We start from the raw sequence: 70,611 nt of genomic DNA, 5'->3' as shown, positions 1-70,611 counted from the left end.
AGAGGTTCGTGGAGGGTGACGATTGGATAGAGATCATGTCAATCTTAAGAGATCTGCCCAATGAAAAGCGGGCAATGGACAGGGGTGCGGGACACCTGCTATTTAAGAACTGCGTGGCCCGCTCTAGTGTTGCTAGGCAACGGCTGCAGACTGGCCGGGTTCACCGCCTTCTTCAGGCCTTGGTCTGCGGCAGTGCTTGCTTTCCTCGGACTCTGGGTGCCCTCCGAAGCTCCTCGTGCTTTGGGGAGGATGCCGGGGCTGTGGGGCTGGGCAATGCCGGCTGCCTGCGTGCTGCAGCCTACCCTGGGGCAGGGCAGTGCGGGAGGACAAGCAGCTCAGAGCAGGAGCTGCTGCTGTGCTGTATGCAGCTTGCTACAGGCAGCCTGCCTTTCCTTGCTTCCAGAAGGGCAGAATCTGCCCTTTTTGTGCTCTTTGAAGCTCTCGTTGTTTTTTACCAGGACTGACAGAAGCAGCTTGGTGATTTTATTTCAGCCAGCATTCCTGCAAAGAGACCAACAGCAGCTCGGCTCTGAGACCCTCAGCAGCAAATGGAGCCCGGGGCAATTCCTGCAGCACAACTGCCGTGTCCTCCGACTGCTGCAGCCTGTTAGTGCTGGAGGATAAATGGGGGGGGATAATTAATATCTGAGGGCTGAGCAAATACAGCAGCCCTTCAGGAGAAAGGTGTGACAGAAATGTGTGTTTTCTTCAGTGCCAGGGCACTGGAGCCTAATTACAGAATTAATTACAGAGCGATGATGTATTTTCCTTTTGAAATGGTTGTGAAATGCATTTAAAAACTGGTGACCAGTTAAACTTAATGCTATAGAAGAGAGTGATGCTGCTAGCCAGAAATGCCTGGCGTCTCATCCAGGCTGTGACACCTCTCAGCAGCCTTAGAGCTGTTGGGTTGCTGTGTACACAGTGCATTGCAATTATCTATGATTATTTCAGAGATAGTAAAGGGGCATCCCAAAGAAGACTGTAGGAAAGGGCAAGGGCACAGAGAGGATGAAGCCATAGCCCTGGAGCAAAGGTTTGGCCACTGGAACATCCTCAGAGCTCTCGATATGGTTGAGCACAGCCCTATCAGGAGCTGGAGGGCTCTGATGGGGGTGCCTCAAGAACCTCCAGGAGGAATTGGCACTCCAGGAGGTGCCGTTGGTTTTGTGCCCATTGCAGGTGGATGCTGGGAGCACTGCCATGGTGTGATGGGAAATGCCACCCGAGATAGTTTTTATAATAAAACTTGAGGCTGAATGGGGTGAATGCGGGAGTGGTGGGATCCCCGTAGCCGGTAGGTGGCACTGACTCATTTCGCTGCTCAACAGAAGCCTCCCAGCGTTGCGGCTTTGCTCCTGAACCCTGACACCTGCAGCGTTTAGAGGCAGCTATCATTAAAATCCGTGTTCTAAGACTGAGCGCGGCTCTTGCCTCCTTTCGGCACTGTGTGTCCCAGGATAAAATTGCCACGAAGGAGGTGTGGGGTGATCTGCTCCTGATGCTGCCAGTGCAGATCTCTCCTATTTCTGGAGCCTGCACAGTTAGCTGTAAGGCTGATCCTTGCAGCAATCCGGCATCCTCCCAGTTTCCATCGGGCAGTTTGCATGGCTTCCTGTTGTGCTTTTTTTTCTTCTTTTGCTGGGGAAGGGGCATTGTCTGAGAGCCGTGGTGCTGGGAGGGAATTCCTGGCTGTGGAGGCAGAGCTGCATATTGGAGTGTGGGATTTTAATCAATGAACAGATGGGCAAGTAAGAGATGAAATGCTTGGTGGTAAAGCTGTCAAACCCGGGTCAAAGCAAGGTTGTTGTGAAAAACGGTTCTGACATTCTCAGCTGCTCTGCTCTCGTGGCAGAGAGAAACCACATCCTAGCTCGAGTGCTAGCGAGCAGCGCAGAGACCAAAGGGCTTTTAATTAAAGAGAAGATAGAAGGGTGAGCAGAAAGCTAAAGCGAGAATACTTCTAGCTGCAAGCTAAAGACACTGAGCGAGAGGGCTCGGGCTGTGAGTGATTTAAGCTTTTAGTGTGAGCATCCAAGGAGCACAAACGCAAGGCTGAATGGAGAGCTGAAAACAAAGCTCTGAGAGAGTGCAGGAACAGAGGGCTTTGTTGGCGCTCCTAATGAATAACAAGGAATGAGCTTCTCAGACAGATTGGTTTGCAGCAATGGGAATGAATGGACAAAAGGAAAACTTTCAAAGCAATCTGGCAGCTGAGCTCAGTGGGATTTTTAGCAAAGCTGGGATGGAGCCGTGCAACAGGGAGGGCCAGAGCGAGGCAATGTGTGGGTATAATGAGAGATGCAATTCAGAGAGAGGAAGGAATAAGGAATCCCATCGGTGCGGAGGAAAATCTTTTTCATTATTGCACTTGTGGTCAGTGCTGCTTTCCAATCAGCTGTGCAATATCGCTGGTCTGGATGTCGGGAAGGCTTTGGGGCACTGAAATCTTTATCCAAACGTAGCAGGAATGCTCCTGGTCCTGTCCCCAGGCAGGAACTGGGGTGCTGCAATGCACGTCCCTGGGCCCCTCAGTCCTCTCTGCCAATGAGGGGCTCTCCTGCTATGGCCTGCGGTCCCCAAAACCCATGGGTTCCCTGCTGCAGGGGGTCAGCAGAGGGGCAAGGTGGGTGCTATGCACTTATTTCCAGCCTGTCCTTGAAGCTGCTGTGGAAATGCTGACTCTAATCAGAGTCCTTTTGGACTTAACTGCCACATAGACTTGACTAATGTGACGCCACACCAGGCAATCTGGAAATATATTAAACCTGGGAGTTACTGCGGGGGTGATTTGCATGTCAATAACGGAAGGGAAATCGCCTCCCCCTGCCTCCTCTGTGTGCTTTCAGTGCCAGATACCCCCAGCTCTGTGGCCGTTTAGCTGCTTCCCGCAGCAGCCAAGCCCTCCGGGAATAATGAGGGCTTCTGGGGCGTGCTCAGCTCATTTCTTGCTTTTACTTCCCTGCTCCCTGGCTGAGTGACGGGCTTGTTCAGCTAGAAATACATGGGAGCGACGCTGCTTAAGCTGCCCATCACTCTGGCACACTGTGCAGAGCTTCACTGATCTCAGATTACTGGGGAGCAAGGAAACCCTAGGTCATGGCACGCGGATGAATGCTTCCTGATAGGGGTAAAAGCCACCTCCTGGTCCTTCCCAGCTGCTGCAGGAGCAGGGAGGAACGCTGTGTTCCCACAAAGCTGCTGGCTGGGGACTTGTCTGCAGAATACATCATCCCATACTTACAACTCCTGCACGCTCACAGTCTCCTGGGCTTGTAATTTAGGACAAGGCAGGCTAAAACAGGCAGGAGGGTAGGTGGTTTGTAGGAGTGGATTACAAAAGGAGCTGCTTTCCTCTGTGAGATTGTCAGCTCACCCCCTGCAAAGGTTGTGACAGCTGTCAGAGCTTGGGGAGGGGGCCCTGCATGGCAAGACAGTGAGTGGCTGATCTTGAAGGTGCTTTTGCCATCAGCCTGGAAGCAGTGCTTTAAGAACAAACCCCCAAAACCTACACTGCCTACATCTAGAGATGACTAGAGCCTCATCTTGCTTTTGGTTGTTGTTTGTTTGTTTACTTGTTTTTTTCAGCTGAGGAACATTTTGGCAGCAGCAGGAAGAAGCAACAGAAAGAAGCCAGCCATCCCTGTCCTGCCTGCTTTGTTCTGGGGAACCAGGACCTGAGCCCTACAGCCTTGGGGAGCATAGAGGCAGAAACTGAGAGCGGAAAGTCCAGAGGCAGCTGTGTGCCATGAAGTGGTGGCTGCAGAACAGGGACATTTTTCCTTAAAGGTGCCTGGAGAGAGAGAGAGAGAGAGAAAGAGAGAGAGAGGCTCGGTTACCGTGGCAACTGCAGCAGCTGCAGGGATGCTGGGGAGGCAGCGACTGTGTGCTGGCAGAGGCTCCCGGGCTGCTCAATGCCCTCCTTGTGCCTGGGTGAGGGCTGGGGTCCCCCGGTGTGCCACCAGCACACAGGGCACAGCTTGGCCCTGGGGACAATGGGGCTTTCCCAGCAGCAGTCGGGTCTCCAGGTGTTCTTGTTGTGATCTCAGGAGCTGTGCACCACTTTTCTCAGCAGCTGTATTCAGAAACAAGCGAGGCAGAACTTGGAATAAATGGATTTGCAAAGCAATCTGTGCTGTTCTTGGACCTCGGCACTGTTGAGCTTGGAAATATGGGGAGGGAGCAAGTGTAGTCCATGTTTTTTGTCATGCTCTTAATTTTCCTGTATGCTGCTAAATAAAATGTCCTCTGAAATTCTTCCAAATTAAAATCCAGGCTCGCCTCTCCCTGCCAGCAGCAGTGCAGCCCCTGTTATCCTCAGCAGCGTGACTGCACCTTTATCAGGTTCCTCCAGCACTGTGCAGAAATCAAGGAGTTGTGAAACATTTTGCTTTATGCGGCTGCGTTTAATTATATGGGGCAGGCAGGATGGTAAATCTGTGCTTTTATGGCTGCTGAAACGTTGTCTTCATTTCTGCTCCTTGCCTTGCAGCCCATCCCTGCCTCTGGCATGCCCCAGCCGTGCCTACTTCCTGCAGCTCACGCTGAGCTCCCTGAGTGGGTGGGGAGCAGCATTTGGGGCATTTCTCCTTGTGCTGCATCATTCACGGGTTCCTTCTTGCATGTGTCATGCCTATGACTGGAGGTTGGTCTCTCCTCTGGAGGTCTGGCTGCTTCCTCAGCCCAAATTAAAAAGCGCTGGATGCTGCAGAGAGCTGTAATTGCAGCTCGTCTGGGAACGCTTCAGTGCCAGAAGCAAGTCATAGCCTCATCTTTTTTAGTTACTTCATTTGCAGACGTTTTATGGAGGCTCCTGCTGACATTTGGGTTCTGTGCCTGAGCAGGAGGCCAGGCAGCTCCTGGCTTCCCAGAACTGCTGATGGGATTCTGCGGGAGCCTTTGCTGCATTTGTGCTCTTGTTCAGTTATTACATTTAGTCTCCAGTGAATACAGAACTGACAGCTGGTAAAGATTTGCATATGGCATGAAATTAAGTGAGTTTGTTTTAATGTCTAATCTGTGCAAAGCGCAAATTTGGTTGCTTTGCCTTATCACTGATGGCACATCTGCTTCATGCATTGCCCTTTGGTTTCTGAAAGTTGTCTTTCTCTGTATCTTGCCAGGAAGAGGAACAGGAGTGGATCTCTGCAATCTTTCCTGTCCCTGCAGACACGCACGGTCAGGGGACGGGGCTGTGAGCACTGATGGATCTGTGGGTGTCCCTGCGCACTGCAGGCAGTGGGAACAGACGGCCTTTGGGAGGCCCTTCCAACTGAGATGACTTTATGGATCTAGAAGTCTTTGAGAGACGTGGTTAGCGGTATGGTGGGGATGGATGGGCTGTTAGATTTGGTGAACTCAATGGTCTTGTCCAACCTTAATGATTCTGTAAGGTTACCAGGGCTCACCCCATGGCGAGAGTCCTGGGGGAAAGTGGGAATAACCCAACAGCGAGCCCCAGTGCCCGCAGCCTCTGCGTTCCATGTGCGTGGTCATTGCTTGAGATAAAAGAGTGGGAGCGGATCTGATGCTTTGTGCAGGGCTGTGGGATCACAAGCAATGTGAATCCGGCAGCGAGAAACAAGTCTGTATGGGAGGTCTGACCTTTCTGAGCATGAAATCCAGGACCAAGAAAGCAAAACCCTCACACTTTGGCAAAGGATGTGAGTTTTCCTCCAGACTGGTTGGAATAGAATTTGGGATTGGAGTTGTTGTTGTTGTTATTCGTTCTTTTAATTTTAATTAACAGACAAGCCATTTAGAGGCTGGATGAGGAGCCAGGTAGGGGTGGAGAGGCAGAGCCATGGGGAACCAAAGACCCCATAGACCCTCATGTCTCAGGGAGAGGAGCAAGTCTTAGCAGGAGTTGCACCAAGGCTCTGGTGGGGTCGTGCACACCTCTGCTTTATGGTGTTTACCCCAAAGATCCCACCATAGGTAAGTTTTCTGACTCGGGCTGATCCAGAGAAATCAATTCAATTAAAATGCATTGGGTGGGAGCACAGTATGGGGATGAAAGCCTGCGGCAGAGAGTTGTACATCCCTCTGTCTGCTGGCCCTGTGCTTTCCCTTCTCTAAAACCAAACCCCTTTGCCCGCTCCCCATTTGTCTGCAGTGTGCTTCTCGTACAGGTCCTTGCATAAATCCAAACCTGAAGCTGGGAGGCTCTGCAAAGCTACTCTGCATGCAGCATCACCTCCCCTTGGGCTCCCCAGGGACCAGACTGCGACTCCGAATTGAGCTGATGGAAACTGGGGGGGTGGATGAGCCCTGGCGCGTCCCTTATTGCTGTGAAATTTGCTGTGTTCCTGTAAATTGCATTTTGGCCACGGCTCTTACAAGGAGTGCTGCTAAATATAAATAGGAGGCCATTGTTCTTCCTCGTGAGCATAGCTCTCATTTTTCTCTAATCCTCTGGCACAGAAATTCAAACGCTGGGGGTGGTTTTATGGTAGGGAGAGAAGATGCTCTTCACCCCTCCTCTCTCAGCAGTCGTTTTACAGAACTAGATAACTGAGTGGCCCCAGTGGAGCTGCTAATGGTGGGCAGGGACTCAGATTTCCCCACTGCAGCACCCACTTTTATTCTCAGTCCCTCCTGGAACAGTTCTGCCCTCAGGCCAGGCAGTGCTTCAGGATGGTTTTGTTTGATTCTAGCTTAGTTTGGTGCCAACTTAATTTGGTGCTGATTGACTTAATTTGGGGCCAGCTGCTTGCCTGTATTAATGGGGCAATGCTGGGTCTCACATCATGCTCCTTCCCACCCATCCGTGCAGCCATCTCCCCACTCCATGCCTTCCCCTGGTCTTATACTGAGGTCCAATCAAGTCCTCTGCCTGATTAGCTTGCAAATATTCCTGCAGGTTTTCTTCCCACCTGGCAGCAACACAGCAGAGATAAGTGAGGCTCTGGTGTCTCCCTGCTGCATATTTCCTCAGTAAGGCCACGGCTGGCACGACAGCACCATACCCAGGAATAAAGCAGAGAGCTGGAACCCACAGCAGGGCTCTGCCCTACTCAGTTTGGGGGAACTGGTGCTGCCACGTTGGGTTGGTGCCCTATTGCATGTGAGAGCATTGCTTGCCCTGCTGTCAGCACACAGATCCTGGAAAATAACCACTTATTAAAGTAAATTAGCTCATTAATCAATGGAGGGGGAAAGAAAAGTAAAATTCTCACTCTGATCTGAGCCAGTAGTTCTTCTTTTTTATTTTTCCTCTCTCTTTTTCCCTGTAGGTCTGAACTTTGCTGGGCAGAGGCAGCTCAGCTGTGGACAATTCCTGCTCTGCTTCAAAAGCAGCTGTGAATCCTGCTGCAAAAAGGGGAAGGGGAACTGAGCTGGTGCTGAACAGAGACTCAGCTGGGGGGTGAGGACAAGGAGAGGAGCTGTGGGGCTGTTTGGAGCATGATCTGAGTCCCAGATGCAGCCCAGGAAAGAGGAGGCACTGCTGGAGATGGGGCCCAAAGGATGAGCAGCTCCTCAGATTAAAGGGTTTGCCAACATCTACTGAGACAAAAGCCTTGAGGCTGCCATTAATTAACAAATTAGCTCATCAAGACTGTCCTTAATATGTCAAATAAAAAGCTGTCCTATTTGTTAAGCTAGAGCACGGGTTCTAATTTGCCTGCCAAAGCAGCACTTTCAGTTGATAAGAGACTAATTTAAACAGATAGTTCTGAAAGTTTTCTTTTCCCTCCTCATCTCTCTCTGCACTTTGCTCCTTGCTTGCCCTGTATTTTGCTCCTGCCTGGGGCTGAGGAAGGTGCAAGCAGTGAGTTTTGCCCGTGCACCATTTAGCAAATAAAACCCTGGAGTCCATTTGCATGAGGATGTGTCTCATATGAAGAAAAGAGTGGAGCAAAATAGGAAGTGTGGCAGTTATCATGGATGTGATCTATGATGCAATTTGGATGCAGGAGAAGGCAATCTGAAATCTGACTGCGTTTCCTTCTCTTTTTATGGTGTGAGCACAGCCGGGTGATTTCCAATAGAGCTGGAGGTGAAAGAACGATGCAGTCATGGCTCCAAGCTGGGCACAGACCTGAGCTGCATTGTGGCTTTGTGGCGCCGAGGGGACCTGGGCTGCCACCATCCCCTGTGTCCCACATCTGCACCCAGTGGGGCATGAAATCGCTGTGCCAGCACCATGAATCTCTGAAATTCACTTGGACCTCAGGCCGCTCCCCCTGATTGCGTTTTGTTGTTGTTGTTGCTGCATTATTAATAATCTTTTGGTGTAAAATGATGGCATTTTAAAATTTCATTATGCCTCCTTGTCACAGGACATAAAGCAGAGGCAAAGCTGATTCAATTAACGGGGATGGAATTGGCAGCCCCTGCAGCAAAGGCTGCTTCTCACTGCTGGGCTCACTGCTCCTGTTGGGAAGGGATTGAATGGGAGCTGAGGCTTGGGTTTGTGTATCTCACCTTGTCCTGTGTTGCTGCAGGAATGGGGCCAGCGCAAGAGGCCTTTTCCCTTCCCTTGCCTCCTGCCAGCAGATCCCACTCCCACTGCAACAAGAGCTGGGGAAATGGGAAGCATTCCCCTCTGTGCTGGGCGCACAGCTGCCAGGAATTGGTCCCCACTGACTCCTGGCACCAATCCTGCCATGGAGTTTATGGGGACTTTGTGTCAAACAGGTGATTGCAGAACCATAGAATGGTTTTGAGTTGGAAGGGACCCCCAAAGGCCGTCTGCTCCCACTGCCTGCAGTGCACAGGGACACCCACAGCCCCATCAATGCCCACAGCCCCGTGCCCTGACTGTGGCTGTGTGCAGGGATGGGGCAGCACCAGCTCTCTGTCAGTGGATGATGGTGGTGATGCTGTAGCCAAGTTTGCTCCGGGGTGCTCTCACTGCTGGGTAATGAGGCAGAGATTTACAGCTGCCTACAGGAGAGGCAAGGGGATGCACTCCCTCCAAAGTCCCCCATGGGTTAGATTAGGCTGTCTGCAAGGAAACTTAATTGATTCTTTAGGTTAAAGACTTTTCATCTGCGCAGACAATCCGAAGCATTAATTCTGTATAATGTGACACGGAACATTTGCGTGCAGCTCTCTGGCACAGCTTTTGCTCCCCGTGCTCCCTTTTGGGCTCTGATTTGTTTTCTTTCCAAGGCAAATTCTAGATCTGGCTTCCATCAACAACACTAATTAATCCCTTTTTATATATTCTGACATTAATTATTCCTTTAATAATTTTCAGGAGCAGGCTCACGGCTTCAGGGTCGTACCATGCTGAGATCTGCACGCAGAGCTTGGGGCAGAAATGAGACCAAAAATGACCTTTCACTGGGACTTCACAAAGTAAAACAGTGGCTGTGCCACTTCCCAGCAACTGGTGGTAGGGAATGGGATATGAATGGGTTGAGTTGGGATGAGATGGAGTGGGATAGGATACAACAGGATAGGATGAGATGATTCCAAAACCATCTAATGGGTTCCTAAAACCAGTCTCTCTGTGTCCCCCCAGGCAACTGCCACTATTTACTCCATCGTATTCTATCACCTTGATGGGAAAGGCATCAAACAGCTTTCCTTCATTAACAAAATCCAACCTGACCTCAGTTGCTGGCACAGATGCTCATTTTCTGCTGCTAGCAGCTTTAACCACGCATTTTCTTGATTTTGCCTGGGCTGTAAAAATGGAAACTTTGAGGTGAAACTAAAGGAACCCACATGCAAACTTTCACATTTTTAGTTCACCCTACCCCCAAACCTTCTCCTAAAGGTGGGCACTGTATGTTTCCCTGTAGGATGATGCCAGTGATGGGCTGATGACAACCACAGACACCACCTGTAGGCATCAGGAGGACACCCCTCTACTGAAGGTTTACTCTGAGCTATCATTTAAAGCAGGGCTGGTTGAAGCCAAATACTGCTCAGCTGCAGCCTGATGAGGAACCATTGTGTACCCAGGGTCAATGAGTGTCCTAGAAGTCCCAGCTGTTGCTCATTAACCCCCCACCTCATTAAGTGGAGAGCATGCTCCCTCCAGTGGGATTGGCCTAAGTTACGTGAAAGAGATTCTTCTGTGAAACAAAGCTGAAAGGGAGGAAGATTTGGGGCTCTATTTGATGTCTGTGGGTGAGTGGCAAAGCTGTGAGCCTGGGTAGAGAAGGGGCAAGAGTAGAGCAGAGTGGGCAGGCTGAAAGACCTCCTCAAGTAGCTGATGATGGATGGTGTGGAGCAGTGTGTCAGGACTATGGGCAATCAGGGCTCAGGATGTTTCATTCTTTGCAGCTTGTCTTGGCTGAAGCACCCTGCAGTTCTTGCTGAAGCTTAATGAGCCCCTAATGAGCTCTAGGAGAAGAAGTGCCATGTGCAGGAGCATGGTGCTGCTCCTCATCTTTGATTCCAGAGGCACTCGTTCTCTCTTCTGTGGCTTTTAGTGCTCCAAAAGCTCTTTTGGTGAGAGAGCGGGGGCTGCATTGCTTCTGCAGGAATCAAATCCTCAGTGGGAAGCTGGTGTAAGGAGCCTTCTCTGCTTGTAAATCCCTGCTGTTGGTGTCTGTCCATCACCTGCAGGAGGCATTTGAAGGTGAGGAACAAGGGTAACGTAGAAAAGGGTGCCCTGTGCTGGGGCTTAAAATGAAAAACAAACTGCCCGTGCCCTGTAATCCCTCATCTCTGTGCTGGGAGCTGTAAATGGCTCTTGACACAAACATGGAGCTGCCAATGAATCGCTCAGTGTGGGCACATCCATCACTGCTATGTGAATCCCCAGCGATGGCCCCACAGAGCACCCATAGCCCACAGCATCAATGGCATTTGGATGCCAAAAGATGACCTCTGGCAGCATGCATCTTCTGCTTGTGATTCTGAGCACCCCCAGTGCCCAGCAGGATGCTTGAGCTGTGAAAGGAGCTGCATGGCCCTGTGCAGGTATGGTAAATGCATCTTTTGTGTGGTATAGTCTGAAGGAGGGTTTCCAAATCACTAGACTGTGGATAAATGCACGAGGATTTAGCTTTGCAAGGCTCTGCTTGTGCCTTCATCGCCTCTTTTCGTGAGCTGGGTTAATTACCACCAGTGGCTAATTAACTAATTGCACCTAGCCAGTGGTGAGGGGAAGGGGTGGGTGGCTTTGGGGTTAAAAGAATACCTCAGGCTCACAAGGGTATATATAGGATGCCATCCTCACCCCAGCAATGGGGCGCAATGAATGGAAGGTGCAATGAATGGGGCTGCAGGGGGGTTCAGTGAATGGGGGTTGCAGTGGGATGCAATGAATGGAGCACGGTGCCTCCTGCAGCTCAACTTGCAGCAGCATGGGGCAGTCAGTGAGCACAGCCCTGCCTGCCAGCAGCCCTGCTGGGCTCCGTGCTGCTATTTATAAGCTGTGAGTTGCACAAGCTTGGGACTGTTTTTTCCGTGATTGTACCGAATCAGTGGAACATGGAAAGCGGAGCCGTCTCTTTGACATCCTGTATGTGGGCTTCTTTATTTTTGCAGTGAGCTTTCGTTTCCACTCGGATGGGATGCGGAGCAGGGCGTGTTGTCACAACAGGTCATGGAGGGAGCGATGAGCAACATGCAGCCCGCGTGGGAAACACAGGGAGAGGTGGGGGGTGTCTGCTCTGCCTTCTCTTTGCTGTTACTGTGACAGCTGCTGGGGTGAATCAGGCTGGTTCCCACCATCTGGGAGGTGCTGAGGGCTAGGAGGGGTTCCCAAGGCTCTGTGGCATCGCAGTGTTCCTGGGAGGGAAAACCCAAACTGCAGAGCTGACACTTGGGGTGTGCTTTATCCCACGTCAGTGTGGTTTTTACCTTCGTGTTTTGCTGAGCACAGGGATAAGGGCGTGTGAGCACGATCCCATCCCATCCTGCCCTACAGATGCCCTGGAAAGGACCTGGGGGTAGGCAGATCCCATCAGGGCACATCGCTGTGCTCCTGCCCCAAAGTCTGCATGGCTCAGATGTGTGGGATGAAGGTGTGCCCTGGGTTATGGGCTGGCCATCATCTTCCGTGGGCATACTGCTCCTGAAGACTACAGCGTGGTCTGATAAGCCTGGTGCTTTTTTTGGGGAATTGTGACTGCTCGATGAGGGAACTGCTGTCGGTGAATTCAGAGATGTGGAGCTGCTGGGTGTGCAAGGAGAGCATCCACACCTGGGAAGGGTCAGGGTGCTGGTGCTGGTTTGTCCAGAAGGTGCCATTATCGTGTATGTGAAAAGTGGAATCATTTCCCCCAAACCTGCTGCACACCCATGGCTGTGCTGTGTATGTGGAGCCCAACCCAGGGGTTGAGTGCTGTGGGGGCTGAAGGGCAGGAAAAGGGATTTGCTTAGTGCCACATCAAGCACAGGGTGATTGGAACCTCCTGCTCTGCGGGGGTGGATGCTGAGCTGCTCAGTCCTCACTGAGAATGGGAACAGCCCCGGAAAACCGCTTGGCTGGGATTGGGATCGGGCTGGCCACGAGCAGGTGGAGCCCCTTCCGTTTGCTTTGCAGCCCCTGTGAAAGGCACACAAGGCTGGAGGTGCTATAGCTGAGCCTGGGGGTGCTGCTTGGGAACAGCTGAACCCCAATGGTAATAAAAACCATGGGAGAAACCCAGACCCAAATGCAGCAGCAGCGTTTGGGAGCCAGATTTCACCAAGGGAAGTGACTCAATGTCTTGGAAGGAGTTGGGGGTGGTGGGAGGACAGGAGGGTGAGGAGGGGGGGTGCGGAGTGGGCTGGGGGCAGCTGGGAGCCACCTGGCTCTGCAGTGTCCCCCTGGTGTTGCCCAGCATTGCCCTGCAGCCCTATAGGGCCTGGCTGGGGGCCAGGAAAGGCGGCCCCATGGGAAGCGATGTACTGCAGGATCCCCGCCAGCTTTCCCACCCTCTCCCAGCTGTTGCTCACGGAGCCAAAACCACCCCGAGGATGCTGCTGCTGTTCCTTCCCCCTCCCCTTCTCCTTAAAAGCCGTCTGTGCCCTACGCCGCTGCCTGCAGCATCCTCACCGGGCTCAGCTCCTCTTCCTCACTGCCTTCATCCCAGAGCAGAGAGGGCTGTGGCAGAACTCCAGGTATTGGGTACTGGGAATGGAGGGGGAAGAGAGGAGAATTCACGCTGAGTCCCCTCCCCTGCTGACTCCTAGGGACCCCATGCAGAATTGCTGCCCAATGCTGAAGTGGTGGCAGAGGTCCCACTAAGGTATGAGCATCAGCTCTACGAGGTTTTGGAGGAGTCCCCAAGGGGGGGGGAAGTGGGGTGTCTGGCCCTGGGAGGGGTTAGGATGGGTCCCACTGACAGAGCAATGGGGAATGGGGCAGCAGCAGGCTGTGCTACGCCTGCATTGCAGCAAGACCATGTTTCATTTTAAAAATATATACTTTGGGTACTTTGAAATACTTCTGGGAGCTGCTGAGATGGGAACTGCATTGCCCAAGTGGATTAGGATGACAAAAGGGTTTTGCTCTGCTGGGCTGTGTGTTACTGCTCTCACCCCATGCCCAGGTCCCCCCTGCCCCCAGTGCAGCAGTATGACAGTCATGAGCTGTTGGCAAATCCCCATCTGTGGGTGTTGGGGGGGGGGGGGAGGGGATCATGCAGCCTCCCGGGGACTCTTCTCTCTTCTCCTTTCTCCAATCTGAGAGCATCAGCAACTTTTCTCCTGATTCAGCCCCAGGGCAGCAGTTTTGTAACCCAGCACTATGTGAAGCGAGGATCGCAGCTGGGGCTGATTCCTCTTTCACAGCTCCTGCGGGGGGGACACACCAGTGTCACCACCTGTGCAGGATGTTGCATGTCCCTGCAGGTGTCAGTTCTCGTTGGGCATTGCTGATGCCACATGATGGGGTTTGTGGTGGTGGTTTTGCACTTTCACAGCCATTTCTGGATGTCTCCGTGTGCGCCCCACATCGGTGATGCTATTGGGGAACCCAGCGATAGTCGGGCAAACCCCAATTTTCTCAAGCACAGTGACCACCATCTCCACTTGTGTCTCCATGTGATCCAGGATGAGGACACACTGCTGGATCCATCCCCACCTTTGTGCGTGGGTCACAGCTGCACCAACAGCTGGGATTAGTGAGGCAGGAATGTGTTCCCTTCCATCACGCACCCTGGGAACACTGGGGACAGCATGTGCCTGGCCCTACACCAGTGTGGAATGCTGAACTCCAAAAGGTTTGGGGCTGTCCTGTCCCCTCTGTGCACAGAGCCTCAAAATCATGGTCCTCATCCCCACATCCTGCCTTGCTACATCGCTTCCTCCTTCCCAAGCATGAGCCAAGCTGATGTCTGGTTGCATTTTTTTTGTGTTTGTGTGTGCCACAGGCTGTGGTTTTGCTCATCTTCCCATCGGTAACACGTGCACATCCTCTGTGGGATGAGAGAGCTCAGCAATAGCCACGGCTGCTGGTGGAGAAGTGACCAAACCCTGCGGCAGCCAACACAATCTTAACAGGGTGACAGCAGTGGGGATGGAATCTCTACATGCACGGAAGGGCAGGCAGTTATCCGGCTGAGAGGTAAACACCTCTGGGTTTTGGTGTCCATGGGGTTGCACCTGGGTTGGGAGCGGAGCGATATTTGGGGCTCAGGGAGGGGTTGGCTGCAGCCAGCAGGAATTCTTTGCTTTCCCCATGGGGATGCAGCCAGCTGAGGGTTTTCTCCTCTCTGTTATTACAAAGTGGGTTTGGGGTTTGGGGTTTGGGTTGGGGATGATGGTGACCTATGGGGCCATGCATTGGGACTCTGTAGTAGATCATCACTACTCTCATTTGCTTAGTTTCTTTTGCCTGGCCCCAAAGTCCCCCCCATGCCCAAGCACAATCATGTCCCTCTGTCCGGCAGTAGCAGGGACAGATCCGTTTCCTTCCTCTTTACACCCTCTAAAATCTGATCTGCTGAGAGTGGCTCTGCATGTGCCACATGAACCTCCCAATGGTGTCCCCAACCATATGCTTGGCTTTGTCCCCAAGCAGCCACAGTGTTGTACAGAGCACCCCAGTTGACGCCGTCAGATGGGGTGCAAATCCTCCTTGTTTGCAGCAGGAATAGCTCCCACCATGGGGCTGTTGTGTTTCCAGCCATGCTGTGCAGCTGACTTGCTGGCACCGTGCTGTGCAGCTGGCTCCCTGCAACGTGCAGGGAATTGGGATACATCCCCAGAAGAGATGCTCATCACACAGTGCTTATTGCAGCACTCAACCCTTGTCCTACACTCAACAGTGGGTGCTGCGTGATGTGGGGCTGGTGATTTTCCTTTTGCTTAGCCTGGTGATGAGTGTCGTGTTTTGAGGTCCAGCACAGTTTCTGGGCAGAGCAGAGTGTGCAAGCTGTGACCCCACACTGCCGTGTCCCTGCACTGCTTCCATGGACCATCCCATCCCAACCAGACGTGTGCAGTGCTGCCCAGAAAAAACACTGACTCATGCTGTTATTCTGTCCCACCCTGGGCACAGCCGGCTTTTTAAGGCTGCCTTTTCCAGTTATTCCTTTTTTATCTGCCTGTTCGCAACGCAGCCTCTCTCAAGGTCCTGGCAACCAAGCACCGTGGATGCAGGTAGGGCTCTGTGCCTCAGTTTCCCCTCTAGGAATAGGCTTTGCCTCCTCCTTCTGCCAATGGGGCTGCAGACTGTGGGGCTGTTTCTGGGGATTTGCAGGTGCCTGGATTTGGGAGATGTGGGGTGTAGGGGGATGGCAGCAGTGTGGGACTCCCCACAAGCTGTTCTTCTCCATGACATCACCATGCATCCAAGGGGGGCAATCTTGAGAGGTCAAAGATGCCTTACTGAGATGCCAGGAAATTTTTCTGCATGCATGTAACCTAAAAATAGGGCTTGGGTGTGCAGTTCCCAGCAGACTTCTCTGGGTGTTTAGCAGCAGTGAGGTTGAGCTCTTGTTATGGGTGTTTTGATGGTGCCCAACTCACACTCAGGACTGGGAACATCAAACTGGGATGTCATTGCCATGGCAGCTGCCAGCTGAAATAAGTGAGAACTGGAGCTGGTCATCATACCCCTTCCCCTGCATTCCCACACCCCCATATCAGGCTGGGAGGAAACTTGGGACTCAGGGCTTTGGTGTGGGGCAGCCACAGGGGGACACAGAACCACTGCTTCACCTCACAGCTTGGGTGAACACGAGAGTCTGGCTCCTGCAGGGTATGAGGATGTCCTGTGTTCAATGGGGACATGGATGCACAAGGAAGGAGATGCTGATTTCTAAGCATCCCCACGGCCAAGTGCAAGGATAAGGCAGACCCGTGTATTATTTTTTCTTCTGGCTGCACTCCCCCGTTTCCCCACTCACATCCGTCCTCTTAGCCGCGGAAGCTTTTTTTTTTTTTTGCCCAGTAAAGCTGCATTTGAAGGTTTCTGCTGTTCTCTCTGCTTCCTGTTGCCGTCCCAAGAACAACAGCCCTGACCTCATCCTGGCTGTATGCAGGGCTGCACTGAGCTCAGCCCTATGGGGGTCCCTGGCTGAGCACAGCTGTGTGAATTACAGCTTTCGGATTATTTGGGGCAGATCCTGCGCTCATTTTTGCGGAGGTAGGAGGACAGAGATGAATAGAGAACAGTGCGTAACGTGGTTTTGGCTCATGCTAAGCGTTTGCAGCCCAGAAGGAACATTGAAACATGATGATGTGTGGGTTTAGTTTGTTGGTTTTGTTTTGTTGCTGTTTTGCTTTTTCAGACACACTTTATGGGGTATTTGCAAAAGGGAAAAGAAATGGAGTTGGAGTTTCTCAAGCCCAGGCTGGTAGGAATGGGGCCAGGTGCCCCTTGCTTGTCCTGGCACTGGTGCTCATGGCTGCAGCACAACCATGCAGAGCGTGTCCTGTAGCACTGCTTTCAGCTGGGTCTGGGGAATGTCCTGCACATCAGTGTTAAAAAACCTGAGAGGGAAAGGGGAGGGAGAGCAAAACAAACAGGCAATTCCAATCAACGGTCCATAAAGCACGGCTTTGAAATGTTGAGCTGAATGTCATCACATTGGAAAGTGATGGTACAGGAGAGATTTTTCCATGAAAAATGGGTGAGTGGGTACAACTTGAAGAGGGGGGAATGCCAGAGGTAGAGAAGTGGGGTCGCTGTGGGAAATGGGGATGGAGTAGCATTGTGTAACCCACAGCTTTGCTTTTGGGGAGGTGAAGCCATGTGCTAAGGGTGTGCAGGGGCAGGGCCAGCTCGGGGCTGTAATTGGTGTCCTGTCCCATGGGCACCTCTCCTGGGGCTCCATGAGGGGACTAGGATGCACTGTGTATGGGGATGCACTAAGCACCCTTTTGGCTGTGAAATCCATAGATTGTGACATGGGTGGGATGCCCACCAGCTGCTTGCTTGAGGATTTGTTCACCCTCAAATCTCTGCATCCTGATGGGAGTGCCACTGAGGGCAGGAAAGGGCAGAGAGCGGTGGGGCTGCTTGGGAAGGAACTTGAGGAAAAGCCCATGGAGAAACAATAGCTTATTGTGTAAACACATGGGGGCTTGGGAGTGGTGCTGGCAGGAGGATGCCCAATTCAGCACTGCACTGCATTTGAGGTGCGGAGCCTCGGAGCTGTTAGCAGGGAGCAGTGGAACACGCTTAATGGCTGGCGGAGCCCAGTTTTGGCTAGTGACAAAGACAGTGCTCACAGTTAGCATTTTGCTCAGTGCTTGGGAGAAAGAAAGAGAAAAGCTGTAGTACTTTGCAGTTTGGAAAATCTCAAAGTTGTTAGTAAGCCTAATACTAATTGTTTCCTTGGAAATAAATAGGCAATAGACCTGCTTTTGTGAGTAAGGCTGCAGCCATGTCCTGGTGAGCACAACCAAGATGAGCTCAGCAGCTCCCAGAGCTAGTGCTTCTCCTGATCAGCACATAAACATTCCAGACAAGCCCCAGCAACTGAGCTGGACCCAAGGGATCCCCCAGAGTTTCCAGGGCCATCCTAGCCATGCTTTGATCTAACACTGTGTTTGCTTAGCAGGGCATTGCCATCTGGAGAGGCTGAGACTGACTGGACACTGATTTGTGCACCCACCATGGCGCTTTCCAATTTATCCGATTACTCTGATGACTCTGACATCTATGACTACTTGGATTACACCTATGAAGAGCCAGGCAGCGTGTGGACAGGCCCATCCTATGACCCAAAGGACGTTGCGAGGATCCTCTCAGTTGTCATCTACAGTGTGTCCTGCGTGCTGGGCATCCTGGGGAATGGCCTTGTCATAGCCATCATCACTCTGAAAATGAAGAAGTCGGTCAATGCCATTTGGTTCCTCAACCTGGCCGTCGCCGACTTCCTCTTCAACATCTTCCTACCCATAAACATTGCGTACACAGCCATGCGCTACAACTGGATCTTCGGGACCGTCATGTGCAAGCTGAACTCCTTCCTCCTCATCCTCAACATGTACACCAGTGTTCTTCTGCTCACCACCATCAGCTTTGATCGCTATGTGTCGGTGGTTTTTCCCGTCTGGTCTCAAAACCATCGGTCGACCAACCTGGCATGCATGGTTTGCCTGATCATCTGGATGGTTGGTATCATCATGAGCTGCCCTTCTCTTGTCTTCCGAGATACAGCACAAGCTCGCAACTCTATCATTTGTTTCAGCAACTTCTCCCTGTCCAGAAATAGGTCTTACCAAGCACTGGCACTAGTGAGACACCGAACAGTGAACATCACCAGGCTCTTTGCCGGGTTCCTCCTGCCCATCACCATCATCACCTTCTGCTATGTTTCCATTGCCTTCAACCTGCGTCGAAATCGCCTCGCCAAGTCCAAGAAGCCCTTCAAGATCATTGTCACCATCATCGTCACCTTCTTCCTGTGCTGGAGCCCCTACCACCTGTTGAACATCCTGGAAACTGAGCCTGACCTGATCCCACGCTCTGTATTTGAGATTGGCATCCCCGTCACCACAGCACTCGCTGCCTCCAACAGCTGCATGAACCCCGTCCTCTATGTCTTCATGGGCCAGGACTTCAAGAAGTTCAAGGTGACCATCCTTTCCAGGCTGGTGAATGCACTCAGTGAGGAGACGGGCCACTCCAGCATCGTGCACAGGAGCTTCTCCAAGATGTCTTCAATGACTGAAAAGGAGACAACTGTCCTCTAAGTCTGGATGCTCATGGGATGGCCGCAGTCCTCCGGGGCCACCCATGTTCAGCACCATGATGGTGGAATGGGCATGGTCTCGTGCAAACAGTGCATGCTCTGACAGATTACACTGCCTAGGCATGGAGACCTCTGTGTGTGTGGCCTGTGCTCCTTGGCTGGGGCCCACCTTTATTTTCCAGAGACATTTGCAGCTTGGAGGAGATGTTAAGCATCAGTCTCTGCTGCCTGGAGGTGCCCACAGATGGACAACCTGTCCCAACTGGAGGTGACAAGAGCTGGGTTGTGGGGTGCGCTGTGAGGACAACATTTGCTGGATAGTCTTGTGACAAAGACAAACAAAAAAGCAATAAGGGAAAGCAGGTGAATTTGTTATTATGGGATGTGTCTGAGGGGGCACCTTGGCTTCCTGGGTGGGTGGATGCCCCCTACCATGGCAATACAGTGACTGTGCCCCGTGTATGCATATAGCCACTTATTTTAAATCCTGACATGTACTGGTACTAGAGCAATGTTTCTAACTGTGATGTGAGCACTGTGTACCCAGCAGAGAACGCTGCAATAAACACAATGCTCACCCAAGGGCTCAGCCCCATTGCAGAGCTTCTTTCTGTGCCCCCGATCTGCCCAGCAAAGCAGTGCCATGGGGACGTGGGATGGTTCATGGGCTCAACTAAGTGGAAAGCTGGCAGCAAAAAGAGAGAGATGTGTCCTGGAGGATCCTTGCAGAGTGCTCTGGTAATGGCCAGTCGAACCAGTGTCTCTATCCAATTTCATGCACAGTTAATTTGGGAGGTAATTCACGAGTTGGGCTTCTTGGTAGTGACAAGGAGGTGGACACTGGTGTTGCCCTTATTTATGGGCTGATTTCTTCATGTCACCCACAGTGCCTGCAGTTCCCAGGAGGAGGAGGAAGGGCCATATCCTCATGGTTAGGGGTGCACATTGGGTGTCCCTGGGAATCCCAGCACTTATTCTGCTCACAGGTATGCACAAAAACTGGGATATTACTTAAAAACAAAAATCAAAAAAGGGCAAGCACTAGGTAGAGGATGGGGGGGAATACAGCCATGTCCCCATTCCTGCCCCCAGCAGGAACAGGAATGCTCCCACTGTGTTTTTTGGTGGCTGGGTTTTGCAAGCCCATTTGTTATCCCTGCAAACAGCTTTCCTAAACCTTGGTGACTTGGTACATAACCTTGGGTTAAATTATCATTACAGACAGCTTTGGAGACCTAATATTTGCATTCATCTTCGTCGATGTTTGCCTATTTAATGCGAAACCTGTTTTACATACAAATACCCCTCTATGTGTTGAAGCAGGGAATGAGCGCAAGCTTTTCAGCGTCTTCCCAGATCTTATTAATGATTCTCAGTGCTAAACTGGGGAAAGACAGGGAAACAGTAGGGTCAGACTGGAGTCACTTCATGCCTTTGGGCTGTGACAGCCCTAGCAGCATCCCATTGTCATTGTCACCTCTTTAATTTGGTCGCGGAGGACCCAAATGGCTCTTTAGGAAAGGAAAAGATAAAGCTGACTGAGTCCTCCCCCGTGCTTGTGTTATCCCAACGTGTTTTCTGTCAGATGGACTCTGATGAACGCTCTGTTCTGCTGATTAAAATAGGAGTCATTGAAGACAGCAGCAGGCTCAGTGGTGGACTGGGAGTGCTGAGCATCCCACCCAACTCCCACTGCAGCTCCATGTGTTGGGGATGGAATCTGGCACGCATGCACTGGGTACATTTAGGACTGAAGGTTTTATGGCAGCACACTGCTGGACAGGAGAGATCTAGGAACTGGGACCCTCATCAGCATTCCTGGACCACCCTATACATCCATTGAACCCACAATCTCCCTTCCCTGGGGACACCCATCTCCATCCCTGTGTTGCCAGTTCCCTTCCCTGGGACCTTCAGTCATCACCCCCAGGACCCCAGTGCTCCCTCCCCACTTTCTTACATCTCTTCACAGCTTCAGGTCTGGGTTTCATTTCACAGAGCCATTTGGGAAATTACTGCAGAATGTACCAAAATCATTTCTGTAGAACACATTACCATCCTTTAATGACTGTTCTTTTTCAATTAGCTGTCAGAGCCTTGAAATAAAGCTGTGCTTTACTTCCCCAGTAAATCTCACCCTTTATTTGGAAATGGATTTTAGGGAAAAAAAAAAAAACAAAAAAAAGAATAAACATGCTATCATCTCCCTCTCCCAAGTTCCAGGCAGGCCAGAGACATGTTTAAATTGTCCCCCACTGCATTCAGGCAGATCATCAACTGTAAATTTTACAGAAAATAGTAAAAACGATAAATAAACATGCTTCTTTTGTAGGAGGTGAATATTACTGCTGCTCAGATTTATCACTCTCATCTCCCATACATTTTATAGCTTTTGTAAAAGTGCTGTCGCAGCTTCTGTGTTATGCTGCTAAGGTGCTTTCTCCCCCCTGTTCAAGGAGCAGCATGAGCTTAGTGTGCAATTTAATTTAGGAGGAAGAGGAGTCCTGCTTGAGGGCTCAATTCATCCCAAGAAAATGCCTTTGGCATGGCTGGGAAGAGAAACACTCCCTAGCCTATCCCTTCCCATTCCCATCCCATGCCTATTCCTTTCCCATCCCCATCCTTGTTGCATCCCCATCCTCATGCTATTAGATTCCTATTCCCATCTCCATCCCCATCCTTGTCCCATCCCCGTACCCATGCTATCAGATCTCTATTCCCTCCCACTGCTGCTGGCTGTGCACCAAACCCACACAGAACTGGGGGGAATGCAGGCAGTTTTGGTGCAGGCACTGTTACCAGGGCAACCCATCCAGCCTATAGCTGCTGACAGAGCTAGCAGACATTGCAGAAAAGAGATTTTTTACTACTTAGGATTGCTGTGCCTCTCAGAGCTGATGCTGGGCAGAGCCAATGATGCCCCAAACATGGTCTCCTTGCTGCCAGTGCAGCATAAATCCCACCAAAACCATTCTTTTTATAGAGCCTCAGGCATGATAAGAGGCAATGGAAATAAAGTTGGCAGTAAATCTCTCTGCTAACATGGGGCACCCAAATAAACCTTCCTTTAAGGACACCGGCAGGGTAGGAAAGCTGCCAGGACCGAGCTGCCTCATCAGTGCTCCGAATGCAGGGATGTCATTAATGCAATTAACGCTGGGACTGAGTGCCACCAGCCAGCCTTGAGATCACAGCCTCACAAACACACGGGGAGGCAGGGTAGCAACAGAACTCTTTAATAGCTGGGTTGACCTGAGGATTTGTTCTGACAGAGGTAGGCAGCCACCAGCCTGCAGTGCAGGACAGGGAACACCAGCACACTCTTTGCAAAATACATTCATGGGTGAGTGGTTCCCCGTGCACAGAGACACCCCCCCCTCCTTAGGCGCTGTCAGCTCCGCACGCACGTTAGAAAAATATATTTTATTGATAATCTCCTTTTCCAGTGGAGTTTTCTTCTTTTTCTTTGAGTGTAGGTTAACTGCTTCCTGTAGATTTTGGACCTGTCCACACATGTCTCTCACTATCAAGAGTTAAAAGCCAACCATTGAGCATTTAACTCTAGAAAAGGCTGCAGACAAGATATGGCTTTTGCATCTCCATCCATCTGAGGGAAGGTAGGGACCCAGCTGTGTTGAGGTGTCTGGGGCAGCACGCAGCCCTAAACAGAGCCAGCTTTACAGATGCTTTCCAGGCACAGAGCTCATTTGGTTTCCTCCTTCCCCATGGCCAGGGCAGAAGCTGTGCTTCATGCCCAGGCCCTCAGTGTCACAGTCAGGACTTGGAGCTGGTCTCATCCAGACCCCCCTTCCTTCACCCTCACCCAAAACAACTCCCTAGGTTTTTTTTTCTGGCTTGGGAACTTCTGCAATGAAGAATGGATGCTCCCACAGGCGCTGCATGCTGCTCTGTCCAGTGTCAGTGCTCTAATCACCACCCACAGAGGTGGCTCCCAAAGAACCCAGAGACAACCCAACCAGTGCATCATGACCACCTCACCTCAGTGCATCCTGTAGTGCTGCCCCCCACACTGTGTTTCCCCCTTGTTGGAATTATCTCCATCTCTACTGGAGACCCAGAGGAGCTGTTCTGCAAGTGCACAAAGCATAGGGACAGCCACCAAAGCCAACTCATGCCCCAGGAGGGCAGGGCCCCAATAGCACAGCATCCATGCAAGCAAACAGCTGCTTGCATTGCTAAGGATGCTGCAGCAGCCAATGTAGGAGTGAGATGGAGCTGCTCAGCCCCACACCACCCAATTTACCTACTCCCACAATGTCCAGCAGGGCAGGAGCCCACCTGCAGGATGGGGACAGGGACCAGCAGAGGTGGCAGGGCACCGTGCGTCCCCTCGGTGCCCAGCTCTGTGAAGATATCAACCAAGCAAGCTGAGCAATGGCTGGGGAGCGAGCGCTTCTCATGCAGGGGGTTGATTAACAGCTCATAGCAGCAGATGGAGAATTACAAGAAAGCCACCCACTGGGTGGAAGCAGGTAGAGGAAATTAATCCTTTCCTCCCCAGGCAGGGGCAGGTCCCTCGAGCATCACGGTCACCTCGGGTAGTAGTCATCCGGCACCCCCGATAGATTGCGGAGCTTCAGAGCTGCGTCCACCGTTCGGATGTATCCACTGATCATCTTCCTCATCTCAGGGGTGTAGGGGTCATACTCCAGCTTCCTCAAACCCGAGCGCTTGAAGTTGCCATCCTTCTGCCCCTCGACACAAAGCAGGCGGTCCTCGCAGGCGGCGATGCCCAGCAGCCCCACCATGCGCTTCAACTGCTTGAAGAGGTCCTGCTTGAGGTCCTCAAAGTGCACCACCAGCACCTTCCTGCCATAGCGCAGCCAATCCAGCGTGTGGGTCGCCCACCACGGTGCGTAGTTGGCCACAAACTCTGGCCACTCTGCAAGGAGCATGGGGACAGTAAGGGTGAGCATTAAGTGGCCCTGGGATCCTTGTGTTACTATCTCCCTGCTCTGGTGGCTTGGTCTATAGGGACTTAACAAGGCAAAGCATCTCCTGGGACACTGGCATGTGTCATTTACCCCAGTTGCTTGGCTAATTGATCTCTGCATAAAAATTGGGATAAAAAGGATAATAAACATCGATAACAAGAAACAATGCTCCTGGAAATGCACTCTGCGCACGGCTCATGATGCATGAAGTTCTGGGCATCTGCCTCTTCCTCTCTTCCCCAAGAAACCAATGCCTGATTAATAGCTGAACTGTATTTAATTCCCCAAAGAATCATTAAACACAGTATCTCTTTCATTAAACAGATACAGGACAATTCACCTTGTGTAATCATATCACATAAAACTTTGCTTTGGAACTGCTCCAGGGACATCATAAAATTAATGTCATGGAAAAAAATAGGGATTTTGCTGAGCCTTCAGGCTCTGCTTGCTTGTAGCAAAACCCTGGCTGCCCCTGGCCACATCCAGCATTTTCCAACATCTATTGAATTTCCCCAAAAATCAGAGAAGGAAATAGAGTGGGATGTTGAGGAGATCAGGGCTTTCTGCAGGAGAAACTTGGGCTCATGGACCACGGTGACCTATGCTTCTAGGCAAACCTCAACCCAGCTAAAGACCTCAAGTGATGTCAGACCTTCACCTTCCTAAGCAAGCCAAGCAAAAGCTTAACTAATCTGACAATTGACCCAGGAGGTAAAGACACACTAAAACATGCATCCTCTTTGGGTTGGGTATGAACCAGGAGCAATTCTGTTACCCCACAGCTGTGGGTACAAATGAGATGAAAGTGGGACATGCTGTACCCAGCTGCATGGGGCTGGAGCTCAGGGGGCTTCCCTGTGGGTGCTGGGGGTGTTTGGATGCTAGGGAGGGCTCAGTTCATAACCGAAATGTCTTTGCTGGCATCAAGCACATGGTAATAACGAAATCCAGGCACATCACTGCAACAACAGAAAAAGATCCCCTTAAATAAACTCTGAATTAAGGGTAGCAGATGTTCAATCAAGCTAAATATTTTAACTCTTTCCAATGAAGTCAATTCCACAACAGCAATTTGTAAATTGCTATAATTAACAAGCCTCTGCAAGCTGTCTGTGCACGGGAAGGTGGCTCTCCGCGAGCAGCCGGGCATGCCGAACCTGCTGGCGTGGCCCAAGGGAAGGGGATGGAATTTACCATAAGCAGCTATGGTGCTATTTTCACCCTGCAGAAGTCTGCCCTGAGGAGGATGTCCTTGTGCTGGTGGTAGCATAGCACTGACTGTCCCAGCTCTGTGGTGACATGTGGGAATATTTCACTAGTGCCATTAGTTTTTAATCTCTTCTTCCTCTCTGTGCACCAAGACATGTGCATTGAGGCTCTTTGCCTTGTAGAGCTGCTTGTGAGAGGCAGAATTTCTTCCCTCACACCCAACCTCCTCACTACAAGAAAGACATTGAAGCACTGAAGTGTGGTCAGGGGAGAGTCAGGTTGGAAATTAGGAAAAATATCTTCTCAGAAAGAGTGGTGATTCATCAGCACAGGCTGCCCAGGGAGGTAGGGTCACCATCCTCTCAAACTGTGGAGATCTGTCACTGGGGGGACACAATGGGCATGGTGAGGGCAGGTTGGGCTCAGTGATCTTGGAGGTCTTCAATCTTAATGATTCTACATTCTACAAGTGGAGACAGTGGTGACGGGTTGATGGTGGGGCTCGAGGATCCTAGAGGTCTTCTGCAACGTTAATTATTATACAATTACACAATAACCCTACTGGTTGCAAGCCTACAGGATGCTCCTCACCCCAGGAGACCCAACATGGTGGCACCATGGGTTGGCTATGCATGGATCAATCAGCACAATCCTACCTTTGCCCCTCCAGTGAGCATGTGCAGCGAAGCCGATGTGCCCCCCGTATTTGCGGTTGAACTCTGCCATCAGTGCCTTGTAGGGGTTGCGGATCAGTAAGATGGCAGCATCAAAGGCCTCGATCTCCTTCTGGCCACTCTCGTGGGTTTTGATGCAGATCGTCCGCCCGCTCCGCCAGTGGTCCCGCTCACCCTTGAACCCTGTCACAGTACATACAACAGTTCTATAGCTATCATTGCTGTCACTACCATTTCTAAGTTCTCATGATGAACTAAGAGGGGAAAAGGCCCAAAACATAGCGGTGGCTTTTCACATGCATGCTGGCACCAAAAGAAGTTCAGATAAAACAGTGGCAAATGGCTGTAAAATGGGGGAATTGGTGTTTTCTCCTCCATTGCAACAGCTTGTGTTTTTGAGGAGCTGACTTTTGCCTGAAAATGCTTCTTGCATGCCTCAAGATTTTTTTTCTTTTGCAATTTTTCCTTGCTGTTTAATCCTGCATGCAGCAGCTTCCCTGGAGCCTTTCCATGGGAGGCCATTTCCCATCACTGCTAGAGTGGTGAAGACAGAAATACTGCCCTGAAGTTCCAACACCCATCATGGGTTGAAACACACTCAAGCAATGCAGATGTATCAGCTGTGTCCAAATTGTACTTTGCAAAGACTAAAACACAGCACAGGGAGGTTACAGGTAGAGCTCATGCTTGTGAGGTTGGTTCCCTGTTTCACCAGGATAGGCCAGGTGGTGCAGAACAGCATCAGCATTCTGGCTCCCCCCATACAGGTGGAGCTGGATACCCAACTCCATCATATTATACCCCCCCACTCACCTTTGTTGTAGAGGGACCCATCAAAGTAGTAGCTGCCAGTGTAGAAGCCAGTGGCAAGCTCAATCAGGTGTCGTGCCCACGTGTTCCCAGCCCCAGGAAAGCTGGCCAGGGCAACAAGCTGCTTGGAGCGGGTGGGCAGGAACCGGCGGTCCATGCAGCGGTTGTCTGTGAGGGGAGAATAGGGTCAGCCTGCAGCATCTCCCTCCATTCCAACCAATATTGCACTTTCATTTCCATCCATTTCTTCTGTATGGGGTAGGAGCTGCTCTCGGCGCTCTGTCCTTTCTCCCAGCCTTTTTTCCCCCCGTGATTCCCAACATACAGGTGGGTTCACCTGCTGGCTGCACACCACAGCTCGGTGACAGGAGAAAAGAAAAACCCAAGCAGGGATGGATCTTATTGGAGGCAGATGGCAAACTGCGATTTCCTGCATCTGATTTAAGCAGTAATTAAAAGTGTTTGTTCAGGGGACGATTTATTTCCTGGGAAATTAAAATAAATCGTGATTTCTAATGAATGGCAAATAGCTATTACAGAGCAGCTGCCTGTGGGATGGATGAAGCAGCAGCCACCCAGTGCCCCTGTCCCGTGCCCACCTTGCACCTGGGTCTGGTAGACAAGCAGGAACTCGGTGGTGCCACAGCTCTCAAACTCCTCTCCAGCACAGCGTTGGGCACAGAGCTGCTCATCCTCACGCTCATGCAGGGGGAAAAGCGTGGTGGGGAAGCCACAGCGGCAGACAGTGCCAGCCAGCACCGACAGCGGGAACTCCTGTGGAGATGGGCACATGGACAGGACACCCTCAGAGCCCCATTGAGGTAATTTATGTGGCACTTAGGGTTGTTGGGCATGGTGGTGATGGATTGGCGGTTGGGCTTGATCATCTTGGAGGTCTTGTCCAACCTCCACAACTGTATGACTCTATGAGCAGGCATGGTGGGGATAGGTTGATCATTGGACTTTACAATCTAACTTTAATAGTTCTATGATGATCTTGCTGGAGGCCTACTGCAAGCCCATGGGCAGAGCCAGGGCTGCTGATCTCAGGCAAAGCATTTGGGCAGGAGCAAATCTCCTTTCCCCAGGGTGACACCCTTTGATGAGTCACAGGACAGCAAGTTTCATCATTCATAAACAACAACATCATCACACTAAATGGGATGACGCATCTGCTGGCTCAGCTTCGTGTGCAAACCTCAGTACCTTCTCAGTGCAGAAGTCCACACACTTGTCCACAGACATGTTGGGCATGGGCTGGCTGGCAGGCAGAGCAATGGTGACATTGTCTGGCTGGCGGAAGCAGCCCCGGAATATCGCACTGCCATCTGCAGGGAGAGCAAACCCGTCAGGTTGAGTTTGTTAACTCTTTTCTAATTGGATTTTAGCTAGCTCCTCTCTGGGAGGTGCTTGGAAAGGAAAACCACCCAGGAATGCATCCTTCAATGGGGAAGAACCAAAATTCCCCTGCAGTGAGGTGTGCCTTGCTTATGGCTGCATGAGCTACAGCACATGATGGAACCCCAAAAAAAACCCAAATCCAGATGGAGCTAATCCCAGTGCCATCAGCCAGCTTGGCCAGCCATAAGGAGCAAGCTTTAGTGAGTGGAATGAGCCCATTATTGAACCATTCTCATCCCCTATTGATGTGATGCGTTTCCTAGCTAATTTGGTTCATAGAGCCTTACAACCCCCAGTAACACCCACCAGTGGGGACACCAGGATTTGACCCCTAAGTGGGATCCCCATTTTCAGGGAGTGTGGACTCACAGCGTCGGGCAGATTCCTGGGCCAGCTCCAGGCGGTAGATGGAGAGACGGTTGGCCCCACCACAGGTGCTGCTCCGTTCACCCTTGCACTCCATGTTGCACTCAGATTCGCTGGCATTGGGTGCCTGAACCTTATGGCCACAGTAGCACTCAGCACCAAACTCCAGCCCTGCATACAGGTAGCCCCTGGGGGGGGGAAGAAGAGGGGTAAGTGCTGGGCATGGAACAGGGAGCAGGGGTTGGCACTGGGGTAAGATCTGTGCTAAGGACAGTCCTTGGGTCTGGGGATGGTGGTGGAGGGGATGGATGGGTGATGAGGCCACCACTGCATTGCCAGAAGAGCCCAGCACAACCTTTGGGCACTTACAGCCCCCTGCCCACAGGAAAATAGCACTGAACAGAGCCCATCAACCCCTGACCCTTTTCTTGAGGAGTAAAACTAGTTTCTCACATTCCCAGCAAAATATATAAATCAAAATGACACACATCTAAAGGAAAATAAAGAAGAGGGGGGCAGATGAAGGGGAGAGGAGCAGCTGGGGCAGGGAGCAGCGGCAGCAGAGAAGTCTGATGGATGCACGGAAATTAATGAAGGTGTGGTGCTCGCTCCCCACCCTACCGTTCAGCACAGTTGTCCTGGCAACGGAAGACTGTCATCTTCTTGTAGTCAAAGAAGGACACGCCGCGCAGCGTGCGGCTCCGAGTGTTGTCCACGTAGCAACCAATGTACCTTGCTGGGGAGGGAGAGGAGAGGGTCAGAGCCTGCAGATGGTGATGATTTTTGTTATTTCTGATAGGGATGTGTTGTGGCGCCCTGGCAACTCAGGGCAGGGAGGAACCAAAGGGTCCTCAGGAGGACGTGGATGGGAACAGAGGTATGGGGTTAAGGAGAAATGCAGTGTGAACCAAAATTCTTTCAGCCAGGAACTCATTTTTTCCCCTGAGACATCGACACAGACAATATTTGCCCAGCAGTAACAGTTGGCAAAGTAAAGAGTGATGGCTGTGCTGAGAGCAAATGAGGATGCTGGTGGACAGGGAACAGAGCAGAATAAATAGTTACAATGAAATCATTCATTTGATAAATCTAGCCTTTTCCAATAATCTGAGAACAGTTATGTCCTCACAGCTGTGCCCACTGTGGACAAGACCCACCCGGCTGTGCCTCTCCACCCCTACACCAAACCAATGGTGAGATGCCTTAACATAGCATGCCCTCCCTACCAAAATGTCACCATTTCCCACCTCCTGCCTGCATTGTGCATCTGCTGAGGGTCCTGCAGCAGCCCCACATCCTGCACACCCCATTGCTGCCATGCCCTTGTACACAGCGCCATCCATGCTGCAATCTAGTCATCCAAACCAGCCCAGGGATGGGGTGGAGGAAAGCAGTAAGCAACATTCCTAATAACTCAAGCCACTACGCAGTCATCGTTTGTTACTCCCAATTGCTCTCAGCATAACTTGGCATTTCTGCAGCGCTGAGCAGGTTTCGGCAGGTCAGCTAATTTAATTCATGACAGATCTAACCAGCACAGGATTGCTCTGGCAATTTTCACAGCACCAGTGACTGATGTGCATTACGTTCAATCCATCGCTCTTGACATGTGTGCTGCAACTTATTAGGAAGGCAACTGGAATAATGAGGGAGAAGAAAGGACAATGGGGGAGTGAGGGGCTGGCTGCTGGGTGGACCCCAGGCTAGGCAGCACCACTGTCCATCTGTCCACCCTGTTTTCTCCCCTGCTCAAGCTGTTTAGTGAGCTAAATACAGAACCAAGGTGTTTCTCAGGGCTGTGCTGCAGTGATGCTTGAAACAAATACCTGCCCCTGATTTTCCAGCTCGTCGATCAAAGGCTGAGCCATTCCCCAGCCCCATGAAGCTCCTCTGCAGATGCTTTCCCAAAATCGCTGTGCACAGCACTATCACAGACGGTACCCACCACCAGGAAACCTTCAGCAACAGGCAAGGATTATCTAGATGCATCAAATCGAGCCCAGTGCTCCATGTTGCAACCCCTCTCTGGCATGGAGAGGTGTGGGGACATCTCTGGCTGAGTGCCTATGTGCCAGCTTCCCCTCTGTGCCACTGCTTGCTTGTGCACCATAGCTGGAGGAGCCCAGCAAAGACTATAGGAGACTGCAATGCATACAGGTACAACAGGTTTTCATGGTGACTGACAGCTCCTTCTCGCTAACCATCTGGCAAGGTCTTGGATGTGTCAGTTGGCATTAACAGGACATCAAGGCTGCACATGGCACAGTGTTCCATGGCCCCCGTGCACCACACGAATTCAATGGGATGCAAGCATCAGGGCAGGAATGTCATCCACAGGGAGCTTCTCTAGGTCCCATTTTAACTTGAGAAAGTGCCTTAAGCACCACAAGCAGTTTTACAAGCAGTGCCCCATCACTTGGAGCAGCCTCGCTCAACCTCCCTCTGCAGGCAGCCGTAAATCTGCAGGTGCTCATACAAATGGGACATCCCTGGCACCAGGACATTTGAACCTTGCAGAATGATGGCAGGAACACGGGGACATCCTTGGCTCTCATGCCGTTCAGCAACCATGATCCTGTGGGGCTCAGGGGACACAAGAAAGCAGCAGAGAGCCCAACAACAGCCAAACACCTTTCCAATAGTTACCACTCTGCTGCTGACTTCATTCTGCGTTTCCTGTAATGGATAATACTGCAGCGATTGCCCTAAATACCACAGTGATCCATTACACTGCTGTCACAGGTGCACTGTACTGTGGCAAGCTGTATTGCTACTCCTCACCAGCCCACTTTATTACTGACAACAAATCTTAACATCTCTCCCATTGAACCGAAAAGGTGAGCTGCTGCCTTGCCAAGGGGTCACAAAGCCAGCAGGGAGGGGGCATGCCTGGCAAACCCCAAGGCAGAGTCACAGTGGAAGCTTTCCTCTGTGTTTCTTTGGGTTTTGCAGGCACTGGGTGCCAGCACCAGATGTACAAAGCTGTCTCAGATCACCACGCGGCTTCAGAGCGTGTCAGCAAGCATGGAACTCTGCCTCCAGCTGCCTTCGGGATAAATAGATGACATTTTAAAAATCAATGAGAACTACTGCATTCACTTATGCTCGTTCATTAATAACGCTCCTGCTCAACACCACACCACGGGCAGGAAGCTCCTGGCCAAGCCCAGCATGCATGTCAGGCTTCAGTGTTCATTTGGGCCAATGAGACTGATCCTGAATTTTCAAAGGATGGGAGTTCTTGGGGCTGAGATGTCACAGAATCATCAGATGATTGGAAAAGACCTTCAGGATCATCAAGTCCAACCATCAACCCATCATAGAATCATTAATGTTGGGAAAGACCTCCAAGATCATTGAGTCCAGCTGTCAACCCATCCCCACTAAACTAAGTCCCCAAAAGCCACCTCTCCATGCTTCCACTTGTCAGCACAGTCCTTGAGCATCCCTCCCATCAGGCAGTCCCAAAGCACCCTTCACTGCAAGCTGCAACCTAGAGCACAATGATGCACAGAGTAAAAATGGAGTAAGTGCAGTGGATGATTGGTATTTAAGAAGGGAGGGATGAAGAAGACAATCCTCCCCAGAGCATCCTCTGGACCAAGAGTCTCCAAAGCAAGGCACATGCACCCATGGGTGTGCATGACAGCCCAGTGGGAAGGAAGACAGCCCAGCTTACTCATGCCATCCACATAGCTCATCAATAAATACCCATGTACTAGTGCCACGTGCTCAGAAACATTTCACCAACACAATGCAAGACCAAAATTCCTTGGATTTCAGCACAAGGCCACCCCAGCTGTACCCAGTCAGCCCTTACCTCTGTCCTCCTCCTTCTCACGGCCGCCCCGGCTCTTGGGTGCTCGGCTCCGCACCGCGCTGTATTCACCCGCTCTGCTCCTCTCTGCTGGTTCCTTGGCCATGTCTTTGAACCAGTGCCCACGCCGCCGGCCCACTGCCACCTCTGGGAAACCTCGGCTCAGCCGCGTGCCCCCCAGGTAAGGCAGTCCCAGTCCCTCGCCTGCCCCAGGGCTGCGCTGGCTCCCTGCTACCCGGGGCTCCCCAGTGAAGCCTGCGTGCAGGAAAACCAAGCTGCCAGCTGCCAAGTAGAGAGCCAGAAGCGTGAAGAAGCGTACAGGTCTCCGCCGAAAGGAGCGCTGGAATTTTACCCATAGCTTGGCCATAGCATCTTCATCCCTCCTGGAGAGCCAGGGAGATGCTCTCCTCTGTGGGGGATTCTGCATTATTCCCCTCCTGGATGAGCCCCCCGGAGGGACATAGCAGCATGGAGGACCATGGGGAACAGATGGAGCTTTGGAGCAGATCAGTGGGTGCAGCAGCTCTCAGCAGCAGATGATCCCACAGGCATCTCTATCACAGTCAGGGCTGTGCACCCTGCAGATGAGCAGCAAGAAGTCCCTGGGTGCATCACCAGCCCTGAGGTTCTCCGTTCATTTCAGTCTCAGGGTGAGAAAGTTCCACCTGCAAGCCAAGGAGAAGGCGTCTGTTATTGGGATATGTCACAAGCACTGTGGGCCCCAACATTCCCATGACCTATGGCTCTGCTGCCTGTCACTTGCTCATCTTATTTTAGGAAAGGAGAGGAAAATAAATGGAAAAACAAAGTGCCATTAGTTTAATGGCCTCTATGTGCCTGCCATCTGTCTTCAGTTGATTAAATAAAAAATATTGGTGGAACATATGGCATGAATTATACATAAATATTTTAATTTGGGTTCCCAGCCTAGTTACTCAATCACCTCTTGAATGAATTATGCACAGCCTACAAAGAACCCATTCGCTGGGATCCACAACCCACGGTCCCCACACACTGACCTCTCCCCAGCCTCAGAAAGAGAGTAAAGGTAGAATAAAGGCAGAGTAAAGACAGAGTAGCAGCCAAACAAGGAGACTACATGCTATTTGAGCTCCTGCATCACTGGACACCTCCAAGCTCCTCTGTCCCTTTCCATGTTCCTGTCCCCATTCATCTCCCCCCAGCCCCATTCCTGCTGGGCTACAGCAAGGCAGTGCCGCACATAAAGAAGAGGCTTCAATTACTCTCATTAAGCCATCTGGAGCTCATCCTTCTCCATCATGAACTGCAGAGTTGCAGGTCAATTACTGCACATTTGCATATATTCCATTAATGCCTCTACTAATTGTCTGGAGGAGATAATGCTCTTGCCTTAGCACTCCCTCGCTGGCTAAGGATTACAAACAGCAAGCAGAACCACATCCTGACCCAGCAGGGGCTCAGGGCATCACTGAGGCCAACAGCATACAATAACACTGTTATCAACCACCCCACGGTGATGCCTTTATTCCCCCACCCTCCTCACTTCATTATCTCCAGTGCCCAAATGCTCCCAACAACGCTTTCTAGGATACTAGCCTGGGGAGAAACATGGAGTTCACCCCCAGAAGCACCCAAGATACCCCCACCCTCAAGGCCAGATCCTTGCCTACCTCCTTAATTCCCTAGGTTCATCCCCTTGGCACCCAGGGATAGCAGGCAGAGGTCCCAGCAGAACTCAGCAGTTGCTCATGATCTGAAGGAATGCAGCACCGATAATTTATACATCTGGGCCTCCTCTTCAAATTGCTCCACAATTAGTGAGCAACAAGGTTCAGCTGCCTTCAAGCACCACCTCACATCTGACCACTGCAAAATACACTGAAGTGCTCACGTGGTTCCCCCAGCACAGGAGAACAATCAGCCCATTAAAAACAGCAAATTAACGAACACAAGAGTTCCATTAGGAGAAGAAGCCGATTGAACTATCCAATTTCATCGCATCATTAGCATTTCTTATCGGAGAGATAGGAAAAGAATAGGGCTTTAAAATAGCAAGTGGTGGGCTGGAGGTGGTTGGAAGGGCAGGGTGGTGCAGTGTGGGTGAGGACCCCCTTCCCAGCACAGTCCTGCACCATGCCAGCACCGTTGGGTCTGGAAATGTGCACAGTGTGTGAAATAGAATGCATGTTCCACAGATTGCAACACAGCTTTTGCCGGAGCCAGTGCAAGGCACGCAAGATCTGGTTCATGCTGTGCAGGATCTGAAGCACAGCGTGGAAGATCGAATGCATGATGCACAGGATCCTGTGTGTTTCATGCGGGATCCAGGCCATGGTGTAGAGGATCCATGGCACAGCATGGAAAATCTACTGCTTGTTGTGCAGGAGTCGGTGCACAGTGCTCATTTGCAGGGTGTCCCCATGTCCCCACTGCCATGAATGGTGTCCCCTCTGCACCCACCCCACGCTGTGGGAGCAGCATGCAGTCACACCACACCATTGAGGTCTGGCACTCTGCAGTAGTGTTGTCTTCTCCCAGCACTCGGGTATCCTCCAGCACAACCCGAGAGGGTTGGTGGAAGGAGCATCCCTCCCTGGTGCGTCCCTCCCAGCCATTTTGCCTCTCCAAACTGCACACCTTTTCCTGCACACCTGTCTGGATGCAAACAGGGCCAGGCTGGTCCTATGTCATCCAGCAGCAGTTTGGGCACACTGCCCCCATCTCAGCCACGTTACTCTGTGCTCCTGGCTCCCTCCCATTCCCTCAGACTCAGAGCTGCAGAAGGAGCCATCCCCAACGCTGGCACCCTTTCGACACTTAAGCTCTGTGAAAAAGGTGATTTAACTCCATTCAAATGACTCCGTGTAGCTGGGAATTGGCTTAACCTAATGAGTCTTAATACACATTATGTTCTAGGTATTTTATGCCCAGTCTTCAAAATCCAGTTATGGGTTTCAATATACCTTAGTGAGCCAAGATGTGCACCGGAGGGGATAAGCACTACCAACGGGACCAAGCACATGCTGCGTGTATTGGCGTAAACCCCACAAAGCCCATGGGAGGTCCATGGGGCCATCAGCCAAGGGCTGGCAGCTGTAGCCCCCCAGACTGCCCCAAATCTCACATAATTTGCCCATAGAGCCCTCGCTTCACCCTCTGCTATGGGGGCTTTGCTCCACCCTCAGTAATCTGGGATTACTCACAGCACAGGGGCAATTAGGAAAATGAGCTTTTGGAGCAGCAGACAATGCCTTCTGCAGCCTATTTAAATGAATACAGTACAAAAGATTTGTTTTTGCAGCTCTTGTTTTAGAGCCCCTTCCCAGAGGGGCTGATTTTTTTCTTATTCTGCAAACCCATCCCTTTGGCATCCTGGTGCTCTTATAGCCCCCATCGGCAAGAGAATTTGAAGCAGATACCAACATGCAATGGAAAAGGTTGCACTGCATCTGGGGCTTCCTCCATTCAGTCAAATTCTGCTGTGCTTCCCAAATCGAAGTGTCTGGGGGACAGAAAAGCCCCAGGGCCACCACGTCCCACTGCCTGATGGTTGTGTGTGGGGTGACACAATGGGGTCACTGCGCATCCATAGCCAGAACCCTGCTGCTCCCATTGCCCTGTGCATGGCTGAGGTCCCAGATACATAAGGAAAGGGAATGTGCCCATGGGAAGGGGAAAATTGGGCACAACCTGCCCAGGAGTTACGGCAGAGTCAGAGGGGGAAGGAGCAGGGGATGAGTAGGGGCATCCCAGGGCTGCACCCCATTACCAGAGAGTGCTCCCCTGCTCCACACCACTGGGAAACTTTATTTAACCCTGTCCTGGTGCCAGGAATGGAGAGCGGTGCTCAGCTCAAGGTAACCTTCACACACTTCCTCTTTGCCTCCCGCTTCTTCGTGCCTTATTTTTTTTTTAGCTTCATATTAAAATCTTCCGCTAAGATGCCGAAAGGATCAAATAAACAGTGGAGGCTCATGACAGGAGATTGCCAACCTCCAGTCTCCTGCAGATCGCAGGAAGGAGGAGAGTCCCTGTGCCCAAACCCAAACCAATGGCTTTGGCAGAAGAAGGCAGTGCAAAACCACATAGCCACATTTTGGGGGATGTTATATCTTTCTTTCTTTCTTTCTTTTTTTTCAACCCCCACCCCCCCCAAACCACCCTCTCGCTTACAACCCCGATCCCCATCACCCCCCCTACCTGCACCCAGCGCTCTCCGATATCGCCGTCCCTGAGCCGCCGCCGCTCCATCCCCTCGGAGCCGGGGGGGCAGCGGGGCCGGAGGGCAGCAGGCAGTGGTTCGACCCCCCCAGGCCATCCCCCACCGCTGGGTTCCGCTCGGTTCGGTCGCGGAGCTGCGCGCAGCCCGGAGCTGCTGCGATTCGGTCCTACGGCGCTGCGTGCGCTTAACTCCTTCCCTACCGGCTGCTTTGTGCCCTTCGGTTCTTTATTTTATAGATATGTCTTTTTCGGTGCACGGTCCCTCTGCGTGATGCAGGGATGCAGCACCCACCCGATCCCACTAAACCCACACTCCGACCCCTGCAAACCTCCCAACCGCTCAGGTTCAGCCCACGATTTTCCAGCCGGGGATGAAAAATAAGGTTTGCCCCTTTATCTGAAGCTAGAGCAATTAATTAAAAAAAAAAAAAAATCAATTAGAAACTTCCCCTGGAGCAGCAAAAATTGGGATGGTAAAACATGGTGAGAGAGGGGTTGAACCTGCGCTTCTCTCAGCAACTTTAGCGCTGGGGGGGGGAGTTTGGAGGGCAGCCCCTCTGAGCCCACCCAGTGCCACCCCCCATGCCCGGAATGATCAAATCTGGAGGAATACCTCTGTGTTGGTGTGATGAAGGCAGGAACCGTCCGTGCCATGGCCCCTTCTGCAGCCCACCCGGCGCCTTTGTTTCAGGCGGGGGTAACGGGGGCTGGACGGGGGGGCGTTTGTCCTCCTGATGGCCTCAAAGCAGTAGGGTCACGGCGTTCGGGGCAGCCTCCGGGCTCTCGTTGATCGGCCTTGAGCTGTGAGAGAAGGACGGCGGCTGGGAACGCTCCCGCAGAGGGAAACTGCAGCCTCAGCGCCGTCCTTGCTGGCTGCCGGAGCATCCATGTGCGATGGAGCATCCGAAGCTGCCCCGGGCAGACGCACGCAGAGACGGCGGCGACGTTTCCATAGGAAACCGAGATGGGGAGTGCTGCCTCTGCTTGGCGCTATTTTTATCGTGTTGGGTTTCTCGGTGTGGCCTCCCTCCCTCCTGCCCTCCCTCCTACCCGGGCTGCCATCCCTGCAGCTCCCCGGTGAGCTATTGCAATCCCAAATTGCAAATCCTACTGGGCTGTGCTGTGTTCTCTGGATGGGCATCAGCCAGAGGGAAGTTTGCTGCTTGCAAAGACCTCGCTGGTTTCTCTCTGCATCTCACAGCTGGGAGAGCAGTGAGGAAATGTCCGTGAGATGCAAACATGTGGGTTTTGCAGCCTGCAGAAGAATTAAGCCAGCTCTGAGTGTGGCTGTATGTGTGAGAAAACAGAGATGATGGCTAAAATTAGAATTTGCAAAAAAAATAACTGAGAGTTTCAGGGGTTTTTTTGAGAGAGAGGGAGGTCTAGCAGCCACTGGGGGATGCTGGGCAGGGGGAATGCTTCCCATGGAGCTTCACCATGGGCATAAATGGAAATCATTCTGAATCAAGGACTCCAGAGCCTCAGCTTGGCCATGTTCTATAGACATTGAATGGCATTTTCCATCCTTAACCCATTGCCAGGGGACATTTGACATTGTTCTGAAGTGCCCCCAAGTGCCAATGCCACCCCTCCTCTATGTCAAGGATGTTGGGTTGGGAGCCGAAAGCCAATGTCAATGTTTCTTTAAACATCCTTATCAGGGGAAGCAGCACTGAGGTAATGTTTGTTGAGTACATGCATGTACATGGGATTGTGTCCAGAGGGCCACTGCTGAAGGGAGGTGGCAGTGCTGATCTATGGGCTCTCAGATATCTCTAATTCTCTGGGGCTGTCTCTGGATGTCTCCTCAATGGGGAAAAGTAGCAGGACGTGGTGCATTGTAATAGTAAAAAAAAAAAAGAAAAGAAGACAGCATAAAATCTCATTTTGAGGATTATGAAGTGCCAGAACACGCACACACCAAAAAAAAAAACAAAACAAAACAAGCTGTAAACAGGATGTCTGAAAAGATCTTAAGCATAAAGGTCAGAATCTACAATTTAAATGGCTCGCTATTGCTTTCTTGCTCAGTGCCACTAATGAGCCGTGATGCAAAAACCAAGTTTGTTCTCAAAGCCACCGCTCTGAGTCCTTTTGTGATCAGAAATGTCAGCTTTTTGAGCTGCACATGCTGCCTGGGGTGCTGGAGGCAGTGGGGTTGGGATGTTGCAAATGGGTGGTGGTGGAGCTGGAGCTGCCCTCCTGCCTTCCCAAGGAGGTAGTGGGGTCACCATCCCAAGAGGTGTTCAGGGAGCGTGGAGATGTGGCACTGAGGGATGTGGTTTAGTGGAGGGGATGGGTTGGGGTTGGACTTGGTGAGCTCGATGATCTTTTCCAACCTTAATGACTCTGCGATTAGAGGATGAGTCCAGAGCTCACAGACACTGCGCTAAGTGGAAACCAATGGGATGAGGAGATGCCTTTGGGTCATTCATTGCTTGCCAGGGGGGAGGTAAATGATCATTGTGATGTCTATGCCAAAATTCCAGGGGCAGCAGAGCTGCGTTATCAGGGAGCAGCTGACGAAAATCAACACCCAGCAGATCCCATGTTCTCAGTGCTTGTCTCCACTCTGACCAACCAGAGTGACGGGAGCCAGAAAGGAGAGAACCTGCAAAAACACAAGTGCTGCAAACCAATGAGCCTCCACAAGCAGTGCAGGTGGTTGCCCATCCTCTTCTTTTCCATTTTGTACTGCTGTATCACATCCATTAGGGACCATCCCCAGCACTGCGTTCCCGGCCCCATGGGAGCAGCAAGCATCTCCCCCAGGGACTGTGCCTCCCAGCTGCCATCCTCAGGAGCTCACACCTCTCCCACTCTGCTTTTTCTTAATTAACTCATTAGGATGGCAGCGGTGGCAATGCAAGCCTCATGGGAGAGTTCTGCAAGCACGGAATGGAATCAGAGACTGAACATCAAAAGCATTTTAGGGAAGAAGGAGGAAGAGGAGGGATATATGATAAGATAGTCTTGCACGTGTATGCATGGCTCATATCGGGAAGGATGTGGCCTCCCACGTATTGGCATTGCTTTTGTGACTGTTTGGAGCTCAGGGAACTAAAACACAAAACAAACAAACAAGAAGAAAGCGGGGAATGTGTGGATTAAAGCTGGAAGGAAGACGATTAAGGGATTGAAGGGAAAAGAAGTGCAGAGGATGTAGATGGAGGGGAGAGCTCCCTGCTCTGCCTTAGGAAACAAAAGGGGAAGAAAGAAAAGATTTTGATAAGCGCTTTAAAAAATTCATGAGGTTTCTGTTTCTCTGTTTATTTATTTCCTCCCTGGGATAAAGTCCTGGAATAAAACATCTCATTTGTCAGGGTCCCAGGGGAGGAGGACACACGTCATCTCCCCTATGGATAAATTACAGCTCTGCAAGGATGGGACAGCAGGAGGGGACAGCTGGGGCAGGAGGGGATGGATCAGGGTTGTGCATAAGGCTTTGTGCAAAAGGCCTACCCACAGCAAGGGATAAAGCCTCGGACTACAGGAATCCACATGGGGCAGCTCACGGGTGACATAACCCCTGCAGATGTTGCCCCTATGGGTTGAGACCTCCTCTCTTTTATTTCCTGCAAAAGAATCCAGCCTGGCCGGCGCCATCTGGAGCCATTCCCTTTACCTTAGAGATGAGTACAGTATTTTTATTATTATTATCCTGCTCTTGGCTGAGAGCTGCCCTCCACCGAACGATGCCGTGAAGATTGCTGCAGCTAATTCCTGATAACGTTAAGATATTGAAGGGAGAATACAGCCCATAAAGTCTGGGTCTGCTCGTTCCTGTACTGAAGGAATGGCTTTTTCAGCCATTCCCTGGTGTGATGAACGGGGGTGGTACATCACAAATTAACTGCCAGTAAAATTCCGGCTGGTAAAAAGATGAAGGAGCTGTTTTTCAATGGAAGCTGTAAAACCATTTCCTGAAGGAGAACAGCTTCAGCCCCCGGCTCCCCGCCTGCTTACAGAGCCACCATCTGCCTCTGATGGTGCTGTCCTTTTCCCAAACCAACAATGCCCCAGGGCTGTCTGCTGCAGACTGTTTGGGCCTGCTTCATAACTGTCACAGCCACTGCCCTGCTTCTGGTCCTGGTCTAGGACTTGGTCTTAGTTATAGTCCTGGTCTAGGTCCTTGTCCCAGATGTGGTCCTTATCCTTGGACTTTATTCTTGTCCTGGTCCTAATCTTAGTCTTGGTCCTAGACTTGGCTGTGGTCCTGGTTCTGATCCTGGCCCAGGTCCTTATCTATTCCTGGTCTTGGTCCTGATCCTCCTCCTGGTCCTATTCCTAGTTCTGCACATCTCCCAGCCCATTGCAGCAGGACATTCCCGTGGGGGATGAGAAGCCTCACCTGAGAATGTTATCCAGCAGTGACAACTGTATTTCAGTGCCCATGGCAGCCAATGTTCCCCACTGCAGCATAATCTGCCTTTATTATTTCTTTCTGCTGTTTCCATTTCCTCGTTTGCGTGTTACAGATGAGCTGAGAGCACGCAATCATCTGGATTCTTTTTTCCCCCTCTGGCAAGAGGGAATTCATCACCAGTTTCATATGAAAAGGAGGACGGAGAGAAAGGAAGAGCATATTTTGGCAGTCCTGGTGGCCCCAGGGACTCTGCAACGCATAGGACAGGCTGGACCCTATGGACCAGCCCTGCAGTCCCTGGGCTGAGAGCAGGAGATTACTGCAGCTTTAGAGCAGACACGTGTAATGGCCGTGTCCTAGTTTTTGTGAGCAGAATCCAGCATAAAAAAGACACATTAGTGGTGAGAGCAAATATAGTAACTTGCTCTCACATTGGCTTTTCCAGCGTTACCAGCTGGAAAGCCATGCCGGGGTCACCAAGGAAAATGAAAAAGGGGCTCTTTCTCCCCCACCTCTCCCTCCTTCTTGGTAGAAAATCATCTCCAGCAGCACTGCCAGCTGTCCAACGCGGTCATATCAGCTCCCTCGGGGTCAGCAGCTGATCTGCCTGCCAGCCCCAGGAGGAGACACCTGGCAGATCCTGTCACTGTCCTCATCTCTGCTCCTGTGCCTGTCCTTGGCCCTGTCCCCATTCACAGTCCTTCTTGTGCCTATCCCCATCTCATCCCCATCTTTATTCTCCATCTCATCCTTATCACATCCCCATTCTATTCCCATCCTCATTCCCATCCCACCTTATCACCACTTCCACACTATCCCCACATCATCCCCATCCTCACCCTATGCCATTCCCATTCTCATCCTTACCCAATTCCTATCCTACATCCATCCTCATCTAACACCATTTCTGTTGCTATCCCCATTCCCATCTCCATCCCTTTCCCATTCCCCATCTCATTCTTATCACATCCTTATCCTATCCCCATCCCATCCCCACAGAGCAGTGGGAGCCACCAAAGCAGAAGTCACCTTGCCACCTCAGGCAGCTCATTCCTGTCAAAGAAAAGGCATTAATTTCAATATCATTACTAATTACTAATTACAAGTCCTAAAGCAGAGGTTCTCCCCATGGGAAGGTTGCGTTCCCATTCTGGCACATCTCACCTGGATCGCCCACCCCAGCTGGAACCAAAACTGTACCACAGCAGCCAAACGTGGGCTCCCAAATTAAAAGAACCAATTAAAGCCATTTAATCACTAGCTGCTGTCAGAAGGGAGCTGAAGGAGCATTGTGCCACCTCTGCACATGGGGACCACCCCCAGCACCTTCCCCCCTCCTCCAGCCACCACCATGCCCCCACCCTGAGCCACAGCTCAGCTGTGTATTCACTGTCTGTGCTCCATTATCACCAATCAATATAACAGTTATTACCTAATGGGCTAAAACTGTAATTCTAATGTCCCAGATCTGCATATTACAGCGCAGCTAATTGGTACAGAACCGATGCAGGGGCTTAATGAAAATGTAAATTCAGGCACATTAATCAAACAATTATTTTGCAACCACAAGATAGACAGTGCTAAACCTAATTAAGAAATAAACAAAGTTAATCAGCGAACAGAAAAGTTTACTAATCGTATAAATATGTTGCAAGGAAGAAATATTAGGCAATAAGTTATTAAAGATTCCCAAACCTGCTCCTCTCACTACAGTCCTTAATAACCCAGCTTCCAGGAAGCACCATCTCGATTTTATTAAAGCATTTGTTCTGCTTTAAGCTCTACTGGGCACCAGAGAACAAGAAATACATTACTCTGCAAGATGAATAATTGCATCAATTTAAAATAATAGGGCTGGGGACTGAACATGTGTGTGTGGGTGACACCTAATGTTGAGACCAATGTATTTTGGGCTTAATTATCAGAAGTTAGTGCTTCTCCAGCTCAAAAGTTAATTCTAAGTCAGACATAAAAGTTGTAAAAAGACACAAATGTTAATGCTGCCGGCATTTCTCTTTCCTCTTCATGTTCATAGCTCCTTGTCAAAACCTGCTTGGTTAGCACATTTTCTGTACATAAATGGGAATACTTCTCCCCCAGCCTTACTTCTGCTGGATGTTGATTTGCACAGCAAAGTGATCTGAATTCCTTGCAGCATCATCACGCTTCCTGCAGCCTTGTGAGGAGGCTGCAGCAGGCTGGGGGCTTGGAAGGGAGGCAAATAGCAAGCTGAGAGCATCTGCACCCCATCAGAAGCAGCCTGGACAGTAATTGGAGTGAGGAGACATCAGTGACGGAAAGCAGGGTCGATGCTGCAGCTGTGGGTCACAGTGATGGACAAGGTGATGGTCAAGATGATGGCCAAAATGATCGCCAAGACAGTCACAGATTGATGCCCAAGACAACGGTCAAATGATGGCCAAGGTGCTGCCTCAGCCTGGGTCTCCATTTGGAGACTGCTGGCTCCTGGGATGGAAGATGGTGAGGGCACTCTGGGGAAAGGATGCTGCTGTTGTCACTGATGTGCCCCTGATCCTGGGGGCATGGCCAGAGCTGGGGGCCCCAGCATACATTTTGGGGATGATTCAGCCCTTCTGTTCCATTCTGTTTGCATGAAAGCCTTGCACTCAGGACAAGGTAAAACCTGTCTGGGAAAAACTAAGCTCAGCCAAAAACAGCCTCGGTGTGTTCCTTGGCAGCAAATCCTCTCCACGTTCCTATATTTTCAGTCCCAAAGCCACATCCTCATTTCCCTTCTGGCCCCAGTGGCCCCTTAAGTAGCACTGGAACATTGTCCTGGTGCCCCACACCCTAGCTAAGCACCATCCACCTTTAGGGACAGCCCCAGCTTTCCCTTGTTCTGATGGGATGACAAATCAACCACCCAGGAGAAGACGAAGGGAGGCAAAGGATGCCACAGGGGGCATCCAGGTTGCCTCCAGTTCTCCTCCAGCATCATGGCACATACTGGACTGCAGTGAACGGTAGCCAGGGACCTGCCAGCCTTCAGGGTGCTCCTTGCCCTGACATCACCATGTGTCCCCATGTCTCTCCAGAGCAGATTTGCTGTGCCAGCACTGCACTCCATTGCTTGGCTGCAGGGGGAAGAATTCACTTTTCAGCTGAGCCAAATGGTGGCTGGCTGCTGCTGCTCTGCAGCACCCGGCTTGTTGGCATTCTCCAGCGGTGCTGCAGGCTCAGCAGGCCCAGAGCTGCTGCAGAGCACTGAATTATTCAGCTGCAGCAGGGCTGTGAGCTGATGGAGCCAGTGAGGGCTCTGAGCACAGCAGAGGAAAGACTGATCTGAAGGTTTTTGGAGCTCCCAGAACGGTGTCCCGATTTCAGAAGTGACAAATCCAGGGCAGCAACTGCTGCTCCTCACCCTGATAGGCATCTGCCTAAAAAGTAATAAGTTAAAAGCTAGGAAAAAAATCCACACCAAAGAGCCTGAGCCCTGCAGCAGGACCTTTGGAGGAGAAAAACCACCATGGGGATATCACAGGTGGCAGCCGTCGGGTGACGCTGGTGGCATCTCAGCATGTACCATACTACCAGTCCTATGGTCCCAGCCATGCATTTATTGGGATGCTGCCATGATGGATGGCACAAAAGGGCTGACAATCAATCTAGACAAGCATCCAGCATCCAGTCCGGGTTGCTCATCGACCAAATTGCCTAAGTGCTGACACGAGTCACTCCAATATAGGCATGGATGCTGAAGATAGGCAGCGTGATGCCACTGGAGTACATGGGAAGGGGAGGAAGGCTACACCTCAGACTGGTCCCATCCATTGACATCCCCCATGAACTGGATGGAAAGAGCTGCTCTGCTGGTGAGGGTGAGGAGAGCTGGCAGGGCAGGAGGCAGCACAGGGCAATGGGTACAAGGAGGATGGGTTTAATTGGGTCACTCCGGGTGCAAAGGACAGCCATATGGCAGGCGGCCAAGGTGACTGCTGCATCCCTCTTCCCTGCCATTTGGAGATTAAATGAGCCCAGTGCCAAGAGCATTCAAACCCTGTCCTTCACGCTCCCATTGTCCCCAGGGAGGATGCTGGCTAGCTTTCCAGCCCCCATCTGCTGCAGGCACAGGAAGCTCCACAGTGCCCTGGGTCACCCTGAGGCTATGGGATGGGTCACGGGGTGGTCGAAGCATCATTCCCCATGCAGCACCACCAGCCAATTACAGAGATTGCGAGGGCACAAGTGCCTTCCCGGGGTCATTTTTCAAGCGATTAAAAATAAAAAGGCCCAAGCAAGGCTCATATTTCAGCATTAATGTTGCTGCCAAATATTATCATGTCAACGCGGGCTGGAAAACGGAAGCAATCAATAAGAGAGAGGCTCCAGTGCTGAGCAGCGAAGAAGCACAGCAACCCACACCCAGAGGCATCCAGCTGTGCACCGCTGGTTTGGGACCGCCTCATAGGGTGTTGTTTTCCTTTTTCCTCTGCTTTCACTTTGGTCCAGGGAGGCCAAATCCAAGACAACAAATGATGGGGAGAGCATTAGTTCTCAGGATTTGACATAACCCAGTGGGAAGGTGCAAGAGGAAGAGCTGCTATGTGGGTGCTGTCACCCCCCTGTTGTCATTTACTGCTCTGAATCAAACCCAACTCTTCGTTCGCCCATTGCATAAGAAAACTGAGCTCATGTCTCTCTTTGAATGAATTATTCACACTTGGCTCCATATTCACTAATATTTAAAAGCTGCTGCTGTGGGAAATGCCGTTCCCTTTTTTCCAGACGTTGTTCCAGACGATTCAGCTTAAACCATTCACCAAAGAACAATCTGACGCACTGGGGTGGTTGTTTTCTTTCTCGGAGCTGCATGGCCAGATGGGGAGAGGAGGAGGGAGAGGACAGGAACAGAGCTCCTTCCCCTGGCATGTATCCCTTGTGCAGGACACACAGAGGACAGTACAAGGGATGTGCATGAGGACATGTCCTGCATGCTGTCACCTCGCAGCAGCCCTCAAGCATCATGGAATCGTTAAGCTTGAAAAAGACCACTAAGGCCATCAAGTCCAGCCATCAACCCATGACCACCACACCCACTCACAGAATCATTAAGGTTGGAAAAGCCTGCTAAGAACACCATTTCCAACCCCAACCCACCCACCCCATGCCCACTAACCATGTCCATCAGTGCCACATCCTGATGTTCCTTGAACACCTCCAGGGATGGTGACCCCACCACTTCCCTGGGCAGCCCATGCTAATTCTTGGCTTGGTCCCAAGGAACTCATCATTATCCTGGTGGGCAACAGTAAGGACTCCAGGTAGCAGAACTGCTTCAAGTCCATCTATGGGCCAAGCCCACGGTCCTGCAGGTGGCATTGCATCCCCAAAGTCCCACCTGCCTCCCGTAGCCACACAGGAGCCTTTCAGCATCTCTGATTTGGATTTTCAAAAGGAAACTCTTTCTCCTACTGGCAGGAAAAACAGCCCCAAAGTGATTTACTGAGGCTATTGAGATCTCTCCTGCAAGAATCAGGGTTTCCATGGCAGAGCTCTTATCAGTCAGATAGCTATCCACTGTTCAGCCCTGCTGTTAATTAATCGCTCTGACCCTCACCCCAGGGACAAAGCGAGCAACAGACACACCCACGAATTTCTGAGGCTCCTCTAAAGCAGAGGCTCTCAGTTTCAGCCCTCCCCACCCATACACCTGAATCAGCTTTGCTCAGTGGAGCTTCCCTTTGACCCAACAACAATTCCTCCTTTGGCTTTCCGCTGCCCCAAGCTTTTTTTCTCTAGGTTTGGTGTAATCAAGATGACATCCTTTTTGCTTCAACAGTTTCTGGAAGGAGATTGCTTGCTGGGATTTGTCACAACACTGCCAGAAGAAAACAAGGAACCATTTATCCACATAACCCCAATGGAGCCAGAAAACGCACTCAGCCTATGCTCCATGCATTGCCATGGCTCTGCATCGCTCCCATCAGGCACGTCAGCCCCACTGAGAGCCTCCATTCATCTCCCAAAGCACCAGGAGATGCCCTCTGCACAATGCCTGCACCTCAGGCAAGCACAACAAAGGCAGCTTTGCACCAGCCTCTGTATCAGCGATGCTGTTCCCAGCTCAATTTCACCTTTGCAAAGATTTCTCTATCCAAATTTTCCCTTTCTGACAAAGCAGCCCACTTGCAGCTGGACATTTTTATCCAGGTCTGGCTCCAGGTTTGAAAGGCTTTTTATTTTGGAGCTGAAAATGGACCAACTGTCCTTGGAGGCGTCACCAAGAACAAATGCTGATACCTGATTTTCCTTTCCAATGTTTCCTCTCCAGTGCAGACCAGACCTACATTCATGCACGTTTCTAATTAGATGCCACTTTGTCGCAGCAATTTATAGGATCACAGAATCATTAAGGTTGGAGAAGACCACTACAATCATTCAATCCAACCACCAACCCATCACCCCTATGCCCACCAAACCATGTCCCTCAGTGCCACATTTGTTGATGTTGATAGCACGACTCCAACACGTGGGGGGAAACCACCACCAAAAATCCCACCCTGGGCTGGCAGACACACCGTGATGCTCCACACCATTTGTTGTTCAGCTGCTGCAAATGTGAGACAGGCACACATTGTGGGGCCTCTGTCTGTACAAGAAAACCTGCATTACACCCAGTTAATATTCAAACTATGATTAATCAAAATACTCCTCTTGTTGTTCCAATTATGCTCACTGTTTGCCTGCACATCCTTTACTTTTGTTTAAGCGTGAGCAGAGTCAATTGGAATCGAGGATTGATGGTGGCTGCCAAACACTCCGCTCTCCAATGGCAATAAGTTACACTCCCATTATGCAGCATGCAACAAAGAGGGATGATATTTATTCTGGAGATGTTTTCTTTCCCAAGAAATACTCAAAACACTCACAGCTGCCATGAGGTAACTCAGCACCACAGGTGCTGCCCTACAGGAAGACATGGGGTAGCTCAAGATCCAGTGCAACCCTAGGAAATGAGAACAAATGAAACCATCAGCATCAATCCCCATGCAAAGAGCAGCTTCCTTGGACTCTCCAAATCCTCTGAAGCCCCATGGCCAATTCAAAATAGTTCTACATTGTGCCAGCAGCCCAGAGGAGTTGCTGGACCCAGCAGCACCACACATCTGAGTAATGGTTTATTTTTAGGCTTCAGCATGAAAGTCATTGATCTGAGCTCATAATTGCATCGTTATCTGTGCCCTATGAGATAAAGAGATTTCTAGCTGAAGTCCTTTTGAAAAGCCGCGCTTGAAAGTAGATTTATTTCTTTGAGCTTCTCTATTTTTCAAGCGAAATATTTAACAGTGGAAATTTGCCATCCTTTATTTATTTATTTTTGATCCCAGAAGACAGAAGCGTCTCCTGTAGGAAGGCCAGGAGAGATGGGATAAGAGGTGACCTGCAGCACTGCCTTTTGGGATGGCAGCAGCTATCCTGGAGCCAGATTTGGGAGGAGCCCCAGGGTGTCCCTCCATGAACTGCTGCCATCTCCAGAGCAGCCATGAAGGCACCCCACATCCTTGCACAGCTCCCACCACTTCTTCCTTATTGAGAAAATAATGCTAATGCACTAAAAGGCTCTCTGCGATGCAAAGCAAGGATGAGAGCTTCGTAGAAGTCCTTTTTAATGAATTATACCCTAAGAAGAGAGGTTAGCAGTGGGCACTCCAGGGTCATAGAATCATTTGAGTCGGAAGGGACCCCCAAAAGCCAACTGCTCCCACTGCCTGCAGTGCACAGGGGCACCCACATCTCCATCAGTGCTCACAGCCCCATCCCCTGGGTGTGTGCAGGGATGGGGGACACCACCTCTCTGTGCACCCTGTGCAGTGCCTCACTGCCCTCAGTGTAAAAACTTCCTTATATCCAGTCTAAATCTCCTCTCTTTTAGTTTGAAACCATTTCCCCTTGTCCTATCACAACAGACCCTGCTTCAGAGTCCACCCCCTTCTTTCTTACAGCCTCCATTTAGATACTGAAAGAATGATAACATGGATTTTATCCTTGGGCACTGCCACAAGCTTCACAGAAGGAAAGCACATCTTGGGAGAAGACAGCAGAGAGGCAAGCAGTGATCCCTGTAGGGATCTCCTGCTCCACCATTCTTGGGAAGCACACCACATTGGTATCATAGATCCAACAAAGCTGCTGAGTCCTCTTCCCTGAGACAAGAACTCACCTCCTGCCCAGAAGCAGCACAGGAGCCCTGTGCTTGGTCATCATCCTCAGCCCAGCGGGTGGAAGAGGTGTGCTCTGCTCCCAAACTTTCTCCTCCTCTCTGAAGCTCCCTGGCCATTCTCCAATACCAGCAAGAGATCCACTTCCACACCAGCTGCTTACTGAGCCGGCTGTCGCCCATGCTTTACAGTTGCCTCAATGAAAAGCAAATCTGTATTGATTCCATAACAACCAAGGCTGTAAATTACTGTTTGGGACTGGCTTGGTCAGTACTGAGATGAGAATCTATTGATTGCACTGAAGGTTTTAATCTAATTAGGACTCATGGAAACTTGTTGGAATAGCAGAACAATTCAGATGCTCTGAGATGTAATTAAAAACATAAAGCATAATAAAACATAATACCTACAAAAGCACAACATGCAAATAACGGCCCTGGTCAAGCAAAGTTTGCAGTCCAAAGGCTTCCTGTTAGACTGAGAAGAAAACAAGAGTAGAAGTATCAGCTGGGGCCTAATGACCCTCTTTTATCCCCCCTCTCTCTCTCTTTAGAAGCCCTTCCAATCAGGAACTCACAACCAACCACAGCTGAGCTGCCATGTCCGTAATTATGTGGGGCAGCAATTAAACCTGGTGTCAATTAAACCAGGTGGTGCTGGGGGGAATGTCTTGCACCCCATTCCAGCCTTCCTTGTTATTAGTGAAGCAGCAGTGGCCTCTGCTGCTGCATCTCTGCATTGCACCCAGCAATACTGCACGGCCTGGGTGTCCTTTCAGGGATGCAGGGGGTGTGGGCGCCCAGCACAAGAGAAATATGGACCTGTTGGAGCACGTCCAGAGGAGGGCCACAAAAATGATCCATGGGATGGAGCACCATCCCAGGGGACAAACCCTTTAGCCGGATCTGCTGTGAGAGGGCAAGAGGAAATGGTTTCAAACGGAGAGAATTAGATTGGATAGAAGAAAAAAAGCTGTTTGCGCTGAGGGCAGTGAGGCACTGCACAGGGTGCACAGAGAGGTGGTGCTGCCCCATCCCTGCACACAGCCACGCTCAGGGGACGGGGCTGTGAGCACTGATGGAGCTGTGGGTGTCCCTGTGCACTGCAGGCAGTGGGAGCAGACGGCAGCTGCACTGCATGGGGGGTAGCTCCAACCTGAGCACGACAAAGGGCACTGGGATGCTGGATCTGTGTGGTTGGATTACTCTACAATGGGATGCATAGCAGTGTCACAGCAAATCAAGGACTGCCCTGGATGCACTGTGAGATTTGTTTTCCTCCTGAGCCAAGGCATGCCGAGAGCCCATGAACACTTTGAGAGTGCTTCCCATGGGGAATCTCCATCTTTCACCAAAATCCACACCAACCCCATTGCACAGGAGGGAAAGCCAAGCTCCACAGCACTGGGAGCTCTTTGTTCTGCAGGGATGGGGTACAAACATGACCATCCCACCCATCCCCCCCACATGTGTTCCTATTCTCATAGGGAATGAAAGAAGCCAAGAACCATCCATTATTTTTTTTTTTTTCTTTTCCAATAGTCTCACTTTATTAGATACCACACCAGGACAGGATGTTGTGCTGCATGCAGCGGAAGACTGGAGTATTTCTAGTTCCTGTGTAACATTTTCTCTTTCTGTTAATATTTGTAAACTGATATTTTGCTGTAAAATCACTGCATGCAAGTTGGAATGCAAACAGCAGTAGAAGAGGCTTTTTGTTTCATTTTGTTCTTTTTGTTGTTGGTGTACCATTCCCCATCCATACGTGCATGCTTTATTTACAACGAAAAGAAAGTCATTCAGGGCAGAAATTACCATCAGAAAAAACTCAGAGGAGGGTGGCAAACAGAGACAAGGACTGTGGTTTGCACAATACCCAGAGTGGGACCAGCAAGTTGCACTTTATTTATTTTCATGGGTGCCAAGAGATGAATTGAGCATGGGTTGTCTGAAGGGAGAGCAGGGCACATTGATACAGGACACAGGAGGAAGCTACCTCGGTAAAAGCAACCTTAATTTAATAGCTCTGCACACACAAAGGAGGGTGGGCTGCTGCATGGCTGGAATAAAGGAATTGCTTAGATTTGATTTCATTTGTTCTTTTTTAAAGGTAACTTCAGAAGTTTCCCCAGCATTCCCCCATTCCTTGGGGGTTACGGAAATAAAAATATTTTAAATATATATATATATATATTTCAAGAATAGGAAAATAATTCATCTCAGTGACAAGGAAGCTCTGCAGTACAGCTGGACTAGAGCACAGCAGGACACAGCAGCGAGTTGCATGGGGCAGCAGCACAGCCAGAGGGGCTGGAGCCTGGTTTTGCACAGCATGCGCGGGTTGTGGTTGACCAAAAGGACAGCCCAGCACTGCTCAGTGATGTTGCTATGCTTGAGGTTGTCCGGAGACAGCAGGGGAAGCAGGATGGGAACAGAAGTGAAGGGCATCAGTCTGAGAGCACTGCGGCTCTCTGCTAGAGACAGCAAAGAAAACACCTCCAGACAATCGTTAAAGCACAGCTTGTAGACAACAGACCTTGAAGACAACAGATCTTGTGCAGACTTGCAAAAACTATAACCAAAAAATATACGCATCCAAAAACGAAAAAGTTGGAAGACCTCTATCTGTGGCAGCTGCTGTCAGTGTTTGTGGTATTTTAAAGCAACAATCTATGAACATAACAGCTAGTTGGTGGGAAATTTCTTCTCCCTTGGCTTCCCTCCTGCACGGTGCAGCCAGTGTTGGGGCAGCCCAACTGCATTGGACAGCAGGACAGCAGCAAAGCCTCACGCTGCCCTCAGCTCACCCTAACCAGCCCCAGCCTATGCTTCCCTGCAAGCACAGGATGGATCCCTGCATGTGTCTACCAGTGTTGTACAGCTGGTGGATCTTCCCAGCAGAAATTCAGAAAGACGCACTGCGATATTGCCCACGTGGAGCAAATCAAAAGCTCAATCCGTGCTCACAGGGTGACATCTGTGACACATGCTCTGAATACCGAATGATAGTTACAACCCACATCAAGCCAAATTTTTCAGTATCAGCACCCAGCAAGCAGAGCTATCCACTGTTGCCACATCCGTGCTCCAAGTGCAGTGGATTCAGGGGCCATACATCCTGCACTGGGATGGAGCAGTGAGCTGGGGCAATGGGACACGTGCTGTCACACACACCAACACTACGGCAGCACGCATGAGACTACTGAGAAAGAGGCAAAGGGATGGGCACTGTAACTATTGCTTGACAAAACTGCACACCAGGATAATTCGATGACCCAAAAGAAAAGCAAGTGAATATAAAAGATCTGGGTTCGATTTCACACAGAGGTGAGACTGGGGCACAAGGGATGCTTGGAGGAGGCAGAGCAGCGGTGCTGCCCAGGGCGCGTAGCAAGGCATGGCTGCACTGGAAGACAGACAGACCTACAGGAGGGGTGCAGGACTGAGCTGTGGCTGCCTTTAATCACTGGCAACGTGGTTCTCATTCTGGAGGGTGTGCCAGCGCTCAATCTTCTTGTCTTTGTTCTTCAGACACTCGTACCAGTGTTTCAAGCGCTCCCCCTTTGCCGTAATGCCGAGCTGACAGCCGCCTGCAGGAAGGGGAGGAGGGAACATTCAGAGTTGATGCTGATATTCCACTGCAAAGCACTTGCAACCACCCATAGAGCCAGCCCTGTACGGGGCACCCAACCACACGGAGATCTTCACTCACCGATGTAGTCGTTAGATTTGCCGATATCGTAATCCCAGACAGAAATGTCCAGGGACTTCTTGGCCAGGTCACTGTGTTTGATATCATAGAAAAACTCCTGCAATGGGAGAACACCCACATCACCCCATGTTTGCAAGGAAATCATCCCTGGAAAACTGCTGTAAAGAATTGCAGATATCCTGAATTCCTGAGTTCAGAAACAAGGAGAAGATGAATGGTGGCACAGTCCACAAGCCAAGTCAGAATCATAGGATCACAGAATCATTAAGGTTGGAAAAGATGACTGAGATCATCCCGTCCAACTGTATAGTTCACTCCTTGCATCTAACTGAGTCTCCTGCATGTTCCCCATCACAGAAACCCCAAAACCTGCAGCCACAGCACTTCCCTAGGAGGTGCAGGAGGAGCCTGGCAAGAATTCCCTATTGGATTGGCGGCCAAAGCCAGAGAAATGTATCACCACAGTGGGTCAGGGTGCCCATCCCACCCATAGCAATTCTAGGTTGCCCATGGTCTGTAAATACCACTAAGGTTGGTTTAACAGTAGGGAAATTACATACATCCTTACCTCATTAAACTCAGGATTCAATGTTTTCTTTTTAATCTGGGTCTTATGCTTGGCCTTTTTTCCCATGTCAGGTTTCAGCCAACTGGGGGCAACAGAAAATAGCACAAAATTCAACTGAGAGAAGGGTGTGAGCTTGTATGCTACCAAAAAAGAGTGATTTTTGGACTCAAAGAAAGCAACCAGAAATATTTAAGGCAATGAAATGGGTTAGCCAGTCTCCCTTCCCACCTTCTAAAATTATCTCAAATAAATGTAAAACGAAGTAAAATCTTAAATACTCTTTTTTTTTTTTTCTCCTCATATTGCCAGACTACATATGGGAAACCACACAGCCCTCTTTTGCAGGGAGCTGAGCTCAGCAGGGAGATTTCCCTTGCTCACAGCAACCAGTGCCACTTTCAAACCAGAAAGCTGACCTGGGGCCATGCCCGCAGCCCCTCACTGTCCCTCCTGCAAAAATGCAATGGGTCCCAAGTCTTCTTTTCCCAAAGAAAACTGCTGATGGAAAATGTGGCCAGGAATGTGTCAGTGCATACATTGGTGGCCAGATTTATATTTTAAAAAGCTAAAAATAGCCCTCAGTGTTTAACAAAGTGCAGACCAGCAATCTCAGCCAAGGTGGTTTCATCCAGAGAATGTGAACTGGTCAGGGGCTCATGCTCCACGTTAGGCTGCAGAACCCAAATTAAATTGCATGGTTGGCACTTGTTAGATCTGTGCTGGAATTTGGTTTAAAAATGGAAAGCCATCATTTTTGTGTTTGTGAAAATGGAAAATATCAGGAAAAAAAAGAGAGACTGAGAAGGAATACGGCTTAGTTCCACTCAAGATGTGCAAGATGCACAACACAGGTGCTACTGCATGGATTTTAGGGAGAACAGAGGGTGTTCTCCTGGTGACCCCATGTCATGGGCAGTCGGTGACCCCGTGGCTGTGTGTCATGGACAGTGGGTGCTCACTTACAGTTTAACGAAGGGGTCTGAGTACCCATTGGCGTCCATGGCTGCCAGGTGCACGCAGCGCACGATGCCCACAATCAGGCCTCCCTGCTGGGTGCTGTACATGAGGGACACCAGGATCTTGCCACGCTCCTCCACGTCCCCACCGCGATCCACCTGCAAGGGGAAGCAGCTGGAGATAAGGACACAAGCAGGGAGCAGAAGCCAGGCAATGGTAAAGAAGAGACAAAACAGACATGAAGGAGACTTGTAGCCATGCACCAACCCCTTGTTGGTTCAGTAAAGGGTTACAGTGAGAGAGATGGGGTGAAAAGTGCTGAGGGTCCTTACCTCCTCCTCATACAGAGCCATCCCGCGAGACGAGCCTGTTGTTCCAGCACGCTTCATCTGGGATGGGGAAGGGAAGAAAAGGGACTGCCATGAGTGACCACACATGGGAAAGGCTAAAAGGTTCCCTGGTGTCCAGGCTTTGGGTGTAGCTTGGGACCCACCCCAAAAGACTCAACGATATCCAGTATCTACACTTTTGAGTTGACCATGAACTCCCTCACACAGCGGTTGTTAATAACCTCAAAAATAACAGTAGAAAAATAACAGTAGCAGAAATTTCATAGAAGCTCACTGGTATTACTCTCTCCAAGCAGATGTTGAAGTTCTTTTTCTGATTGGCCTTGAGTTTTTTCAAGGAAACTCTCGTTTCTCCAATAAACTCATTGTGGCCAAATTTGTCTTCATCGCACACGGAGATCCTGGAGAAAAGAGAAGGGCAAAGTCAGCATCAGACAGGCAGGTTACAGCAACACCTGGAGCATAAAACCACACAAAAACCCTCCTGCAAGGTGACCACAGGGTGGGCAGAGGCAAACATCTGCCTTCCTCTGGCCAAATGGCCAGAAAACAGAACTTCTCCTCTGCCAGGATGTTTGAGTGTGCAGAGGCAAGAAGACAAGAGTAAGAAGTTTCCTTCAGACATCACACACTTTAAGGAACTTCTAATCATTTTATTGACCTGTATACTGTAAGATTAAGAGTGCAAAGCCCAGATGTGGACCCCAAATTCTTCATTCCCAGGTGCTCTGCCCATACCCTCTCCCAGCATCATCCTGCCAAGCACCAAGCAATGCCCCAGCTCCTCTACTTGCCTGAGTGTTTTCCTTGTCATGTCCTCATCCGTGATGCCGTGATACACCAGGGTCTCATTCCACACTGGGTTGCGGGTGTTGCGTAGGGTCTTTGTTCTCAGCTTATTTGACTACAGCACCAAAAGACAACACGGCACCTGAGCCAGGGCTTTGGGCACCAGTAGCTTATGGGAGGCAACTGGGCTGTGGCATCAAAGACTTAAGCTCTTTCCTGATGATGACACTTGGACTTACTCTGCATGAGACAAGGCAGCCAGCACATCTCTGTGCACAAAGTTAACCTGCAAATGCCAATTCAAGGCTTTTGCTCTCGGTTTCTCCCTCATTTTGCTCACAGTTCCCCTGGGCATTGCTCAGCTGTAGGACTGAGCCCTGCACCCTGAGCACAGAGACATGGCAGCAGCCCCGAGCCAACCGTGCTCCTGCATTCCCAAATGATTTCCCCACCGAGCCGGATCCAACTGGGCTGGGGAAGGAGATTTCCAGAGCTTGCTTTGATGCGATGGGAAGGAAAAATAAGTTAGAGTTCCTTCTTCACAGCTCTAATTAGAACATGCCATGACTTCAAAGCAAAGCAAACCAAACTTTCAAACTCTGGTAATAATTAGGTTTTGTGTCGGGGAGAAGCCACACCAAGACTTCAAGGGGAGGAGGTCTGCTGCAAGCCAGGGTCTGGGAGGCTTAGAAAACCTCCACTCACTTCCCAGGCCATGGCCAGCACACCCAGCCCAGGATAAGACACACCTTGCTGGCCCCAGGCAAGAGGTGCAGCTTTACATAAGGATCTGCCAGACCGTTTGAGTCCATTGGTTTCAAGCCCTGAAATATAATAAAGGAGACACAGGGTTAAGCAGAGTAGGGAAATGATGAGATCTATCCATGAAAAAGAAGAAAAAAGAAGGGAAAGGAGAGAGGGAAAAAAGGGAAAGGGGAAAGGGAAGGGGGAAAGGGTGGAGAGAGGGAAGGGGGCAGAAGAGAGCAGCTCTGAACATCTGGGATGCCGAGAAGCAGAAAAAAAAATATCCAACTCCATCCCTCCCAGCCCCAGGGCGCTGGGCACAGATTCACATCTATGAAAGAAAGGCAGAGAAAGAAAGCGCCGTCCGGTGGCACCGCACACACAAGGTGATGGGATGCTGTGTGGCAGGGGCCGGGAAGGGCTCACCTTGGCACGGATGAGCGTGCAGTGCAGGGCGCTGTTCTCCTGGTCGTACAGCAGGCTGAACTCCAGCGCTCCCAGCGTGGCTGCATGGGAATGGCACCTCCTAAGAACCCCAGCCAATACCTCTGCTTAAGCAACCCCAATCAGCAATAGTGAGAAAGATTTGCCTCTTAGATGTAAAAGCTTCTTATGGGCAACACCACCCAGCGCGAGCTGAGGATGCAGAAACGCTTCCTTGGTAGGAACAGGCTGGGGAGGTGAAGCCGTGTCCCTCCAAGGATGCTCATCTTCAGGCAGTAGAGTCGCTTGTTAGGGATGTAAATGGCCAAACATCGAGATCTTGTGGCATTAAGGTACTAAAGCAACCATGCCTTTCCTACAGGTGGATGGGCAAACAGCCAAATTTGGGCCTCTTGAAATGGGAAGGTCACATTAGCACAGATAATGGCACCCATTAGAGCTGAGTAACCTGGTGCAAAACTGAGAATGGGAGTGGGCTCGGCTGCAGCTCCATCCTCCATCCTCCATCCCTCACCCAACCCAGCTGTCAAGAGCTTAAACCAAAGCACAATGACACCCCTAAGGCTCTGAGGTCCTTCCTACACTTGGAAGTACCCAAAGCATCACGGGCTGAAGTTTTGGAGAGCACTTTTCACTTTCCAGTTGGCTTTGTGTTTGTGGCACAAACCCACACATCCCCCAACCCCTGGGTACGCACTGCCTTCATCAGAGTCATAGCTGTTGGCGTCTTCTTCCTCCTCCTCTGGGGGTGGCTGTCGCAATGGGGCTGGGGGCTGTGGGGCTCCAGGGGGCCGGGCTGGCCTCTCATCCCGAGCTGGGGGTGCACTGTAGCCCCCAGCCCGCTCCTCCTTGGGGGCTGCACGGGCTGGTTCTGGGGGTCCCGGCGGTGGGCTTGCTGCAGGAGAGACCCCATTAGCCTCAGTGTGTGCTGTCCCCAGGCCCTCAGCAGGAACCCAACATTTACCTTGTGTTTCCAGCATGCGGCCAGCTGCCCCAGGACCTGGTCTTGCTGCTGAGGGTAGATACATGGTTAATGGGATGACCATGGCGATGCGCTTCCCTGTCCGACATTGGGGTGTCCACCCCAGCCCACAGCACCCTACCTGCAGGTGCTGCTGGCCTGACAGTGGCAGCGGGTGGCCGTGGGGGTGGTGTGGAGTTGGTTTGCATGGAGTTGGCTCTCTTCACACCTGCAAGTGGAAGCAGGATCAGCACTGGGGATGGAGCAATGCAATCCTGTCTGGGAGCTGAGCATTGCTCTGGTGTGGAGCTGACAGCCTCCAGCCTCGCAGAGAATCCCTGCTCCTTTTTGCCTCCAGATCACAATTTTTCCTTCTCTGCTTTTGAATCTAAACAACATTGAGCGTCGCTCCACCCTCACACAAGGCAGGAGCTACAAGTCTCGTGGGCACATGTCCTCATCCCTGCTGGCTGTAAGAAACAGGAGAGCATCTGTCCTCAGAGCAGCACCCAGCACACACGTTTCTAGCCTTATCAACTTCTGCAAGCTCAGCCCTTGAGTGACAAGTGGGCTCATCCCATATCACCACTCAGCAAAGTGAAATGGATCGGTGCCAGCAGTGTGCACGAGCACACCCTTGTGCAATGCGTGGCTCTCACCAGGGCTCCTGCTGACCCCGCTCTCGATGGTGGGGTCACGGCTCTCCGTGTCTTCACTGCCACATGGCCCCATCCTGCCCTCAGTCGGCTTGCGGACCCGGGCGGCCATCGTCACCTCACTGCCTGTAGGAGTGAGAAACAGGGCGGTGAGGTTCATCCCACCCATCCCTGGGGGAACAGGAGGAAGAGGAGAAGAAGGAAGAGCCACACACAGCCTGCACGTAGCGCTTGGAAACATCCAAAGGACACAGCGCATCATACGGACACCAGGAGGCAGAAAACAAGGACATCCATCAGTGCCCATCAACCCCTTAATGACCTTACAGGACAGGGAGATCATCTTTTCTGTTTGCCAATCATCTGCTATTTATTAGCAGGATGTCAGCGACAGCTGCCCGTGTCTCATTTGCGCACCCCCTGGCGGCCATCCGAGCGGATAAATCACCGCCGCGCTCACCGGGGCGCCCGCACCGCTGCTCCTTGATGAATCGCAGCCCGCAGATGGGATGCAAAAGGTCCCGGCACTCACCCGGCTCGTGGGTATAAATCTTTGCTGTGACACAAATGGGCTGTTTATCCTTGGCTGCGCGCAAGGAGAAGTGAAACGCAACAGATTGCGGAGGGAGGCGAGGGGGTGCGGGTGAGGAAACGGCGAGGCAAGGAGTCATTTTCCAAGAGAGCTTTAGGAAAATGAGGGGCAGGGTGCGAGCATGCTGGGGGCCTGGAGCAACTGGGACAAATCCTCCCCGCATGGCAGGAGAGCAGCATCATCTATAAGGAGACAGCAGCTCTGCTCAGAGCATTCAATTGCAGTGCGTGGGAAGGTCCCAGGGAGCTCAGCACCAGCTGGAAGGGGAAACCCCACTGGGCAGCATCTACACAGGGGAAGGCATTGAAAGAGGGCACGGGACACACATGGTGCTTACCACAGTGGTCCTGTTCGTCTGCCTGGCCTTGGGAGCACAAACAGAGTGAGAAGCAGTGAGGGATCCCACAAACCCAGAGAACTTCCTCCCCCAGAAAAACCCTTCAAGAGGCAGTGAGGATATCAAGGCAATTTCTGGGACGTTAAAAATACCCATAGCATCCTCCACGACTGTCAGGACACTCGTTTTTTAGGGCTCAGCATGATGGGGACCCCTGGGCAATAACACTTACCCCGACCAGGTGTGCGGGATGGCAGCTTTGGGTCCGGGGCTGGTGGCTCAGCTGGACTGGGCTCACTGGGGGCTGGGGGCACCTTGCTCTTGCTGACGGGCATCGGCTGGGGCAGCATCTGCTTGGGTAATCCCTTGAAAAACCAAGCGCCAGACCGCTTCCACACCTGGGTGGAAAAAGACAGGGGGTGGGCTGAGGGCACACAGCCCCTTATCCCCATCCTCACAGCCCCTCTTGCTATTTATTCAACTCTTTGATTTCTTTCATCCACTTCTTGCTGTGACAACCAGGAGCCCCTGACATTATTTGCAAGAGAAGAATAAGGCATTTTATCCCAGAGCATCCTATAAAAACCATGCTGAAGGAGAAGGGTAAGGTACAACAGTGCTGCTCCCAGTTAAGGAACGTGGCCGCGCTCACCTCCCGCTGCTCACTGCAGATCTTGCACAGCCAGATGGGGTGGGGACGGCTGTTGGTTGTCTCGACGCCACACTTGGTGCAGACGTTCTGCAGAGAGAGAGAAAAATGTCGTGGGGCAGAAGGATGTCAGAAGGGGATGTTAGGCCTGGGCCAGTGGAAGATGGGATAATGGGAGATGGACAACGAGGGATGGGGTAACGAGGGATGGGGTAATGAGGGATGGACAACGGGAGATGGGACAACTGGAGATGGACTAATGAGAGATGGAAAAACAAGAGAAGAGATAACAAGATCCTCACCTTCTTGCAGTCCTCGCAGACAACACAGGCAGAGCCACGAGGCCCCAGCTGCTCCCCGCAGAGGATGCAGCGGTTCACGCCATCCCCCAGCACGCTGCGGCGCATGTCCTCCAGCCGGGTCATCAGACGCCTGGAGGAGATAAATTGTCACCATGGACATTGCAGCCCTGCCTCAGGAGGCCTTGGGGCAGCTTCTACTTTTCAGCAGCAGGCTGTAGCCGTGGGGAATGCAACAGGGGGGAACGCAGCCCGAGGGGCACGCTGCAATATTATAATCCCCCATGGAATTACTATAATTTGCACTCCTATTGACTTTCCTGCTGATGTCGACTGCTACACGTGCAGAAAAATGCCAAATGTCAGCATCTCCTTGCAAAGCAGTTTGACGTCAGCCAAGCAGCTTTTGCCCAAATGGGGAAAAAAAATAAATAAAAATCCATCCTGCTATTGAGAAGAATATTGGAATGGTTCTAGTGAGAAGGTTGAATGAATTAATTGATTTTCTCATTTTCTACTGAAAATATTGCATATAGTTTACCATAATTTGCAGCCCTTTGAGTAAAACACCAAAAACCCACCAGAGAACAGTCTGCAAAAACACATCTGTTAACTGCAAATGTACAACAAACAAACCAACAAAACCCAACAGTTGAGCAGTTCAAACTCAAAACTTAACAGTTCAGCTGCCCCCAGCGGCACAAAGGGGATTTGTAAAGCTCATCCACGGGAGAGCAGGTGCCAACCCTGAATCCAAGACCTACAGATAGTGCTGGAAGGGGAAAATAATGCATCATTGATGGCACTCAGGGAGAAAAAAGGAAGAGGGGAGGAAAACAGAGATCACCGGAGCAAACAGCACAATCCTTACCCGCAGGGTCTTTCTCCACTCCCATCGCAGCATGACCCCAATCTGACAAAGATGCTAACACAACGTGCATTTGAAAAATAAGGCATTTAAGAGACGTTTTCCCACATCTGATGGCATCTGCAGATTGATGATGGCTCTGCCAGCACCTTGCAGTTGCTCACAATCAGCGTCCCAACCCTGGTCGACATCCCGCATGTCACATCCCACTTTGCACTTGTGTCACTTTACGCGGGTCCTTGGAGAGGAAAAGCAGCAAGTGGGGAAAAACAGGTTGCATGCTCCAAGGTGTTTTACTACAGCTCATCAAATGCCTCCTCAGCAGCTGGTCGGGATCACCAAGAGCCTCTGGGAGCTCTTTATCAGCCACTGAACCAAACCCAAAGCGTGGACTCATTGCTCCATGGTGAAGCAGAGGTTATCAGCCCTTTCAGTGTGGCTGCAATGGCTACTTTGGGTGGGCGATGTGTTTAACCCTACTGGTGGGTTTCCAACTGGTTGGTTTCCCACCTGTTATTTCACACTGCTGGTTTCCCTCTCATGTGTTTCCCACTCGTGGGTTCCCACTGATGGGCTCCTGATGGTGGATTTCCTATTCGTGGGTTCCATGCAGTGGGATCATCTCCCTGCACACAGCAGCAGCAGGCTGTTCTTTGTTACAGCTTTATTTCCAAGATGTCTGTCCCTGCCTCTGAGCATCCGTTTAATGCTCTGCAGATCATCCTACGTGATTCCCTCCTACACAACCAGTTGGGTGCCAGAGTCATTGGCATAGGGTCATTTTACACCCCTTGACTTCAGCAGAGCTGGATTATCCCATAAACAAGCATCATGCTCATTAAAACCCAGAAACTGATTGTTCCCAAACTACTTCTTACTTTAATTAAGCCCATGGCAGAGGGTCACAAAGGAGCCCATGGCAGGATGGCTTTTTGCTGCATGCCAATGCCATGGTGATTTTCTACCCCATACCTGACCATGTGCAACATGAGCACTTTGTCCCCACTTGGCCAGGGAAAACATTTCTGAAGCAAAACCCTTCATTTTTACAGCAGCAAAGCACATTTATCCTCATTTTTTTTCCCCTGTGCTGCAACAGCTCAGCTCCAAAGAGAGACAGCTTCCCGTTGGAAATCTGCAAGCCCAAACAAACTTATTATAGAAACTAGAACAAATGGCACAATCAAAGCAGGAAAAAAAAAAAAAAAAGAGAAAAAAAAAAAGCCTTAACATTTCAAGAGATTCATTATTTAGCTGCAGAATCTTTCCCTGTCTCTCATTTAGCAGAAGGAGCTCCTTAAGAGGTTTTTTAACCAGTGGAAGTGCTTCAGCTGGCACCAAACACACCTGTGGCGCTCATTTAAAACGAAGCCCATTTGCCTAATTAAAACATCCATTCAAGCCAGAGAAATTGGGCATTTCTTTTTTCCTGATTCAAATGCTGCCATGAGAGGAGGGTATAAAAGATTAAAATCGAAGTCCTGGGGCGAAGCTGGCAGAAGGAGGCAAGCTGGGACCTGATGGAGGAGATCACAGGGCACAGAGAGGTGTTCTCATGCTAGGCATGAGCTGCAGTCCTGCTGCCAACAGCAGCAGGATTTACAGCATTTCAAAGCAAATTTGGTTTGTTTTTTTCCATTGCATCTTGTGGTGCTCCTGCCCTGGCTGTGTCCACCCATCTCTGCCTTCCCATGGACTTTTCCTCCCTCTCCATGCCTTGCAAGCACTAATTTTCATGGTACACGTCAAACAACCATCACATCCCCATCCCATTCCCCTGCGTGTCCCTAGGACCACAACATTTCCCTTACTACTGTGTGCCCTTCGAAGCACCCATCCTTCTGAGTCAAAGGGCAGGAGACACCACTAATAATAAATGGTTAAAACAGGGAATAAATAAGCAAAATAAAATAAACAGAGGAAGAAAAGAAAGTGGTGGCACTAAGTCCCACATTTGGGGTTCCTGAAGGCAGCAGGCAGGGAGGGAGTGCATCCCATCCATCACCAAAAGTGTGTGCTTGTGGCTGATGGCAGCAAGATAGAGCCAAGCAATGCTGCCTATCTGGGATGCTTCATATGCACCTGAGATAAGAGAAGTAAAACACTTCCCTGGTAATAAAACATCTGCCTGGCCCCATAAATACGCTTTGGGAGAGCACCTGCAGCAAGCAATGGTCCAGGACTGGCAATATTCCCTGCCGCCACGCAGGAAAGAATAGCACAGGATGTTTAATGGGATGGCAGTGGCACAGGGGAGCATTTAGTACAGTGGGTAACCCTGCATGGGGCAGGGATAGGGGAGCTGCAGGGACAGCAGGAACAGGATGGAGGCAGAGCCACACGTAGGAGGATTTGGGGGAAAGATATCCCTTATAACAAGCCCTGAGCTGCAGGAAGCCCTCCATCAGCCCACTGCATCGCTGCTGAAGGTGATTCAGCTCCTGCTCTCCTTCCAGATCTCTCCCTGCCATGAGACAATGACCCAGCCATAAGAAAACAGCACCAAAGTGTCCCCGTCCTACAGCCCCAATCAGCGCCCAGCCCACGTCTCCCTCTGGCTGCCCTGCTGCTAAAAATAAGCTTTGGCTGTGGATTAATCCCAGCTGTGTTTGACATGAGTGACCCCACAGACATCTCCCAGTGAACGCATTGATCTGCTGCTGGGTGAAGGGGGTTTGGTCCGAGGGCTCTGGGAGCAAGACAACCCCCCTGCACCCCTTAAATTGTTCTTTATATCTACCAATCCTGCTTATTTTATTATTATTTTTAATGGGAGACCCCTTTTCCACTTGGGGAACGTAAAACCCATCATGATCCCATACAATCTGGTTTTCTGGGAGCATCTCCCAAAGGATGCAGAGCTCAACAGCTGCATCCCTGCACGCATCATCTTCCACAACACACAGAGCTCTCCTGGATAACTTCCAGGGTGATGCTCTATAGGCACTATCCCCTATTTCCATTGCTGCACATCCTCCAATTCATGCTGGAGACAACAGCACGAAGGAGCTGGCAGGGCTCCTCCTGTGCCTGCTTGGAAGGGGGAACTGGCCAGGGGTGCAGGGTACCATCCTTCACCCATTTCCTTCGGATGGGCATAGGATATCCCCTCCCTCCAGCCCACACATCACAGTCTGCAAACATCTGCTGCAATGCACAATAAGGGGAAAAAAAAAAAGATATCTGCCTCACTGCTAACATTCCTGGGAACGTAATCCAAAAAAGCATCACTGCTGAGAGTAATTCTTAGCAGGCTGGAAATGTGCAAAGCTGGGGAAATGCTGCTCGTAAGCTCTTTTGCAGAATGAATCAGCAGCGAGCTCTCTTTCCATTCATAGGCACTTGGAGCTGGTTTCTACAAGCAGTAAAGGAAAGCTTGGCACGTTTTGGTGCTGGATGCAAGCAAACTTTGGGTCCTGGAGCTGCTCAGAGCTGCTCCAAACTGAGTATTTTGGGAAACAAAACAAACCTGGCGTTGTCAAGAGGCAACAGGCTGCAGCCTGCAGATAGAGCAGTTTGCAACAGCAGAGCGCTGTGAATACACACGTTTAGGTGCCATTCACCAGCACGTGAGCACGTGCCAAGGTCTTTTGGTGAACAAAAACCTACAAGACCATCCATTCTCAGCCCGGAAATTCCCCAGCATCACTCTGGGTGGAACACTGAAGGCACCCATTGCCCCCAGATCACATCCCACCACCGCACCCGCTCACCCGATGCGCTCCTGCTCCATCTCCTCCATCTTCTCAGCACGGGCGATCACACGGTTGATGATCTCCTTCTCCTCATCCGTCAGCTCCTCTCCTTTGCGCTGCCTCTCGGGCTGCCCGCCCCGAGCTGCCCATCTGCAGGGAGAGAGCAGGGGGCAGCCAGGCACCACATTCCCCAAAAAGGGGAAAAATCGTGCAAGCCCTCCCTATTCTCCATACTCTCCTCCTGGCTGGAAGCTGATGTTCCCATTTCCCGTTTTTGCAGGGTGTGTTCTATGCGTTTTTTCACCCTAATTCCCAACACCATGTGCTCAGCTCCCCATGGCCCCATCCTGCTGGCTGTACACGTGGCATGGCCACACCTGTCCTTGAATCCCTCCATCCCCAGCACAGTCTCTCACTGGATTCCATGCAATCCACGGAGACACTAATTATAATTAACCCATGGCTGAGACTGCTGCTGCAAATTAAAACCCATCTGGCTGCCATCCATTAGTGATCCCAAAAGGTGTGAAATCTGAAGGTGGCACTCCTGGTTCTGTCCCCTTTGGTGGTGTTTCCAGACCAGCTCCATGGAAAACTGAGACTTGGGGACCTGGCTCTGAGCACATTCACAGATCCCAGGTCCTTGCTTTATGGACACCTCCTACAGCAGCAGACTCCCAAGCATCGCTGTCTCCCTTTGCTATGGGGAACTTCAGGAAAACATCAGAACACAAAACGAGAGATTTGTTTCAAATGGAGAGACACATTTCCTTCCCAAAACCTCTGCCATTATCCCCATGTTCAGCCAGGGCTGCATTCGGTTGCACTCCCCATCCTACCTCTTCCCACAGCTGCTCTGTTCATGGCGATGGGGTACCTGCAGCAGGAGAACCCCACAACCAAACCTGGGAGCTTCCCTGTTACCATCCTCCCCAAAAAGTTCCCATGAAAAGCAGCCCCAACCTGGGTACCAGGCAGCATAACCCCAATTCCCACACTGCATCCTGCAGCTGGCAGCAGAGTGGGGACACCAAGGGGGACTCGGAATGCAAGCGAGGAGATGGTGAGGATTTGGAGGAATCATGGCAGGGATGTGCAGTGCTGGAGAGAGACACTTTTGGGGTTAAAATGGTCTTTTTGTGCTTCCTGAGCTGCTCTGAGCATCTCCATAGGCACCCTGTTCCCACCGGAGTTACAGAGCTTGTCAGGGTAAAAAGACTGTAAATTCATTAAGGCGGCACTTCCTAGAGATTATTGCTTTTCCTATAACCAGGGTAAGGTCCTCCCTGTCTTCTTCAGAGTGTTATAACACAACTAAAGTGCAATGGGGCAAAAAACAAACAAACAGACAAAAAATCAAGTGGGATACTCACTGCTCCTTCTCGCTGCTGGAGGCACAGGGAAAGAGAGGGGACAAGGATGAGGAGAGGAACAGAATGGAGGTGGCTCAGCCTATGCTTGGCCACTGCATATCCCCATCCACAAGACCCCATGTCCCAAAACCATTCTTTATGTCTCAAAATCAATCCCCACGTCCTGAAACATCACAAAACCGGACTCCACATCCCAAAACCAGGTCCTGCATCCCAAAACCAGACCCTGTGTCCCAAAACCACTCTCCCTGTCTCCAAACCAGTCTCCAAATCCCCAAACCAGCCCATGCCCATTGATCCCACCAGGACAGAGAACTGCTGTGTGACCCCCCGCAGCACCCAGCAAGGTGACATCGCCCTGCCCGCTGTCCTCATGGAGGACCCCCCGCCCCTTACCTGGCTCTGAGGGACATGGTTCTGTCACCGGGGCACATCCAGCGGTCAGCACTGCCACCCACCACCGCGTCGGTCATCGCCGAGGGGACCTGCGGGGACACGGACGGGCTGGGGACGCGGGGCATGGAGCAGCGCTATTTAGCATCCGGCGAGCGCTGACTCATCGCGTCGGGCAGTCAAATCGCTTCGCTGGGTTTTGGCACAACGAGACGCATCCATCATTTTCCCCACCGGGATACAGCGGAGCTTTTTGTCACCCTCCTGCTGGCAGCCGGTGCAGACAGCTGCCGGTGGCGAGGGGGTGGTACGGGGGGGGGGGGATAACCCCGCCTGGCCCCGATCCCACTGCCTGAGAGCTGCAGGGATGGGGATGGAACTGCCGATCACTGCCGCCACCACGCGCAGAGCCCACAGCCCTCCCCTCGGTGTGGATGTAATTAACGAGATGCCCGACCTCGCATTAATTGCAACGCTTCAGAGCTGGGAGGGAAGAGGAGGTTTCCCTTCCAAACAGAAAAATATATGTATACAAACTGGGAAACTTTCCCCCAAAACGCAGCACATCTCCTCTCCTGGGGAACAAAACTCCCTCTTAGGTATTTTGGCATCTTGAAGTCTCTGCAAAACGCAACATCGCGCAGTGCTGGTGGAGGCTCTGGATGGCAAAGCCCAGCCTGATGCCAGCCCCATAGGTGGGTGCCAAATGAGGTGCCCATGGGTCCATCCATACATCCATGGGTCCATCCATATATCTGTTTGTCTGTCCAGATATATCCATGGGTCCCCCCCACCTCTCCATTGCAGGTTGAGGGGCAGCGCAGCATTGCCTGCATTGCTCGCAACACTTGCATTTGAATTGCTCCTTCCTACCTGCAGCACTGCTGGGGAAAAAAATAACAATAAATCCCAAACCCCTCTGCAGAGCCTGGCCCATGGTGACAGGGCTGCAGTTTTCCCTTGGTGCAGAAAACATCAGCAAATCCCATCCCCATGAGTTCCAGCAGATGGAGGAACGTTGATGCCTGTTTGCAAATGGGTCCCAGAAGAATGGAGATATTGACCCCCCAAAAATGGATTTAACTGATTTCAGACCTCCTTACTGATTTCAGCAGCCACCAACTCTGGATCACAATGGCTGGTCCTGGTTTTACCTCCCAGCATGAGCACACTGGGTCAGGCTGAATCAATAAATAAAGAGGTGCTATTTCTGGTGCCATTTCCACATCCTCAGCTGAGCGGAGAAAGCAGTTTGGTGATGTTTCCCCTGGGCAGCTCCATGCAGGTGGGGCTGAGCCTTGTCACAGGGCCAAAACCATTGTGTTGGGGAGGAGGAGGAGGATGGCAGCACCAGGGATGAAGGCTGGTCCAGAGGACAACCCAAGCACAGGCATAGGACCTTGGTAAGGTAGGAGGCCAGTCTCACACTGGGGCCATTGGAAGGCTGGGAGCTGAAATCCCAAATTCTGAGTGATGAGAAAGTGAGCACTGTGCCCAGAAAGGGGAAAAAATATCCCCATCCTCTGCTTCCTGCTCTGCAATGTTGCAGAGGTTTTGCATCTGTCCCTATAGTGTTGGCAGGGGGTGGAGGATCACCTCTGTTTTCCCAAAAACTTCACGATGACATCTATGAGAATTCCATGGGGTAACGAGAGCTCTGCTGGCTTCGTGAGGTGCCTTTGCTTTTTGCCAAAACTGGAGGCTGATTGACAAGGTTGGTTCAATAAGCAAATTGCTCATTTCCATCCCACAGCCACTGCCGACACCTGCACTGCAGCAGCAAAGCTCCCAGCACGATTTATGGCCAACACTGGGAACTCAACCCCTCACTCTGATTCCATGGTTGGCATCGCTGCCCACAGCAGGGAGTTGGAACCCAGTGATCTTTAAGGCCCATTCCAACCCAAGCCATTCTATGACTGATTTCTCCCCTATGTTGCTTGTCCTGTCATGCTCTGGGATGTGCCCAAGGTTGGCTGGGGTGTTCCCAGCAGAGCCTTACCAGGGACTGAGGAACATCCCTGGGTTTTCCCAGCAAAAGGCACAGAGATGCTGGGAGGAAAACTTCCCCCACTGGAGCTTTCTAACAGCAGAGAGACCACAGTGTGGATGCAGAGGAGCCCGGAGATGGAGGAGTGCATGAGCCCTTCCCTTTGCCTATAAATAATAGATTTGGAAGTTCTACTTTGCATTACTTCCAGCAACTACTATTGCTTGGCCCTAATGCTTGGTTGTGCATTTTTAGCACACGGCAAAGAACAAAATCAGCTGGCCGTGGCTTTCCCTGCCCCAGATCTCTGCAAGAAGCAAGAGGCTGTGTCAGTCCAAGCCGTGATCTGGATGACATTAATGAAATGGAAATTTTCCACCCTAAGGTACCCAGACCCAGGGCCATCCAAAGCAACGTGACCCCTGTTCACAGCGCACGCAGACACCACAGACAGAGCAGAAACCATTGGCATGACCCTGCCAGATCCTTTAAACCGAGCCAAAACCCAACCTTGGAGCATCCCCAGCACCATTCGGTCCCACGCTCCTGGTGCACCCCAGCACTGCCAGGAACAGCAGCAAGGTTTTAATTCCTGGCCTTGAGGAAGAGCTGTGCGATGCTCCGCTACTTCTGTATGCTGCAGCCCTTGCGTTTGGCCATGCCTAAATGAAAAGGGATGGAACCACTTCCCAGCATTGCTCTGCATGGCACCCGTAAGGCAGCAGAGCACCCAGCATGGGCAGCCCCACAGGGAGACCCATGGCATGAGCCCACCCCGCCCCACATCACTTCTGCCATGGGGGTGGCACGAGGGACCTGGAGTCACCACCATCAATCTGCCAGCTGCAGAGAGGGTCCCCATGGTATGGGTGACCCAAAGCCCAACGGATATCTGCCATAGAAAACAAAAAATTCAGTATTTTAAAGACTCTCAGTGCAATAATCAGGCTCTTACGGTGAGCTCAACATTTCTCACTTCACGGTGCCTGCAGAGATGTTTCCACCAGCAAAGACACTGACACAGGCAACCTATTTCTCCAGCCTTCTCAGCTCTGCAATGCAGCTTTCTTAAATATTGAATAAGTCTGCCGCTCTACACCACCTGCCAGTGCCAATGATGAGGTAATTTTTGCGTTGACAAAGCCCTAATGCGATTAATCTGGTTTGAAAGAGGAGGATTTCAGGGCTGTCCGTTCACCCGGTGAAAGGTGCAGCTCCAGGTTCCCCGCCAGCAGCCAGACCCCGAGCGAAAAGCCAACGCGGTGCCAAGGCTGAGCGCTCCCGGGGCGGCAGCGCCAAGCAGGGCTGAGCTCGAGTGGAGCCAGGCACTGTCCTTCAGGGCTCTTGTGATTCACACCCAGCTGGGAAAATGAGTGGTTGGTGGCCCAATGGGCTCCGCAGTGCCGTGCCCATGGGACGATGGGTGGGAATTTAGGGAACGGTGACCCGCTGACCATCGGCTGAGCAGTGAGCAGAGCAGATGCGGGTGCTCTGCTGCAGAACCTGGAGCACCTCAGTTTTTCAGCACACACGCGTGCATCCCCAAAACACCTTCACTGCTGAATTGCTCCCTGCTAGCAGCTGCTTCCATGGGATCCTACAGTCTCTGTACCCCAGCAGAGCTGAGTGCACCATGGGGAACCCAGAGCACAAATATGGTGCAAGCACTGAGTTCACCTCGCCGCTCCAAATACTGATTTAGGTTGAACAGGACCTTAAAGCCCATCCAGTTTCAAACTGTGCTATGGACTTGTTGCCACCCATCAGCTCAGGCTGCCCAGAACCCCATCCATGGCCTTGAGCACTTCCAGGGATGGGGCAAACTCCAAACTTCACCTACAGGGCAATGAGCACTTGTATTCTGGCTCATCCCAGGCACAAATCATTGCAGAAGGTTTGGGTAAATCCAAGCAAGCTGCTTCATGGCTCACACTTTGGGAAACTGCCTATGTTAGGGACTTTCCTTCAATAGAAAGAAAAATGAGATGCAGATCTCAGCAGGCAGAATTGTGTGGAAGTGGTAACCTGACCTGGCAGCACTGGGCACCAGTAACAGGCAGAAAGGGTGGATAGATGGGATGGATGTGATGATGGATGGAAAGAGAGATGGGTGAATGGGTGGATGGGGGGATGGGAAGATGAAAACAGGTCCAGAAGGAGCAGAGCTCCCTGTGTGCATGCATCCTGCACCGTGCATGGGCAGAT

At 51.1% G+C, this 70,611-nt stretch overlaps 3 protein-coding genes across 3 annotated transcripts; 1 reads left to right on the top strand and 2 right to left on the bottom strand.

The window, feature by feature from the left end:
* Positions 1-17,961: 17,961 nt before the first annotated feature.
* Positions 17,962-19,044, top strand: CMKLR1 (chemerin chemokine-like receptor 1; the record flags this gene model as incomplete). Its single annotated transcript, XM_079543793.1, has 1 exon — positions 17,962-19,044. The coding sequence occupies one exon, from the start codon at positions 17,962-17,964 to the stop codon at positions 19,042-19,044; it is 1,083 nt and encodes a 360-aa protein (XP_079399919.1).
* A 4,549-nt stretch (positions 19,045-23,593) lies between these two features.
* WSCD2 (WSC domain containing 2) lies at positions 23,594-32,705 on the bottom strand (the record flags this gene model as incomplete). The annotated part of the gene is made up of 8 exons (XM_079544047.1): positions 23,594-23,946; positions 25,867-26,067; positions 26,698-26,862; positions 27,294-27,468; positions 27,901-28,022; positions 28,465-28,649; positions 29,083-29,197; positions 32,282-32,705. The coding sequence occupies 8 exons, from the start codon at positions 32,703-32,705 to the stop codon at positions 23,594-23,596; spliced, it is 1,740 nt and encodes a 579-aa protein (XP_079400173.1).
* A 19,783-nt stretch (positions 32,706-52,488) lies between these two features.
* RPH3A (rabphilin 3A) lies at positions 52,489-67,636 on the bottom strand (the record flags this gene model as incomplete). The annotated part of the gene is made up of 20 exons (XM_079544088.1): positions 52,489-52,619; positions 52,742-52,838; positions 53,310-53,391; positions 54,273-54,424; positions 54,599-54,655; positions 54,891-55,017; positions 55,411-55,520; positions 56,155-56,229; positions 56,576-56,655; positions 57,291-57,488; positions 57,558-57,605; positions 57,697-57,783; positions 58,214-58,336; positions 59,140-59,166; positions 59,372-59,537; positions 59,792-59,878; positions 60,091-60,220; positions 64,669-64,800; positions 66,420-66,508; positions 67,520-67,636. 20 exons carry the CDS (start codon positions 67,634-67,636, stop codon positions 52,489-52,491), a joined length of 2,115 nt encoding a protein of 704 aa, XP_079400214.1.
* Positions 67,637-70,611: the final 2,975 nt, after the last annotated feature.

This window comes from Tetrao urogallus (genome assembly GCF_951394365.1).
Source record: "Tetrao urogallus genome assembly, chromosome: 17".
In the NCBI taxonomy this organism is placed as follows: domain Eukaryota; kingdom Metazoa; phylum Chordata; class Aves; order Galliformes; family Phasianidae; genus Tetrao; species Tetrao urogallus.
This window is presented reverse-complemented; position numbering and strand designations above follow the sequence as displayed.